Genomic DNA, 72,089 nt, shown 5'->3' with positions numbered 1-72,089 from the left:
ACCGAGTTCTGAATTTTCGTTTATTTCACAAAAAAACTTGTCCTAATCCAGCTGAGTAGCACTTAATTGTAACGAAATAGAATAACCAACATGCTGAACTTTAAGTTCGATGGAAAAGTTCATTTTATGTTGATTTTTTTGTGCAAGAAGTTTTATCATAACTTATGTGTTCAAAATTTGATGCAGTACGTTATATAGATTCAGAAGATGAGTGAAACAGTTTTTTCGCTCTTTTCGTTCCATGTCCATTCGTGTGCGCTCTCGGCATTAGCCAATCCCTGTGCCTGTGTGTGAACTGTGGCAAGTTAATTTTTTGCTTGCTCTAGCGGCTAGTGAATGGGTTATGCATAGTAGAGTAGACAGACGGTGGCAGCTGGTTGCTTGGAATTCTATTGCAGTTTCACGCGGCTTTGTGTTTGGTTAGAGGGGTGTACAACTTTCACATGACTCTCGCTTACGGTGTCTAATCAACATAAGCAGCTATCAGCTTCTTGCTTGAAGTAAGGGGTGAGTAACCGCTCTTTTATCCTTACCACAAAAGATCAACACAATGGTCGCAGTGGTCCAAATCTTACAAAAAAACCGCTCTTTTAAAAAAGCGGTAGATCATTCGCTCACTTTGAAGAACCAGTCCTTTAGATCAGTTCATGAACGGATTGCCAACCTCTAGTAATATCTAATAAATCGCAAACAAATAATACGCTTTCAAAACAAACTCTCAAGTACCATTTAGGGTAATTCCGCGAAGCACATTTTCCGCGCACTCATCTCAAAAAACTGTTTTTCAACAGTAAGTTTTACCTTAACCCGCCTAGTTTCTGTACCATCATAGCAGGCTATGCTATGCACATGGTAAAGCACACAAATAAGTTGTGTTGCGAGTAGAATCAGTCTAAAAACAATTGCTTTGATGTGGCTTCGCAACTTGAATAGGACTACATTTTCTCTGTCATCGTATAAAGCACGTTGCATGATAATCAATCTGCAAACACTCCCACAGTGCCGCGAATTTGCATTGCTATTTTTCGTCGATGACATTATTTCAAACCGTGTAGACTTAGCTATCGCAACCCAACTTTCATTCACCCTCACGGCATCTAAGAATAAAATTTTTTCGAACAACAGTGCAAAAAAAAACAATAACAGAAAAAGAAATTTAAACCTGTCTGAAATACACTATAAATAATGCTAAGCACGTAAGCAAAACATTGTTATCAGTATAAATAACAACTGTGATGAAATATTGTATGTAGGGTCTACATTTGCTAGGCGAAAAAAACAAATAAATATCTACATCTACATGTACATTTTGAAACTTTATTTAACGACAAATAATATAAAATTTGTTTTGAGGATGTGGTCCTCGTGGTTCTGTGGTTAAGCAATGTCGATCGGCTAGCACTCCCACACACGGTTGTGATGTCGGGTTCGACTTGATGATGATCCTATAAGAGCTGGAAATTTTCTCGACTCAACACTGGGGCACGGTGTATCGTTGTACTTATCCTACAACATGCAAAATGTGCCAAAAACAATATCGATAACGAATTCTCTCAACGTGTAATATTGTTTGTAGGAAATCGACTGATATTTATCAAAGTTATATTTTTTTAATAAAACCGGCATACAACAATTAAATAAGGACTGTTTATTTCATGGTACCGTGCTGGATCGAAACCCGTACAGTATCGAAATCCGTACACCTTGATGTTTTTCTTCAGTTTCAAGCATTATAATGAAAATTCATATGATAGTTACATGTTCATTGTACATGTAATCATCATATGAATTTTCATTTTTATAATGCTTAAAACTGAAGAAAAACATAACGGTGTACGGATTTCGATACTGTACGGGTTTCGATCCAGCAGGGTTCGCCACAGAAGGCAGAATCACGAAAGGCAGAAGCACGAAAGGCAGAATCATGAAAGGCAGAACTCTATGACCGTACACACAAGGCAGAATATTTCAAAAGGCAGAATTTCAAAGGGCACGAAAGGCAGAATCCCAGGTAGCAAAACCTGACTCACGATAGACAAGTGCGTGATGACAAATTGATGCGAATTCTGGTCACGGTATCAAAGCTCCTACTCTACCTTCATTATTTAATATTATTTGGTAACCAGACATAATAACTGGTCACAAGCAATGACCAGTTTTGATGTGAGGTGCAAATCAAGCCTAATTATTAGATCCGAAACGCGCAAACTGGTTTGGCTCAGGTCCTAAAGCGTCTCACGGCATCGCGGAGAGAAATTTTTCGATGGTAGGTATAACTTACACTAGTCTCAACGGCTTGTTGATTATAATTAACATAAACAACTCATGCGGCGAAGACGCATCATCGAGGGCAAGGAACCGAGGCGGCACAAAGCCGCCGTGGTTTCCGCGGTCCGAGCCGGCCGCCGACCCGCCGTCGAAAGCGGCGGCCTCTCGCATACAAACAACTGATCTACTGGTTTTCTAGGATTATTCAAACAGGTTTTCTTTCCCTTAGTTAAGTCCGAACGAGCGGTAGCGAGTAAGGACAGCATACACTTGGACAATAGAGTCGGCCAAAGGCCGCGAGTGTGTGTTGTTGAAAAGAAAATAGACCATTTTTTGATTCTGCCATTCGTGCTTTTTTTGATTCTGCCATTCGTTATTCTGCCTTATGAAATATTCTGCCTTTCGTAATTCTGCTTTTCGTGATTCTGCCTTTCGTGATTCTGCCTTTTGATTTTATGCCTTTCATAGGAGACCCATCCAGAACGGTATCAAAAATAAAAAAAAGGTTTACCTAGTGTTACTTGTTTTCATACTTGAAGTTTCTCGAATACTTCTACAATGGAAGTTATAATGAAAACCTCGTTTTGGGACTTTATCTCACATTTTTATTTTTAGCTCGCCGATTTTTCAAGAGATTCTTCATATTTTGGCCGTTTTGAATAGTAGAGGAACAGGACTTTGGATTGTTCAATAATATGGAGTTTGACTAATTTATATCGTTTTCCCACAAATAAAATTAGTATATATTTAGTGAGTTTCAAAATTACATAGTTGCTGTTTACTGGAACAGTGGAAAAAGGAGTGACTAGGACATTTTGAGCAAGCTAAGTAACATTTTATTCTCGAAATTTGTTGTTTGTTTTGGAGTCGGTTAATCGAGACGCACAAAAAACACCGACGAATAAAGTACGCTCGCAGCGCTGTCTGTTGGCGGATAGAAAATCGAGACCATAGAGGGGTGCATAAAAAATTGCGCATATAATTCACTCATATTCTGCTTATATTTTTCACTCATATTATTGCAGGCGCGTTAGGCAATCCCATTTTATCATTTTACGAACTGCTAAGGTTGGATACACGGTATTTGCTATTTTATATTTTCTGTGAAATTATTGTTCATGAATTTAAATCTGAAACGTCTAGTAAAATGGTTTCTGATTCGCTCAACCTGTGAATCGTCGCATCACGGTGCTCCGATTTTTCCACTTTTTGTCCATAACGTTCGTGGTTGTGGTATAGATGCGTGAGTGTGTGAATGATCTGTTTAGATGACTTTATGCGATGAATAGTAGAAAAGTGCGACACGTAATAACCTATTTCAATGCATGTTTTCAGCCACTGAAAGGAACACAACAACAACCATTGATATGTCATGAATTAGTCTAGAAAAAGTTCAACAATTCTTTTGGGAACACAATATAACGGACACTTTTCATGTTTTTCGAATTCGTTTTCATTATTTTTTTGCGGTTTTCCACGTTAAAAATTTGGAAGTTTCAACTATGAAAGATAACCGAGTAACCGAGATCTTCATCACATACCTCTTATTGTGTTTTATAATTCATTTTAATGAATCTCACATAAAACATTATTATATTTACAGTGTTTGGATGACTTTATCAATGGTTGCACTGCAATTTCGTTGTAATAACTTATTTGAACCATTGTTTTCAGCCTCCGAGAGCAGCACAATAACTACTATTGAAATGTCTAATATATGTTCATCTATTCTATTTTAGAACAACATGACGGATAATTACCATATGTTTTTCGAATCTATTTTTAATATATATTTTGTGTTTTCTGCGTTAACTATTCAAATATTTCAGCTATTGAAGGCAGCCATCCGTGATCTTTTTTACATGCCATAGTACTTCTTATTGCATTTAAGAATTCATCTGTATTAATCTCACATTGTATATATATATATCGAACGTATGCGTCAGTGGTTTTCTTCGGCAGTTTTTCTGCAGCAATCTTATGCAAAAGGGGGCCGAAGAAAACCACTGACGAAGACGTTCGATACCCTATATGATCTATATTAATATTTGAATCCAATTAAATTATGGTCATATCACTTATCAAAGTGATTCCTGATCAAAAACCCACCCCACTAACGAAAATTCCTTTCCGTGGTCTTTGTAGGGATGCAGAGGTATACTCGGTATCTAACAAAGCAAAGACTACATTCTATCATATCTTCATTATGTAGGTTTCGTGCGTCACTGGCACAACTCGAAATTCCTAGCTCCAAGAGAAACGGGATTGAAAAGTTGGAGTTTAAAATTACCCATGAGCAAGTTCAAATCTATTTTTACTATCTTTGGAGCATGTTTTTGAATTGATATCCAAAGACGCATCAGCTCATAACTCATTTTTTTTTTGTAAATTTTTAAACAAGTCTTTGTGGAATAAAATTTAATCATATTTGTGATCATTTGATTGCAAAATGAAAAATATTGAGTTATGCCGTGTTGTACGAAACCGACGATATCCCCACCTGACTGTAAGGACGTGGCCGGCGCCGTTGTTGGTCTATAAAATATCGGGTCATTGAATGATGCACAGTGAGAAGGAATTACCACTCTCAGTCTTTCTTTCAGTTAATTCATTGTGCATCTTGAGTGGCTCGGACCAATCAAGGAGTAGCAACCATTGATATGTACAGTCAGAACTAAGCGAAGTTAAGCTGAAACAACTCGTGATTCATGCGCTTGCGCCACACTCGATTTTCTAATCTCCCGCTAAGTATCGATCCCAAAATTTCACGCTTAGAAAATCTGGATACTCGTCGACCAGCTTTCTTCAACGTCCATGTATCATGTCCGTAAGGGGCCACCGGGGGATCAGTGTCCTAATAACTGTTAGATTTGTACGAGTTTGCAAACTACGGGACCTTAGCTGGTTACCTATTCCATAGAAATATCGTTGCCACATACCACAAGAGTACCAGGATAAACGAATTCATCAATCACTTCAAGTCGTTCTCCATCAGTTTTTCGCTCCGGATTTCCAATTTCGTTGTTCATGGTTAGTAGAGATTTCGGTATACTAACTTACCAGGGTCGCGATACCTACGGGTCAAACGCTGTTGTACGCCACCCCTAGCATGGAGTTACGACAAAGCCGCGTACGACCCCCCTTCCCAGTCAGCATACGACCAAAGTTTCCACCCGAGGTAGGCTACCTTATCTCCGCTAAAGTCATTCGTAGCTCGGTTGACACCTCGTGGAGGCTGTGATAAGAGTTGCTTGACCGTATTGGGGTTTTAAGTATCATGTGTCCAGCCATTTACCAACCAGCACTACATACTATTGGTACAAAACTAACGAAATCTTTTGCAGCGAGAGAAATTTCACTTTCGTTCTTTCTTGATATATCATATGTGAATATAATATTGTTTTCCAGTTTGATTAATAGATATACTGACCTTTTAGTTAGTTCACTAACGAGAATTTTCTACTGATAAAATATAGCTAGATGGTAAAGTCAAATTACAAAATAAATTCGTGTGACTTCAACTTTTTCGCGGTTTGGCCTGAACAGAAGTGGCCAATTTAGAAATGCTTTGGCCGAAATAGGAGCCTAGAGAAGTTTCTTGGTTAGAAAATTTTAAAACTATATAACATAATTTAATTATTTAAACTCAGTGTTAGTGCAATATAGGCGAGTTCATCCGATTTCCCCGTTACACTGATTCAATTACATGTTTTTCGAAGGAAGAAAGACAAATATCTATCATACGTAACATACTATGGCCAAAACCAGTGCTCTACCCTGTATGTAAATTTTTCGAAAACTACTATCTTATAAGATTAAAAGCTGACCTCTTGAAACTCTCAGAAAACATCAAATATTTCGGAGTACTCTCCAACAAATATCATTATATATTGGAATAAAGATCTAGAGCAGGCAATCAATAAAGCTACAAACACTCTGACGATATGTGAACAATTGAAATTTTTTGGTTATCATGAGATCCAGAATACCCATGCTTCATTGGCCTGGTAACCAAAAACATAGGAAAAAGGTGCTTAAGATAAGTTGGATAAACTCCAACGGCTAGCCGTTCTCTCAATTACGGGTACAATGAGAAGCACACCTACCAGAGCAGCGAAAGTTTTTAGCTTTTATACTTCCACTGCAGTTTATGCAATTAGAAACCGAGAAGAGTGCCATGAGAATCTGTCGAAATTGGTCGCAGTGACGAAAATACCCAACAGAGAAAAAACCCAATTTATGCTTCTCCTGTAGATTCCGAAATACATAATTGATCAGATGAGGTTCATTTATGAGTTATTTTCTAACTCTTGAAACATCATTACAATTTTCATAGAGTAACTTGGTTCATACAGTGACGACTTGTATGTATGTATGTATGTAGTTTGTAGCCACCATCAGTTCAAGGCTTTGCCTATGGATGCAAGGAGATTGACTGTAGAATAGAATTTGTTAACTGAGCAACTTTCACGTATATGTTGTTAAGAAGGGCCAAATGGGGTTGGGTGGACCCGTAAGCAGAGACGCTTACACGCTTTCCACGGTTAATCGAGATATCCCTTCCAACATACACATCCAGTTACTAAATTAACAATTTCGCCGTACAAAATGAACTTGCCTGATGGTTTGTTTGTTAGAAGGGAGCATTAAACATTTTTCAGGTCTCTAGGGAGAAAACAGTTTCCCCCAGGTGATTCAGGCTGTCACACCACGTCCGTCCTCCAGCCTTCAAACACCCTGGTGCACCCACCCAACCCATTAATTTAATATATGAAATAAACTTTGTAATATTGTACAATACATTATAACAATATAAAAATATATTTTATAAGAATATATGTTATAATAATATAAGAACATAATAATATACAGTCATACCTCGATATAAGGCAACTTTATTTTTATTTTCGTTACGTTATATCGAGTTACGTTATATCGAAGCAAATAAAATTTTTTTTTTATTTATGCAAGACTGTTAATGGTTACTCAAATATGCGCGAAAACCCATTTTCCATCACCTATCAGTATTTTCAAACCTTCCTTATGCCCATTTAGAAATATTTTCAGTAGCAAAAAATTTTTTTTTTTCAATTGATACACAGGTTACTCAAAGTTGCGTGAAATCCTATTTTTCATCTCCTATCAGTAATTTTAAACCATTCTTTTGCCCATTTAGGACAATTTTCTACAAGCAAAAAAAAAATTTTTTAATTGATACAAGACTGTTGAAAGTTACTCAAAGATGCGCGAAAACCTGTTTCCCATCACCTATCAGTATTTTTTAACCTCTATTTAGAGAAAATTTCAACAAACAAAAAAAAAGTTTTTTTTTTCTAGTTGATGCAAAACTGTGAATTGTTACTGAAGGATGCGTGAAAACCTATTTTCCATCACCTATTAGTATTTTTAAACCTTTCTTATGCCCATTTAGGACAATTTTCGCATTAGTTTCATTAATTTTAAAACTTACTACAAACATTTTTTTGAAGCAATTTATACCCCAAAAACAGTTGCTGTATCATTTTTATCATCAATTTCAATACATTTTAATATGTTACGTTATATCGAGGTAAAAGTTACGTTGTATCGACTTACGTTATATCGAGGTTGCCTTATATGGAGGTTGCCTTATATGACTGTAGTACCCTTATCGGAATATATCAATGTGATATTATACAGTAGGTTTCCGTTTTTGGCATGTTCCGTTTTTGGCATGCTCCGTTTTTGGCAAACTCCGATTTTGGCAACAAAAGGGTTCCGTTTTTGGCAACATTTTCTAGTACATAGTATACAATGATTTACACAACAAACTGAGCTGATCTTGACGCCCGTTCTGAACTGAAACTGAAGACATCTTACGTCTAATGGTTTCTAACGAGCTCAATTACCAACACTATTGATATGCCGCACAGTGAAACACTTAGAACATCAAACCTGATCATAGTGATAACAAAAACTTATGAGTGGATCTGGGTATATTTTTGCATCTAAATTCAGTCATGTTCGGCTCAAAATTAATCCATATACTTGAACTTATCATTAAATGACTTTTCGGTACACTTTTCCATCGTTTGACAAAGTTTCATTTTTGAAACCATGGCTACAACTATCCCAAAGGCGAAAAAAAATATTTCTTGATTATTTTTACAGAGCGAAACCGGAATCATCCGAATGGTTTTTTTTTTCATCAATATAACCCAAAATATTGGCACTTTTACGTAATATAAGCCGTTCAACCGGATATTCCATTTTAAGTTAACTTGTAAAAACAAATATTTTTGATTTTATAATATTGATTTGGACAAACATTAAAGTATTTGGAGAGTTTACCTTACGCGCTAAGAACCCATTTCTGTTCGATTGACATTTTTTAACAATCTCCATCGTTGTTTTATTTAGAAATCGCTTGCTTATCTTCGAAACGTTATATTTCAGTTCACGGTATCAAAACGTCACTATCTTTCACAGAAAACTGTTCAATTGGGGTCATTTCAAACCTCTCGTTACGACCGTAAACATAACTTTTGGATGCTGACAAGCTGTTAAATGATCAAGCAAACATTACACTTCAAAATGAAACACTACACAACAAAGTTGGCTTACTTTGAGTTTTTCACTTTTGATCTGGTTTGAAGCATATTTACTCCTATGCTTAGTTATGTAGGGACTGTTCTGTCAATGATTTTGAAACGGTGGGATTCCTCCGCGAGGTCTTTTGTCTTCTTTTTCCCGTTTGTTTACACGCAAAGTATATGTTTTTCATAATGTATTTCAAATAAAGCAAGCGTGATTAAATGCAGTTCCCCTAGAATGATATTTCACAAAGCGCAAAATCCAAATTTTGAAAATCAATTAAAAATTTATCAAAAGACTAATTGGTAGTTGTTACTCATCAAATGGGTAAAAAATTTACTCAATAAAAATCGTGCAATTTTGACAAAAATGGGTGAAATCCCTCTCATTAATGGGTAACTTTAATTTAACGTGTATTTGACTCCAACTGTAAACAACGCACTGTCGTATGTAACAGGTTTGGCAATCTAAAACCAGCTGTCTTTTACACTCATTTGCTTATAAATGGAACAGAGAGTTTGACGTCACATACGCTGTTGTACAAGCGCTGCGAGAGAATAAAAGTGACGACAAATTTGAAATTTGTTATTACTGTACGTTATATTAGACGAATTTTGTTAAAAACCCATTAAATCATATAAACAATAAATTTTCATAATAATTTTTAAGTCTCAAATCGAATATATTGATGACAAAAAAGGTTTCCTTTTATGGCACGGTTCCAGTTTTGGCAACTGAAATTTAAAATTTTGTTGCCAAAAACGGAAACCTACTGTATACATGATTTAAGTTGATAAAATATGAATGACGATTTTTTGAAATAAAATTTCCTGATGTCGTTTCCTCCGCGTTATGGTAACGAATTTTTTTAACAATATAATAATGATCATGTACACACAGACAAACAGACGTACCATGAAATTTATTTTCGTGGATCAAAATAACGGTCCATTCAAAAGAGTTTCAGTTATGCGAAATATTCCCGTCGCAGCAGTGGTGGCGTGAATGTGGTTTTTGTCTTTGCGGTTCATACAGTGACGACTCGTTACCACAAAACCAACGCACAAAACTATTATTTCCTGCACATTTTATAACTTCATTTTCCAGCTTGGCTCCATTTCTAGCTTCCACGGCACACATCACGGTTCCATATTTTTTACTCCGCTGAATCGCATCCAAACGATGTGCCATCAATCTTTCTTTATGTTTTTTTTCTACATTCCTATCCACATACTTTTGCGCGCATATATGTAGGACAACATCATCCGGTTGGAGTGCAATGAACATACTCCATTCAGAAAGTACAGGAAGCTTTTTTTCACTGTGTGTGCATGTAAAGCGCAAGATAGGCGACCGAACAACCGACAAATCCAACGCAACCGTATCAATCATATTTCTCCGTACCGAGTGCATGCAAAATTCGAAAACGTGACTGTGTGCTCACTTCTTCGGTGACACTGCATATTTCTTTGCTACTCCGCTCGATCGAATTGAGATATGGGAAGAAAAATGCTACTAAGTCTCTGAAATATTACACTCGAAACTGTTCCCATCGACGTTTGTTCTGTGACGACAAAGGATTTTCATCGGTCGCGGATGTAAGTTATGCTTGTCTGTTCCATTGCTAGGTACTGCCGATGGACAAGTAGTTCAAGCATGGATATCTTTACGGATGAAATCGACGTAACTTGTCGCAAACAAATTAAATTTATTCGATTGAGTTTTGTTCGATAATGCGAAGGGGGCGAGCATGTGCCTTGCGAGTCTCTTGACCAGTACCAATAAAGCTCAGTGGTAGTAAATAGAGTGACGAAGTATGGTCTCTTGCATACTTGTTCGTAGAAGTAAAAAATATTTCATAAATTATTCATACTTTCACTCGACTAAAGGTGCTAAACGTGTGTATGCGAATGTACTCGTAGTTAAAAATATTCTTCACCACAGGCACGGCATTGGGATGTAAATGCAAATTTCTCTACTTGTTTTCAGAGCGGTGGTTTTCAATGCGTGGGGCGGCTATATTTTTGCATATTTTTGTTGGTAAAAGCAAACGCTAGTCGATATAGAGGTTGTATCCCTAGAAAATTGACTAAAGTTATAGGGTAAGTGAGATATCTAGTAAGATTGGTATCTAGATTGATCTAGGAAGCATAATTACTAAATTCCATGAATATGCAAATAACAGCTGGTTACAGATCTTCTAGTTTATTTCAAGGTTACTGGTTAACGAGATATTTGTTTGAAAAGTAATCCGTCTTTGTTACATCATAATGTTTTAAATTAATTGGAAGTGAAAATTTAGAGCCATGGAGAAAATAAAACAGATCACATTGCAAAAAACTAGAAACGATAACTTTCAGCATCTCTTGAAATTATACTCTAGCCTTTACTGGTTTCTGTTATTGGAGATAATTCCATTTTAGTGCCAATGCATCAAAGATTATGCAGTCAACCGTGAAATTTGTGGTCATAGCACGTGGTCACCAGGCGGCAGTTTCTCATTTTTACCGTTCTTCATATGTACGATCCTGCATTTATACAAACGAAAAACTAGTACCAATCCCACTAGGAGTGCAATTCCTATTACCATGCGTCACACAAAAAAAACAGTTCCAAATGATCTGAAAACTGAAAAAAATGCTACAAAAAAAAAAAAAGGTGCAGCATAATCTGAGTTACTATTTGCACCATATTTGCTTAATTGGAAAAAAAAAATCATCACAAACAGTCAACATTTGTCGTGATTTCCTAGCGTTTCCCCCATGAGCAGGACAGAAGGCCGTACACCACAACACAACCGAATATAGTGTTGCTGCGTTTGTCTGCTGTATTCAAGTAGCGTTCGTTATACTCCAAAAACCCAAAAAGTATCAGCATTGGAGGCAAAAACAGCTTGAAACTGCCAGGATAAGCTCGATTCAGTATTATCTCTCGCTATTGTTATTGTTATTTTTACGGTTTGTAATTTCATAAAAGCACATAAATGTAGCAGCAACACGATTTATGGCTCTGCGTTGCTGGGGCTGCTGCTCCTGGTTGTCCCGTCCATCTGCACTGTGCGAGTTGGCTTGGCGTGGTCCTTAAATTGCTGACTGCTACTACTGCTGCTGCTAGAAGGATTCGCCAATCTTTAAATGATTTCTTCATTCTCTCGTGTTTTAGATGCACGATGGTGGAATTTTGAGCTAGGATAACGATTTAGCAATTCAACGTGTCCTAAATCTGGCGCAGCAAGAAAATAATGAACCGAACTGAAATGGGAACTACTGGCAAAATCTAGCCCTCGAGGGGCTAATGCTGGCCCAGATTCAATCGTCGCCGGACATCGTGGTAATGGCAATAGAAAAAGGGAGGGAGAGAGACACAAGACGTCATACTGTACTGTCAGAAACGAGAGCTCGCTTCTTGGCTTTTCATGACCCGTTAGTCAGCGCATTTGCCATAGTGCACTTTTACCCCCAGTGGCACTGATCACTGCGTTGCGTTCGTTGGGATTAATAGTCATGCTGTGAAATTGTGACACAAATTAAACGAACAATTTTCGGGAGGATTTGCGAAACGCAGCTGGAAGCAATCATGCCACTAAAATAAAATAAAGTAAATGGAAACGAAAGCTCCGCTGTCCACTCGATGGTGATTGTTTATTTACGACGTCAACACAGTGCAGCTGGACAGAAAGTAGGTCAACTCCATTAGTAAATTGACCTAGTCCGATAAGCGATTAAGTATGTAATCACACCGTAGGGAAATTTAGATGAAGTAGAGAAAACCGCGTGAATTCCACATTGGCACATTTATTTTCTGTTTGGTTTATTAATATTTTTTATCGTCAATTTATCTTCAAGTCCAATCTAAGCCTAAATTTTCATTTCTCATATAATTTTGTATTGATGTTTCGTTTCTCAATTAAACATAATGAGCTCTCTATTTGCGGTCTCTTGTCCTTGTTTTGCCTTTGTGACTTCAATTTAATTTCACTATTGACCTTTTTTAGAAAATGTTACTTTTTCACACTGTTACACTGGATGTTGTCTAATATATTTTCTCGTTTCGATGAATGTTTCTATTTAAACGGTTGTACTTTCATGTTTCCTTTTATTTCTCACTTAGTTTGTTATGTCTTTTTCAATTTTTTGTTATCTATTTCCCTTTCTCTTCACTTTACCATTTTTCTTTAGCATTTATCTCTTCCATTTGCTCGCTTTTTTATCTTTTCCTTTTTCTTTTCACATGTCTAGTACTCAACTTAAATTTTTTTCTTTATTCCATTTTCATTTCACAGTTTATTTTACAATATCCCTCTATCTTTAATAATCCTTGTACTAAATCATATTTTTCTTCGCTATTTCCCCTTTTATTTCTTTCCATTGGCCTTAATGTTGTATTTTACTTTCCTATCAACCAGTGATATTTTCATTTTTTTATCCTCTTTTTGTTCGAGTCCTATTTTCACAAATCATTTACCTTCTCCTTTTCAAAATTTGATTTTCCAATCATCTCTGCTTTGTTTTTTTGTGTATGTTATTAATTTCGAATTTTACTAAAATATTACACTTTTCAATAACCTTCCATTGTTTCAATTGCAAAATTACTCTGACTTTCGTGAAGAAGTGTAACATGGAAATTTGAATTCAACTTTTAAAAAAGATCTATTCGTAGTTTATACCAATTTTCAAAGAAATGCTAGTGTAAATTCAATTTCTTATCTGCATTGTTTTATTAAACCAATTTTTTCTTCTCCAATACATACTCATATCCCGTTTTCCTTTATTTTCTTATTTCTCAGATTTCCATTTTCTTTTGAATTTCAACGTCCCACTTCCCTTGCTTATTTTTTCTTCTATTTTTTTCTCACCTATTTTATTCTTCACTGTGATTCTCACATATGCCTTCCATTTATTCATATGCATTTTGCTTATAGTATTCCCGGTTTTGAATTTGTGTTTCCCATTTCTTTTTTGACTTCCAAATTACATTTATTGTATCCTTTACACATCATCCTATCCACTTTCTTATTCCTCATCTTATTTATTTTATTTATTTCTTTTCCCTTACTTATTTCTCCTTTTTTCTTTCTCATTTATGGTTTCCATTCAATTTTTCCATTCACGTTTTTTTAAAAATCCATTCCATCATCTCTTCATTTCTTAAGTTACGATTGGCTGATTTTGTTTCTTATTTTTGTTTTCTTTGTTTCACTTTCAAAATCTTTTATCTCCTTTTACATCTCCTCAGCCTTTTCATTTTTTTCTCGCATTCCTCTTTGCCATTTATTAATTTTCTCTATTCATTTCCCTGTTTTTTCCCCCCGTGTCATTTTTATTTTCCCCTTCTTCAATGTTGTTTTTTTTTACCAATTTTTGAATAAACTCTGCCCCCTGTTGTCGTATTTGGCTTGTGTATCTTGACCAAATTTCCTCTTTTTTTCTATTCTTTTTTTTTTGTTTTCCCTCTCAGCTTTCTCATAAATGTTTTCTTCGTATATTCCATGCTTAATGTTTTCTATCTTTTTTATGTTTCCGTTCTATTTCTATCTATTCTCTCTTTTCCGATTTTCAATTAGCATTCATCATATCCTTTTCACATCATCCTATCCACTTTTCTATTTGTCTTTTCTTCTCTTCTATTCACTGTCTGTTATTTCTTATTTTCCCTTTTTTCTTTCCATTTTGTCATTTCCCTTCCCCTTTCCCATCAACATTTTATATTTTTTCAGTACGTATTTGCTGATTTCGTTTCTTATTTTTGGTTTCTTATCTCACTTTCTCCTCTCCACATTTCACATTCTATTTACCTTTTACATTTTAACAGCCGTTTCAATTATTCTCTCAATTCACTTTCCCTTGTCCCTTTTTTAACTTTTCATTTTTAATTTTTTTTTCATTTCCCATTTTTAATGTTGTTTTCCATTTACTTATCTGAGTACAAGCTCTCCGCATTATTTTTTCATGTGACTTGTTAATGCTTAATAATTTCTCAATTTCAAATTTTTCTATGCCGTTTCCCTATTTTTTCATTCAGTTTGCTTTATTCTTCCCATATCTCAATTTTCTTTTCTCATAATTACTATCTTCATTATTTTCTACTTCGATTTGATTTTTACATTTACATTCCTTATCCGTTCCACTGTATGCATTTACCTTACCACTTTTTCAGTTTATCAGCTGTGTCCTTACTATTGCGTTTCTAATTTATCACTTCTTCTTTAATATTACCCTGTCCACTTTCCGTTTCTTTTCTCTCCTTCTTCCTTTTTTAAACTTTTCTTCATTTCCCTTCTTCATTGGGTTTTTCCATTTCTAGTTCCCTTTTCCAATTACTTTTTCTGGTAATCTTTCCCGGTTTTATTTATTATGTCTCTTCTCAGTTGCTATATTCCGATTTTTTTTATCCCTGTTTTCTTATTTTACCTTCGCTGAAGTCTTTTACCAATCAGCTCTATTTCTTTTGATTTCTCTCTATTTTCTTCACATCTACTATTCCCATCTGTTCTATTGCCAATTTGCTTTTAAAATTTTTGAATTGTCCTTTTTTTTTTAATTTTCCTTTCTCATTGCCATTTTCCAGTGTTCATTCCTATATATTTTTTTTTAATTTTCTCATCACGTTTTTCTTCCAGGTTTTCTATTTTGCTTTCCATTTCTCATTTACTTTTCCTAATCGTTCTTCTCTATCATTTCTCATTTCAGATACAATTTACCAATTTCTTTTCCTATCTATGTTTTCTTATTTTTACTTTCCCTGTTATCCTTAACCAATCTCCTTTCTTCTCAGTTTTTATGTTTACGGCTTGCATCTACTCTTCCCACTTATTCCATTGATTTTCATAATTTGCCTTTTAAACTTTTCTTTCATTTTGCCTTCTCATTTTTCCTTTTCTCCTTATTTACTTTTCTGAAGCTTATTTTCACATTTCTATTTCTCATTCACTTTCTCTGATAGCCTGTTTCATTTTTCTGCCTTATTTCTTTCTAGTTACTAATTGCTATTTCTGTTCTCTTATTTTACTTCCGGCATCTTTCACCTTATTTCTCTTGATTCTTGTTTATTTCCGTCTTAGAGCTCTTCTGCCTATATTTGATTTTTATTTGCATTTTTTTCCCGTTTTACAATTTTCTGTTTTTTTTTTTAAATATTTTTTCTCTTTTTTGTTCTTTTTTCTATTTTTCTAATTTTCTCTTTTTTTCTACCTCATTTTCAATATTGTTTTTCTTTGCACAAATTCTGTGCTTTTTTAAATTTTCTATATTTATCCTCAATATTTTTTCTTTTTGCCATTTTTCTCTTTATTTTTCCTTCTAGTTTTCTTTAAAATTTATCTTTTCCATTCCCCATGCTTGATTTCTCTTCCAACTTTTCTTTTCTCATGTTACTTGTCCTCACTTTTTCATCTCCGATTCAATTTTCACATATCTCATTTTATTTTCATTTCACCATATGCATTTCAGGTTGTTAATTTTGCCCTTACTATTCTTCTCAGTTCTAACTTCCCGATTTTTTTTTCAATCATAAGGATAAGATCCTCTCGTTTTTTTGTTTCTTCACACTTAATTTGCTTTTTTATTTATCTTTCCTATGTAACAATTTTCTTTTTCTCATTTTTATTCTCCTGTTTTTCTTAAATCGTTGCTTTGTTTTCGCATATCTTTATCTCGTTAGAAAATTTTGAGTTTTGTTTTCACTTTCCTTGTTTCATCTGTACATTCTAATGTATGAGAAACAGTTTTTCTCTTCCATTTTCCAATATAAAATTCTTATCCATTCCTTTTACGTTTTCTATTCTCAGGTCTATTGTTCCTAATTCTGCTGTCCTTTTTTTCTTTCTCATTTCTTCATCATTTCCTTCTTTTTTGTTTCTTTTTTGCAACTTTCTCTACATTTTCTGTTCCTCATATTGCTCGTTTACTTTTTTACGAATCTTTTACTGACTACTATTTCCAGTTTCTATTTGTATTTTTTCTTCTTTCATTTGCCTCTCACTGTTTATCGATTTTTTTTTCTTATCTCTATTAACTTATCTAATCTGTTATCAATCTTTCAATCTAATCATTCATCAATTTCTCGGATCTAGATTTTAATTTGCCTTTTTAATTTCTTTTTCATATCTCTTTCCAATTAGCAATTTCTCCTTTCTCATTTTCATGTCCCTGTTGGCCATCTTATTCCATTTTTTTATTGTTCCCTTTTATTCATCCAGTTTCTCTTTTTAATATTCAATTTTGTTTTCTCTTTACTCATTTTTTTCCCTTTTTCCCTTTCTATTTTCCTTTTTATTTTTTCTTTTCAATTTTCTTTTTATATTTTTGTTTTATTTCATATATCCCATAGTCTTATTTGTGAACCAATTTCTTTTTTCGTTTTCCTTTCCACAATAAATATTTTTTTGACCTTTTCTTTTCCACTTTCAATTCACTTCTCGTTTCTGGATTCCTATTTATTCTTTGTTTTAGTATTAACTTCTTTTTTGTTTCCATTTTGCAACTTCTTCTCCTTTTTTCGTTCCTTATATCACTTTTCAAATTTTCTTTTCGAAACCTTCTACTTACTACCATTTTCAGTTTCTGTTTGTTTTTATTTGCTTTTGCCTCTTACGTCTCACACTCACATCTGGACTGTTATGACATTTTTGACAAAATAATATTCAAGTTTCTTATTAATATTTGTATTCTTTTGTGTTATATTTCGTTCTTTATTTCTATTTTCCAATTTTCACATTTTCAATTCTTTGCCCATTCCACAATCTTCTCTTTCCCTCTTTCATTTCTCTGTTTTCATTTATATATCCCTTTTTAATTTTTGCATTTATTTATCGGAAACGATTCCCTTTTTTTATTTTTAGCTGTGTTCAACCTTTATTCATCTCTCTCTCTCTCTCTCTTCATGTTTTCTTCTTCATTTTGCTTTTCATTTTTTTCTATATCCTTGCTTTTCCTATATATCAACTATATCATTTCGAAATTTTCTTCTCTATTTCCAATTTTTTTCTCGACTTTTGCTTCGCGTTTACTCTTCTAGTTTTCATTTTTATTTCACTTTATCACTTACTCATTCCTTGTTTCCATTTTTCAACTATCTCGCCTTTTCTAATTTCTCACACCTTTTTTTTATTTTTCTTTCAGGAATCTTTTACCAGCTATCCTTTCCTGTTTCTTTTTGTTTTATCATCATATGCCTCTCGTCTCACGTCACGTCTCTCATTTGGTCACCTATCAAGTTTTATTCAAATAAATGAGCAAGTTTCTTGTTATGTTCAGTATTTCACTCTCGTATCTTCTCTATTTATTTTAGCTATTTCGTATCCTTATTCTTATTTGCATTTCTCACATTAATTTGCGTTTTCCATATCATTTTTATATTTTGTTTCCTACTATGCTGTTTTAAATTTTTTTCGTTTCCTGTTTTCTTTTACTTTCTTCTTTCTCTTTTCCTCTTCCACGTTACCTTTTGCTTTTTCGTCCCAACCTTTGTTTCACTTGCTTATGTGTTTCTGTATGAATATTTCCTTTTCATTTCGTTTTCTCATTCCACATTCCTATTTTACTTTTCCAATTCTCACTGAAACATTTCCCTAATTTACTATTCCTGTTTTTCTTTATGTTCTACCATTTTTTCTCACCCGGCGTCTACGGCTCTGTTTGATTTTTTTTATTTCCCTGGTGTTTTTTCTTTTTTTTTCTCAATAACACGACAAGAGTAATAGAAATTTGCCCTAGAGCTCAAACTGGTAAAAATGGAAGATTATAGTTTTTCAACCGGACCTGTGAATGTTGGTGCTTCTAGCAAGCTTGAAAGTGCGTCAGAGGGGTGCAGAGGAATTACTCGTCGTGTTCGTTGCTTCTACTTTATTACAGTTTCTGAAGACTTTACGTACTTTCGACTTGGCTAGGAGCACCCAAAATCACAGGAGCGGTTAAGAAGCTATGATCTTTCTATTTTTCCAGTTTAAGTTCTAGCGCATTTTTTTTTCTCGCTTGCCTTAGAGCTCAAACTGGAAAAAACAAGAAAACTTTTGAACTATTCCCGTACATTTTTATGCTTCCACCAAAGCCGAATGTGCATAAAGTCTTCAGAGATTTGAATGAAGTGTTGCTGTATGCAAACGTAGAAGCGGTGAACGCGTCGTGTAGTTACTCTGTCGCCTTTTGACGCACTTCCAAGCTTGCTAGTGGCACCAACAATCTTAGGAATGGTGAAAGAGATATAAACTTTCATTATTTTCCAGTATGAGCTCTGGGGCAAAATCTGTGTTGACCAGCGTAAGATTTTCGCAGTTCACTTTTCTTTATTTCACTCAACTCTCCGAAACAACAAATTTGTTCGAAAGTTCCATTTATTTTTTACGTAAAACTACTTTTTTTTCGCAGACTTCTAAAAGAGAGGAATTTCAAATCGAACATGTAATAACTTTTGTTCAATTTCAAACAGAATAACTCGGTTAGTCAGCCCGAAAATTAGTTACGCGTCTATTAATTTGCATCAGAATTGTAATTGTATGACGTGTATTATTGAAATAGCTCGAGCCATGTTTTGAAAACAGATTTCTACCCATCGAAGCTGAATGCGAGCAGAAAAATTGACCCCAGATGCCATTTTGAGTTTCAAAACGGCGACTTCCGGTTTCTGGAACAAATCGATAGTTAAAAAAAAATAAGAAGAAATTAAATAATGTCAGCTCTGCTCATCTCAATGATAGATCATTCGAAGAATTATTCGAAAGGAGGAGTTTGCTTCAAACTCATGACTTGCTATCATTCTCGTATGCCACAATACGTCAACCTCGCGGTCGTTGCTTTGCTTACAACTGTTCTGATTTATGATTCCATTGTCAATTTTTCGTGTATTCATATTTATCATTCTATGTTTCGGTTTTTCTTTCTCTTGAATAACGAAATTGTTGGACTATTGTGAATAAAACATTCTTGCGATGTTACCTATCGCACAAAACTTTTATCGCTTAGTTTTTCTCAAAAGCTAAAGTTCAAATTTGAAGCTGCAGATATTTTTAGGTTTGTTCAGGACATTGAGTAGGTAACATCGAATCTGACGTTGTTTTATAAGTTGAAATACCAGAAAAAAAGATTTATTCCGGAGATAGCGTGAGTAAGTGCTCAAACTGAAAATCCGTGAAAACTGCAAAGCAAACTGCATTTTGATCAAAAAAATGTCCAATCCCAATCATGAAAGAATCGTGGTAGTAAGGAAATGTGATTAATTTTTCTCTATGAGCTGTTTATCATCAATTTGTTTAGGTAATTCTTACTTTAAGGGTGTTGAAAGTTCATTTATTTATTAGTTGGGTGGTTGATTTGTTCTATGTTTGTTATCTTTCTACAGTTAAATGTTCTCACAAGGTTGTTTCTTCTAGTTTTATTGTTATCTACAGTCAAGTTGATAGCCCTTATGGCAACCTATTCCACATAGTCCTGCACAGGTGTTTTAAAAGCGTATACTTACTCAGCACAATTTCAGCAAGCAGCAAACAGACGGCCTCCAGAATTCCGAAGGCGGCAATTTCCATCGCAAATCGTGTATCAACCAAATCGAGTGGCCGAAACATTACTCCCTTGGTGCAACCTGGCTTCTCGTTTAGCATCCTGCTTACCAGCCTGGTAGCTACACCTGCTTCCAGCATTTTCATCAGGCCAATGTGGAAATGTTCACGTAGCGTGAAGTTTAGCTGTACGGAAAAATAACCGATGCTGTCGAAAAATGTCAGCTCTCTCAGGTAGCACTTTTCCACATCGTTGAATGTTCTGCTGATCTGTTGGTACAATGTTGAGGTAAAGCCATGATATGCGAATAATTCCTGCAAATAAGGAAATGAACAACGCTTAACAGACGGTTACAAGCTTCTGCTACAGGATTGGTAACTGTTTGTAATTTTCGAACGCCCTGTTCTGTGTCGTACGCATTCAGGGTATCAGCATTCCGGTTTGTGATCCGTTTGTATAGTTCGATTCCGACAGGGTCGGAGGCTTTCTGTAACGAAAAAAGTCATTGATCCGATACTGGCTTTTGCATGTCTACTTAATTTATTAACTGAAAAGTAGAAGTTGTAGGGCTGTCCATCTGTTCCAAGCTCGAGGCGTGATTCCACAAGGTTCCGTATTGAATTGATTTTCTTAGATGGTGCCTGAATTAGGGAAATTATCTTTGCAGAGAAGCTAACTTCAATAAACATCAGTCCCGCCAGACTAACAAAAATCATTATTTTTTGGGCTAAAGATTTGGGCTTCAGTAGAGAACCCTGTTGCGTTGCTACTGGGATTATGTCGTACGCTGCATTTAGCATTTCTATGTATCGATTTCTAATCGAGTTTTTTCTTCTAAGCATTAGTACTCCATGAACCACAGCAAAGACTGTCGCTGTTATAGCAACTAGCGCTAGCGTACACATCCAAACACTGAAATCGAATGGCATCTGAAAGATGTTACTCGTTTCCGAAAGGTTAGGTGCCTTGAAGATAAATTTTATTCTCAATGGAATTGGCATTTTCGCATATTCCATTTTCAACAGGCGATTCTGCGTGATGCGCAGCATTGTCCCTGCGGCTTCGGAATGGTGATAGATCAATTCACCGGACATTCCATTCCATATACCGGTAGTGTGATCCGGGTAACCCCAAGTTGTTACAAATCGTTTTTCCATTGTTGCATTCAGATAGTATGTGAATAAAGTGTCAAGTAATAAATATGATGTTCTAGGTATTGAATCGACTCCGGTGTTCCTGGTAAAAGGCAATGAAAGTTTTGCATGAAAACTCATTTAGAATAAAAATGACTCACTCAAAGTCTCCAAAATGACTTAACGTATAGTTAATTGTGTAAACGAGACTGGTTTTTATGGGTAACTTTTGAAGATTTCGCCTTCTCATTACAACTGACTGCGTCCAACGTTTGTCTTCGATTGTTCCGTTTCGCCAAACTCCAACCACGCTGCTATCCAGGTCCATCATGACAGATCTTCTGTAGACTGCAGACGAATTTTTCTATCAAAATTAATTACCCTTCACTTATTAAATTACCATCTTTTATGACTGTTTCCCCCCTTTCCACAGAAAAATAATACACTTCACTAAGTCCTGTCACCGGCAATCCTGCTACTGATCGGAATATGACATCCTCTTGCTCATCCCCTCCGTTGGTTTTTTTCTCGTAGCCATTTTCGTTCCAAAGGACCCACCTAATTTTGTTATAAATTCTATACTGCGCTTCGGCCAAAAACTTGCCACTTCCCGGGCAGCTTATATCGATAACGGCCAGATGTTGATGCGGCTCTGGTGTGTCTAAAATCGCAATATTTTCCACCGCGACACTCTTCAGTTGAACGAAGTGAACTTGGGGCGCTTGAAGCATTTTTCGGAGAAATTTGAAGCTTTTATCTGTAAGCTTACAATATTACAAAAATCCGTTTGATCTAACATATGACATATTGTAATATAACCTTCGTCCCAGCACACGAAAAGAGCTAACTTCACTTGCTTTTTAAGAAACAACATTAAATCGCTAAGCAGTTCAGTGGACGCCGAGTTGGTTGGGAAAAACACTAGCGAGTAGCAAAGTAGTAAAATCCACACTCGAGTAATAAACATTTCGAAACCAGTAAGCTTGGAAACCTCGAATTGCCTACAGTCGATTTGAGTCGAAGGTTAAGTTGATGCTGTTTATAAACTGAATCAAATGGTTCAATCTACCATTGAGAGGTATCATTTTGCACATTAATTGGATAATACTCCACAATTTTAAAAAAGGAAATTATTGGTTGCTACTGCACCGTCGTACTACATAGTCGGATACTTATTTATTGATAGTTGGTGCAATTGAAATTGGATTGGAATTTGAATTAGTACAGATTAGTATTTTGGATTGGAGTTGAAAGTATAGTTGAATTCTGGTTGGCTTAGATTAGGATTTGGAGCTTGGAATGAGATTGGGTTCGGGACTGCGCAAACAGTACTAGAATTTGCCATTGTGAATGGGATCGGAATTAGCATTGATATTGCAACAAAGATTGGAATTGAGATTCGGAATGTGATTGAATAACTATCACTTAGCTACAGATTGAACATAATACACTTCTCTTTAAATTTCCACTATCCTTTTTATGATATTATATTTTATTTTTAACATCGGTAACAAGATACGTATTTCGATATTAAGTATAGCTATGATTAGGTGAAGGTGAATTTAAACCTATAGTTAAATAAATAAAATCGTTATTCCAGAATGCTGCTACCGCAACAGCTTATAAGCTAACCTAAAATTACCTCATGCAATTACCAACTATACGATCGATTCATGCTCTTATAATTAATCGAAATCGATTAAACGTAAGTACCATGCTTCATTTTCTGAATGTACGAATCCTACACTAATTATTACTAAGTCATGCAACTGCAACTATGGTATGCACTTATAACTACAGACAATAACGATCCACAACTTAGAAGCTAATTAAAACTATTATGTTCAATTGTAAACTATTTACAGGAAAATTATAATCTGAACATATAAAAATGCAGCTCTGTCTGTCTGTATTTTTGTCTGATCCATATAGGCTTGGAAACTACTGAAACAATCGGCGTGAAATTTTGTGTATAGGGATATTAAGGGCCGAGTAAGGTGACTAAGATAGTTCGAGACCCCTCCCTCTTCTAAATGGGAGGGGTCCCATACAAATGAAACACAAATTTTTACACATTTTGAAAACAAACTAAGTAAATGGAACCGACTTTGGCATGTGGATATTCTTAGGGGTAGCAAATATGTCCATAATGGTTCGATACCCCTTCCTCTTCTGGAAGGGAGCGGTTCTATACAAATGAAAAAAAAAATTCTGCCCATTTCGATAATGGCAGGTGATTGTTTTTAGGGTTTGATGGCAGCCAACTGTTAAGTGTACATTGCGGGGCGAACGCTACGATCCTACTGACACTAACAGTCTCTCCTGAGCCGAGACTCGAACCTACGCCGACTGGCTTGTTAGGCCAGCATCGTACCTTGAGACCAACTGGGAGTTTACAAATCAAGCAAATACAATCAAATTTGGTAGGTGAATGGTTTTAGGGGTAAAAAATATGATAATAATAGTTTGACACCCCTCCCTCTTCTGGAAGGGAGGGGTTCCATACAAATGAAACACAATTTTGTGCACATATCGAGAGCTAATCAACTGAATGGAAACAAATTTGGCCGGCGAATGTTTTTAGGAGTAACAAATAGGTCCATTATGTTTCGACACCCCTTCCTCGTCTGGAAGGGTGGTTTGACGCTCCTTCGTACTCTGGAAGGGGGGGAGGTGTCCCATACGAAATAAACAGATATTTCAACCAGGTTTGGTCGGGTCGATGCACAGGGTCGGGTCGATGCACAGGAACCAACACCAACACTTTATATACGCCTCCAGATGCCATTTTGAAATTGAAAAAGGAAACTTCCGGTTTCTAATATGTGTGTTTCCAGAACCAGAATGACGCCCATACGCCAGAATTTTTCTCCGAATACCATGTTGAAATCCAAGATGGCGACTTCCGGTTTCTGAAAAACAGCGGAAAGTCACCAAATACCACCCAATATGAGTATTTTCGAAATCGTGATGATGCACTGAAGCCTCAAATCGACCTCAAACAACATTTTAAATTGTAATATGGCAAGTTCCGGTCTCTGGGAAACAGCCAAAAACGGCCGCTTTCCATCCAATATGAATATCTCCGGAACCAGATAGATGCATAGAAGCTGAAAATCGATCACAGACACCATTTTGAATTCAAAGTTGGCGACTTCCGGTGTGTGGCAAACAGCCGAAAATGACCAAATGATAAATAAATCCAGCAAGTATTATCAAGGTGTATTTTTTCTGAAATTAAAGTGTTCTATTTAAACAAATAATAGGATTGAATGAGAAAGGCTAGCTCTGATTTATTTAGGTTTTTCTTTCTCATTTATCTTTACCATTTCCTTCTTTTTTGTTTCTATTTTGCAAATTTCTCTCCTTTTTCTGTTCTTCATACCACTCTTTTATCACTTACCGATTCTTTTATTGACTACCATTTCCAGTTTGTAGTGTTTTTTTTTTTCATTTGCCTCTCACGTTTCTATTTATCGATTTCTTTTCTTATCTCTGTTTTCTTATCGAATCTTCTATCAATCCGCCCCATTTCTTTAGATCTAGATTTTAATTTGCCATTTTGATTATTTTTTCAAATCTCTTACAATTTGGCAATTCCTCCTCTCTCATTTTCCTGTCGCTGTTTTTCATCTTATTCCCATTTTTAATAGTTCCCATTTATTAATCCAGTTGCCTATTTTCAAATTTCAATTTTGTTTTCACTTCACTCATTTCTTTTTCATTTTCTCTTCTCATAGTCTTATGTGTGAACCAATTTCTTCTTCCGTTTTTCTTTTCAATATAAAATGAATATCCTTTCGACATTTTCTTTTCCACTTTCATGGAAATTGACTTCTGTTACCTGTTCGGGTAACCAAATCTTTAGCAAATCTTTATTCATAAATTGCTTTAAGCTGCAATTAATTTAATATTAAACTTAAACGGATGCTATTCTATTTAGTTACTCACAATCTTGGTGTTCGATCACAATCGATAATGCTGATCTCCGACCTATGAGCTTACCTTCAATGTTCTCCGCACGTGTAACAACCGACAAATTAATATAAACTATATTGCATAATATTCCAAAGCTTAATTTTTTTATATAAATTCACATGAGAGTATTGCGAGAGAATTATCTTAATATTTAATATATAATATCAACTACGATCAAAGTTTGTCTTCTAAAGTTTTTTCAATCGGGTGAACGCTTTCAATTTCCTAACTTGATGACTCCTCTTCAATCTAAAGACACTTCAGTGAGAGTAACAATAGGTGACGTCCTTCTATCTTCCCGCTTCGCTCTGCCATCTCACGTTACTATCAGTTGCTATCAGTAACGGTCGTTCGAGGGGACTTCGATTGCTCGTTGTAACAATCCCCCACCCGTGAAGACTGGTGATGATCTGCACCTCCTGATGAGTCCTCAGCGGCTTCACAATCCGGTAAAACGTCGAGCAATGCCAGCTTATTCACCGACCGTTTATATACGCCTGTTGCTGTGCGCACCTGTGCCTGGCGAACTCGTCCATCTCGTCCCAGGAATACCTTTTCAACTCTCGCTCTTACGTACTGATTTCGCACCGCGCCGCTTACCATCAACACCAAGTCGCCCTTTTGGATCTCGCGAACTTCTTCAAACCATTTACCTCGTCTCCTTATGACCGGCAAGTACTCTTTAATCCACCTTTTCCAAAACGTGTCCGTGATGTGTTGAGCAAGAGTCCAGCTATTTCTAAGAGTAGGGCGATAGTATACTAGTTGCGATGGTGGTTGTTTCACGCCTGACGAACTCCCAAGCAAGAAGTGGTTTGGAGTCAGCGATTCCTCATCGGCGGTTTCCAAGGGCACGTAAGTCAGGGGTCTCGAGTTTATCATCGACTCAGCATCTGAAAGAATTGTCATAAGCGTTTCATCGTTCGGTTTACGGGGTGCATCGATAATCGTGCCAATAGCTTGCTTAACCGAGCGTACCAAGCGCTCCCAGACCCCTCCCATGTGGGGTGCTTCTGGGGTGTTAAATTTCCAACGCGTATTCGTGTTTGTGAATGTCGTTGCCAATGCTTCGTTTCTGGACTGTATCTCATGCTGTAGCTGTTTGTTTGCTCCAACGAAACAGGTTCCGTTGTCGTTGAAAAATTCGACGGGAGCGCCCCGCCTGACTGCCATTATGCATAACTCGCTCGACAAACTGTGTACCACTTCGAGATGTATTGCCCTCACTGTCATACGTGTGAAGAGTGCAACCCAGCGTTTTACTTCCGCGCGACCTACTTTCACGTACAGGGGTCCAAAATAATCTACCCCGACGTAGGTAAACGGTCTCATGTACGGAGACAGTCGTTGTTCCGGCAACGGTGCCATAGGTGGTAGTAGAGGGGTGGATTTTCTAATCGACAGGTGAAACAGCCTTTGACTGTTCGTTTGAGCAACGCTCTTAGTTTTGGTATCTCATAACGTTGCCTCATTTCATTCACGACGGTTTCATGGTGGGCGTGACAGTAGCGACGGTGGAACCAGTCTGTAAGGAGAGAAGATATTAAGTCCAGTGCGTCTTGAACTGTCCTACAGATCAGACGTTTTTTCGGTTGCTTGTGGACTGGTCTTTGACTGCCTATAGCTTCAAAGTTTGTGTTTTGTCAGTGTGTCTTTTAAAGACTACCTGAAAGTTATTTCCCATCAGTCTTTCTCAAGACTACCTACTTTTGAATTTAACATTTATTTTAACTTTTTTCGTATCACCTGAAATGGCTGGACGGAAAAGAAACCTCGCATCGCTGCGGGGAGGAAAAGAGAGGCATCTCTTTCTGACACATCGAGTGTCTGTAGTGACAATCCTTTTGATATTTTGCCTGAGCAAGAAGCTGGTGAAATGGAAGTTACCAATAATGAAACTATACAAAATATAAAATCTTTAAAAAAGGAGAAAGTTCCACCTATTGTGGTAACTATTTCTTCTGAATTTAATATATTCAAAAAGGAACTTTCAACGTTTGTTTCTGACGTTAAAGTTACCTATCAAATTGGCCGTAGAGGTGAATGCCGCTTATTAGCCGACTCAGTAAAGGGTCGTGATCGTCTTGTTCAGTATTTAACTGACAAGATGTACAAATTTTTTACATATGACACCAAGAACGCCAAGCCGTTCAAGGTTGTCTTGAAAGGTCTCACCAACGATCAAACCGTTGATGAGATCAAACTTACTTTAACAGAATTACTTGGCATAGCCCCTACCCAAGTAATTCTAATGAAACAAAAATCACGAGGCGAAAACAGTCAGAGAACTGGAATTTCCCTTGTTAATTATTTAATTCATTTTAACCGCAATGAGGTTAACAACTTAAAATTTTTTGAAAAAGCACATGCTTTGTATAATGTGCGTGTAAAGTGGGAAACTTATAGGAAGTATGGCGGAGGTGAAAAGCATATCACCCAATGCCGTACTTGCCAACGTTATGGCCATGGTTCCAAATTCTGTAACATGGACCAAAAATGTCTTAATTGTGGAGACTTTTCTCACAAAAAGGATACATGTCCTGTGAAAGAGAGTAAAAATTTTCGCTGTGCGAATTGTAACGGCAACCATATGTCAAATTTTTATCAATGCCCAGTCCGTTTAGCAATTGTTAAGGCAAGGCAAGGTAAACAAAATTCAATTTCTCAATTAAAACCAACTTCAAAACAAAATTCTCCAAGCGTACCAGTGACGCATAGTTTACCTACTCCTTTGCATACCCGTTTAACTTATGCACAGGTTACAGGTAGTTCGAACATTATACCGCCTAGTGTTGGTAGTTCGAAAATGACCGTTAATATGGGTAAGCAAAACACGCTAGAAAATAATTGTACACCAGCTAAAATTGCTACCGAAAATATTTTTTCTAATGTCAACTGCCTGGGGCCTATTACGGCAGGTAAACTTTCTTTTTTGCAACAGGCAATGTTCGATCTTATGAACGCCATGTTGCAGGCAAAATCAATGTTTGAAGCCATTCAAACAGGCACAAATTTTACTATTTAAATTGTTTCTAATTTAAAATTTAGCAATGATTTTAAATAAAACAATTAAAATATTAAATTGGAATGCTCGCTCATTGAAGGCCAATGAGAATGAGCTTTTTAATTTTTTAACAGTAAATAATGTGCATATTGCAATTATTACTGAAACATTTTTGAAACCTAACATAAAATTATGAGCGGGGGCCTAGCGTAGTTGGTAACGTCTCCGCCAACCACGCTCGACGCCTGGGTTCGAATCCCACCGCCGACATAGGTGTCGATGGTTGTGAGGTGGCGTGATCCACTCACAACCAACCCAACTGGTCTAGATTCAATTCTAGCCGACACCGGGAGATTTTCTGAGGCGAAAAAACTTTGGGATCACGCCTTCCATCGCATGAGGAAGTAAAGCCGTTGGCGCCGGTCCGTTAATCAACGGGTCGTGAGTTAGGGTCCTGGGTGGAGTCGCCTCCCCGGGCGTCGGTGGTTGGCACAACAACAGTGGCGGAACTAGACCGACGGTAAATAAGCGAGAATAAAAAAAAAAAAAAAAAAACATAAAATTAAAATATGATCCCAATTACGTGGTTCATAGATATGATAGGATTCAGGGTTCCGGCGGTGGAGTTGCAATTGTTATTCATCGCCGAATCAAACATCGTGCTCTTCCCCATCTTGAGACGAAAGTTATTGAAACTTTGGGAATTGAAGTTCAAACTGAACTTGGGATTTTATTTATTGCCGCAGCATATTTACCATTTCAATGCACACGCGAGCTCAAAAATTATTTTAAAGGTGATTTACAAAAACTCACCAGAAATCGTTCGAAATTTTTCATAATCGGCGATTTTAACGCTAAACATCGTTCATGGAATAATTCTCAAAGTAATTCCAATGGCAAAATTTTATTCAATGATTGTTCTTCAGGATACTATTCTATTTTGTCTCCGAATAGTCCTACATGCTTTTCTTCTGTAAGAAACCCTTCAACAATTGATTTGGTGCTTACAGATCAAAGTCATGTATGTAGTGATTTGATCACACATGCTGACTTTGATTCTGACCATCTTCCAATAACTTTTTCTTTATCACATGAATCAGTTTTAAACCCTATGAGCTCTGTTTTTAATTATAACAAGGCTAATTGGGAAAGATACAAAAATTATATTGAGAGAAATTTCAATAATGATCTTGATTTGCAAAACGAAGTGAATATTGATTCCGCTTTGGAAGCATTGAAATGTGCAATTGTTGATGCCAGGAATTATTCTGTTCCAAAGGCTCAAGTGAAATTTGATTCACCAATAATTGACAAAAATCTTCAACTTCTAATTCGTTTGAAAAATGTCCGCAGACGTCAATATCAACGTTCTCGTGACCCTGTTTTTAAAACTATTTATAAAGATTTACAGAAAGAGATTAAACATAGATTTACTCTTCTGAGAAATCAAAATTTTGAGACTAAAGTTGAAAAATTGAAACCATATTCAAAACCATTTTGGAAGCTGTCGAAGATTCTTAAGAAACCTTCAAAGCCTATTCCAGTTTTAAAAGATGGTGAACGTTTTCTTGTATCCAATGAACAAAAGGCTCAAAGACTTGCTCAGCAGTTTGAGAGTGTTCATAACTCAAATTTGAATTTTGTGAGTCCAAATGAAAATGAAGTCACACGTCAATTTGATTTAATTTCTTCCCAGAATTTTTTACCTGCAGAAATAATTGAAACTAACTTGAATGAGATTAAATCAATTATTAAAAATTTCAAAAATATGAAAGCACCTGGTGACGATGGAATCTTTAATATACTAATCAAACATCTCCCTGAGAGCACAATGGATTTTTTTAGTGAAAATTTTCAATTGCTGCTTCAAAATTGCATATTTTCCCAAATTATGGAAAAATGCAAAAATTACTCCCATTTTAAAACCGAATAAGAACCCAGCTGAAGTTTCAAGTTATCGACCAATCAGTTTGCTTTCTTCAATAAGTAAACTGTTTGAGAGAATTATTCTTAACAGAATGATGTCACACATAAACGAAAATTCAATTTTTGCAAATGAACAGTTTTGATTTCGCCATGGGCATTCCACAACTCATCAATTGCTCAGAGTTACTAATATGATACGAGCTAACAAATCTGAAGGTTATTCCACTGGAGCTGCTGTTTAAAGAACAAACTTTTGATTTACAAACAAATTTTTAGACCAGCAATGCTTTATGCTGTACCGATCTGGTCAAGTTGCTGTTCAACAAGGAAGAAAACGCTCCAAAGGATTCAGAATAAAATTCTGAAAATGATTTTGAAGCGTCCTCCTTGGTTTGGTACACTCGAATTACATAGACTTACTGGTGTTGAACCATTAGAAGCTATGTCAAATAAAATTATTAACAATTTTCGACAAAAATCGTTGCAATCCTCAATTGCTACGATAAGCTCTCTTTATAGCCAATAAGTTAGCAATTAAGTTAGTTGTAAGTTTACTTCCCCTTTTCTGACAAGTAGGTTTAAATCCCTACGAATGATAAGTCCTAATTGCGAAAGCAAACAAATCCTAACAATTAAAATTACAAATTTCTAACAGTGTTGAGAAGTCACCATTTGTGATTGGACACACATACTCACTATTTACTAATATTTATCATAAATACTTAAGAAGAAAAAAAAAAAAAGAAGATATTAAGTGGGTAGCTGGCAAAATCACGGGGTACTTAGCTTCGTGCTGCGTACCACGCAGCACCAATTCTACCCCGCATTCGAATTAATCCATCCTCATCTAGGTACGGCCATAATTTATGTGTAGAGCTGGTCTTTGGCACCACATTGTGACGCGCGTGAGGGTCCCCTGGAGTGTCCAATAAAATTCTCCTCTCCGACGCAAAGACTTCTGCTTGAGCCTGTTTCCACAGCAATTTTTCGGCTCGTTGTAACTCTTCTTGCGATAGTTCACCAATTCTCAATGAATCGTATCACATATGCTTGTGTTCGTTGAAGTCTTTCCCACTTACTGAAGCGAGTTACATCGATGAGGGGCTGCGGAGCTTCCCAGTGCACATGTTGTACATTAGTCAATTCTGTGGAGGTCGTAAAGCGACGATTTTCCGGCCATTCATCTTCAGGACAATACAGGAAGGGAGGACCACGGAACCACAAGCTCTCTAGGTCGAACTTCGGCCCTGTTCCCCACTTAGTGGCACGATCAGCAGGGTTCTGCCCTGATCGAACGTACTTCCACTCGCTCATTCGATTTGACGATAATATTTCACCGATTTTAACACCCACAAACTGATGATACCTTCGGTGATCTGAATTGATCCAAGCGAGGACTGTCTTCAAATCAGTCCAAAAAAATCGTTGATCTATTTTAAACGAATGCGACGAGATTACTGATTCAGCTACACGTGTTCCTAAAACCGCAGCTTTAAGCTCGAGACGTGGAACTGAAAGTACCTTGATCGGAGCAACTTTGCTTTTAGCTAAAACAAGTGCGACTTCGATCCCTTCTGGTCCTGTTGCTGTGATGTATGCCACACTAGCGTATGCCTCTCTACTTGCATCAACGAATACGTGAAGATTTTTGGACTTGTTCATTTTATTTCTGAAGTAATTACGTGGGATCCGAAGGTTGATTATTGAGGGAAATTGACTGAGCCATAGACGCCATTTTTTGAGTAATCGATCATTTATTGGGGAGTCCCAGTCAAGTCCAGCTGCCCACACATCCTGTATTAAGATTCGTCCGTGGACGAGAAAGAAAGTTACAAATCCAAGTGGATCGAACAAGCTCATCACGAGCTTTAACATCTCAAGTTTAGTTGGTATGTGTGTGGGTTCCATTACCTTTATAACCTCCACTTTAGGCGACAGTGCGTATGAGAAAACGTCTGCGAGCGGATTCCATCGCATTCCCAGCACGGATTCTGTTTTTTTCTACTCTTACGATGCTGAGTTCTTTCGACTCGTCCCGCGACGTATCTTCGATTGCGGAAAGTACCTGACCAGAATTAGACAGGAAGTTACGAATCTCAAAGCCCCCTTTTTCATGAATGTGCTTCACCTGCTTCGCTACTTCGATAGCTTCTTCTACCGTTGCGGAACTATCGAGATAGTCATCAACGTAGTGATATTTTATGATTGCTGTTGCTGCTCTGGGGAACTCTTCCATATAGTCCATTGCGTTCCTATTTTTTACAAATTGAGCTGAGCTCGGGGAACAAGTAGACCCGAACGTAGCCACATCGATAATATAAATCTGGGGGGGATCGTCGGATTTTCTCCGCCATTGAAATCGTTGTGATTGACGATCTCCGGCGCATATTAGCATACGCAAGAACATTTCTTTTATATCTCCGGTGATCGCGATTCTGTGTTCGCGAAAATGACTCAGAACAGCAATGAGGGGTGTAGGCAAATCTGGTCCCTTCAATAATGCCGAGTTAAATGAAACGCCATTTACTTGGGCTGCAGCGTCCCACACTAACCTCACCTTATTTGGTTTCCTTGGGTTGACGACAATTCCAAGAGGTAGGTACCAGACGTGCTTGTTATCGGCAGTTGCTAACTCGTCCGACTTTGCGCGGTGACAGTAACCCTTCTGTCACATATTCATCTAGTTGCTCGTGTACTCGCAGTTTTAAAACGGGATCCTTTGCAAGTTTTCGCTCCAACGCTTCAAGCCTCCGAACAGCCATGGGGAAACTATCCGGAAATTCCACGTTGTCCGACTTCCACAGCAATCCGGTTTCAAATCGGTTACCCACTCGGCGAGTCGTTCCATCCAGCAATTGGCGCGCTCTTTGGTCCATTTTTGATTCAGGAATGTCGAATGGAAATTTCGCTCCGGCTTGTTCCAGCGTAAAGTAGTCGCTCAGTTGTTGATTCAACTCTCGATCGGAATCCGTACATGCCGGGACATGCAAGTTTATCGAAACTGTTGGTGTATGTCCCACCCCACTGCCATAAATAGTCTACCCTAGCCTGCATTTCGCTGCTATAGGTTCGTTTACTCCCTCTTCTCTAATTTTCAGCGGTATCCCAAGCCTCAGGTTGTCCAACCCGATGAGTAGTTTCGGTTCCACCATCTGATAGTCGTCTATGGGTAACCCTCTGAGAATATTTTTCACTCAGCACTCGATACAATAGCGACTGTTTTGGCAACATAAGATGATCGACCGTGCGTGCATTAGTGATTTGGTGCTTCTGCAATTTACCCTTTCCAGAGACAGAGACATGCACCCGCCGCGATGTATTTTCATTCCGTGTAACGTTACCAGTCCATTGCAGTGTCAGTGGCTCAACTGGACCTTCTATTTCTAGTAAATCTGCTACAGAGCGGTCTAATAGTGTCGACGAAGATCCTTCGTCAATAAACGCAAATATCAGCTGCCTTTTCCCGTTTTTATGCAGAACTACTGGGAGTATACGGAAATATGGTAACATATTTTGCCCGTCGAGGTTGACAGACGAATGGCTGCTCGATAGATGTACTGGACCGCTAGAAATCGGTGGATGCAAGAGATAGTGATGCTTTTCCCGACATCCTTCCACATTACAACCTTGCCAAGTCTTACAGGGCCATTTCTGGTGAAAATTCAAACAAGTTCTGCAAAGATTATTCTGCCGTACGAAATTTAAACGATCCTTTAGGTTTCTTTTTGCAAATTCCTTGCAACCTGAAACTCTATGTCCCGATTCTTTACAAAATTGACAAAGTTTAACATGTTTCTTTGTCAATTCGTTGCGTTTCGAGTGTGAAAGGGAATGTCGGTCAAATTTGTTTTCGTGCGAGTATGAATGAGCCACATTTTTTTCTTTGTTTCTCGGTCTTTCAAACTTGGCGTTTTGGTTGAGCGGAACATCGAAGCAGACTTCGCTAGCCGCTTGGATCAATTGCTCCATGAAACATCCGAAAGTAGCAAGAGTGGGTGTCGAGTTCAGTAATTTATATTTAGCCCAATCAAGCTTTAATTGCACTGGCAGCTTCGCCACGAGCTCTTGTAGCAAAGTTGGATTGTTAAGATGACTCTCCTGTTTGGCCGCCTGTAAATGAGCGACTAAATTCTGGACAGCCAATCCAAAATCAATCAGTGTCTCCAACCTATCTGGCTTAGGGGAGGGTAGACGATGAATACGTTCTAGCATCGAACGAATAATCAATTCTGGACGACCAAAACGCATTTCCAGTGTCTTAATCACATGTGGCACGCCTTCCGGCATCAGGAGCCGGCTGCGAACGGTTTCCAAAGCATCACCCCGTAGGCATTTCTGAAGCCGTACTTGATTTTCCACATTGGAAAATCCACACGCATTCGTAGTCTCTTCAAAGATCCGAATAAACCTCGGCCAGTCTTCCGGGTTTCCGCTGAAAGCTGGAAGATCCTTGCCCGTAACCTGGCGGGCTGCAATTTGCATATATGCAGGGTTTACTGATGGGTGGTTAGGCTGCGACCGGAAATTTCCTTGTTTTAAAGAAATTTCTCGGATTCGTTGGGCGAGTTGAGTGAGTGGATCTTCTGGAGCTGGTGTTACAGACAGTGAATGTCCTTGCAATGAATTCCCGCTGACTAAAGAAGCTGATGATGAAGATGGTTGTTGTGACGAATTAATTGTCCCTTTTCCCGAGGGGTCCTTACTACCGACATCCGTGGAATTTTCATTTTCCTTCAACCATTTTTGCACCCTGCTTCCGTTGAAAATTTGGGAAATTCCCGAGGCTGAGATCGTTGACCCTCCATCGCTCATCTGGGCCTGCTGCCTAATAAGCTCTGTACGTTTATCCATCGACTCCTTTTTTAACCTTAACCTCTCTTCTCGCAACGCCTTTTGTTTAGCCAACTGCTCTTCTCTTAGCTTTGCCTCCTCTTCCTGCCGTCGTCGACGTTCGTTAATCTGCCGCTGCCTTTCCTCGAACTCGAGGCGTTCTACCTCTTCCTTTTGTTTCAGCTCCTCTTCCAGCAAAAGTTCCTGCTCTTTCAACAATGCTATTTGTTCTTCAAGTACCGCGGAGCGAGCGTTAGATTGAGCACTTCCCGCTGCGACTGAAGGGGTTTTCCGCCAGTCTTTCCCTTTTTTATGGACGAAGATCTGCTGGTTGTTACCTTATTGGGTGTTTTTATTGTTACCACGGACAGCAAACCCTTTGCTTGGCATCGGTGACAAATCCAGTGGCGGTTTTCTACACTCGAATCTACGCCTACGCACCCGAAATGATACCAGCAGTTGCACGCATCACAGGTCACCATGGCATCTGCCGTGTCCGGTCGGTCACACGAACGGCAATTTTGATCGGAGATTCCATCCTAACCCATCTTGACAAAGTCAAGATTCTTAAAGGTTATGTTCGGGTAACCAAATCTTTAGCAAATCTTTATTCATAAATTGCTATAAGCTGCAATTAATTTAATATTAAACTTGAATGGATGCTATTCTATTTAGTTACTCACAATCTTGGTGTTCGATCACAATCGATAATGCTGATCTCCGACCTATGAGCTTACCTTCAATGTTCTCCGCACGTGTAACAACCGACAAATCAATATAAACTATACTGCATAATAATCCAAAGCTTAATTATTTTATATAAATTCACATGAGAGTATTGCGAGAGAATTACCTTAATATTTAATATATAATATCAACTACGATCAAAGTTTGTCTTCTAAAGTTTTTTCAATCGGGTGAACGCTTTTAATTTCCTAACCTGATGACTCCTCTTCAATCTAAAGACACTTCAGTAAGAGTAACAATAGGTGACGTCCTTCTATCTTCCCGCTTCGCTCTGCCATCTCACGTTACTATCAGTTGCTATCAGTAACGGTCGTTCGAGGGGACTTCGATTGCTCGTTGTAACAGTTACCCTTCTCGTTTCTGGATTTCTTTGTTTTCTTGTTTTCATTAGCATTTCTTGCTTTTTTGTTTCCATTTGCCACTTTTTCTTCTGTTTTCCTAAATCACTTTTTAACTTTTCGTTCGAAACCTCTTACTTAGTACCATTTCCATTTTCTATTTGTTTTTTTTTTCGCCTATCACGTTTTATACTCACATCTGGACGGTCATAAAGGTTTAACAAATTAATATGCAAGTTTCTTGTTAAGTTTTGTATTCTTTTGTGTTATAGTTCGTTCTTTCATTCTATTTTCATTTTCACATTTTGCTGTAAACTGTCCTATTTTCAATTTTTGTTTTTTTGTTCCCTGTTTCCCGTTCTCTCTTCCCTTTTTCTGTTCCTTTTCCTTTAGTTGTTTTCTTTTCCCAACCTCTTCCCTATTTGTCTTTTATGTTCCTGTTTGAAAATTGCCTCTTCTGTTTCGGATTCTCATAGTTCACTTTCCCATTGTTTCTTGCTGAAACTTAGCGCAGACGTTTCTATAAGCAACATTTGCTATTTAGTGCTATTGGTTGGATTTTTTGGAACACGATTCATATATGGGAAGCTTTTGGAAAATGCTGTTTTGGGAAGGTCTTGATAATTACAAATATTTCTAGGGCCAAAACAGGTTGTTTGATCGGTATGACATCTTCGGTAAAGTTGTAGATAATAATTTTGTCTTTCTAAAAAATATATACACTCTAAGGAAAAAAAATTTTTTTTGTGAAAAAAAGTCAAAATAATAATTTAAAATTTATTATCTAGAAAAGCTCATACTTTAAAAATTTTATTATTTTTTTATAAAAACTACAAAAGATCACCTAAACAATGAAACCGGTCTGATCATAGAGAAATCAAGAAAAAAAAGTTATGATATTTTGGAAAAAAATATTTTCAATTTTATTTGTCGAGGGGCATATTTTTTGGAATGACTACAATTTTGCCGAAGACACTATGTCATTCAAACAAACCGTTTTGGCTGTAGAAATAGTTTTAATTTCGCATAGAGTACTTTAAGGGAAATAAATGATATTTTTACAGTCGAAAGGATTTTTTGATTGGCATAGTGTCTCTGACAAAGTTGTTGATAATAATTTTGTCCTTCTATAAAAAATATACCCTGTGAAAAAAAAAATTTCTCGATAATCGGACCATCATTGTTTATGTAATCTTGTGTAGTTTAAAAATAAACGTTATTTTAAAAATGAGCTTGTTTTTGGAAAAATTAGCTTTTTCATATAATTAGTTTCTAATTTTTATTGCAACTTAACTTGCAATAAAAACTTGTAATTTTCTGACGCGACATCAACGCAAGAAAATACACCTATTGAATAAAAATTTGGCAAACATCAATGCTCTCAATATAGATATTTTAAAACGATTGACAAAATTTATAAACTTATGGTCAAAATTTAGTCAACGCAAACATGAGCGGACTCCAGCTCAAATATCTACACTAATCTTAAAAAAAAATAAATAAAAAATAAACAAATAAAACACAATGTCCTATGATAAAAAAACTTATTTCCACAAAAAAAAATTTTTTTTAGAATGTATATTTTTTTCGGGAAGAAAAAATCGCTATCTACAACTTTGCCGAAGACGTCATAGTGATCAAACAAACCGTTCTGGCCCTAAAAATATTTGTAATCATCAATACCTTCCCAAAATAGCATTTTACAATAGCTTCCCAAAAATGAGTCGAGTTCCAAAAAAATAATTCAAAAGTACAAAATGACATCTTTTGCCTATAGAAACGTCTATGCAAAGTTTCAGCTAAATCAAAAATGACAATTTAAAAAAATTATTAAAACTTGGACATTTTTTTTCCCACAAGGGAATCATCCTTTTCTCATTTTCATTTCGCGGTTTTTTATTTATATTTCCCGTTTTAGTTTTTCCATTTCTTTATCCCGTTTCTCTTTTTTAGTATTAGTTTTGTTTACCCTCTAATTTCTCTCTCCATGTTCTCTTTTCCATTATGCTTTTCAATGTTCTTTTTATTTTCTTTTAGTAAATGAGAAACATATTCCCTCTTCTACTTTCCTTTCCTATATATCATCTACATCTTTTCGACATTTCCTTTTCCATTTCCTTTTTTTCTCGACTTTTGCTTCCCGTTTACACTTCTAGTTGTTTTTTATTCTCTTTACCACTATCTTATTTTTGGTTTCCATTTTTCAACTATCTCTCCTTTCCTCGTTTCTCACACTCCTTTTGTATTTTTTTCAGGAATCTTTTACCAACTATCCTTTCCAGTTTTTTTGTGTGTTATTTTCATATGCCTCTCACGTCTCACCTCTCTCGTTTGGTCACTTATCAAATTTTATTCAAATAAATATGCAAGTTTCTTGTTATATTCCGTATTTCACTCTCGTATCTTTTCTATTTATTTTTACCAATTTCGTTTTTTCTCTATTTCTCACTTTAATTTGCGTTTTCCATATCATTTTTATATTTTGTTTCCTACTTTGCTGTTTCCATTTTTTTTGCTTCCTGTTTCCCGTGTTCTTTTTTTCTTCTTTCTCTTTTCCCCTTCTTTGTTACCTTCTCCGTTTTCGTTTCCCAACTCTTGTTTACTTGCTTATGCTGTTTCTATGTGAATGTTTCCTTTTCATTTCGTTTCCTCATACCACATCCTCATTTTACTTTTGCATTTCTCATTGAAATCTTTTGCCGATTTTCTATTTCTGTTTTTCTTTGTGTTTTATCATTTTATCTCACCTCGCGTCTACAGCTCTGTTTAATTTCAATTCTAATATCCCTTTTCTTTTTTATTTATTCATTTTTGTGGACAACAATGCACTACAAGAGCAGAAGAAATTTGCCCTAGAGCTAAAACTGAAAAAAATGGAAGATTATACGTTTTCAACCGTACCTGCAAATGCTGGCCCCCTAGCAAGCTTAAAATATTCTTGAGATGTTGCCTATCGCACACAGTTTTTTGAAAGCCGTTGGTTTAAAAGTTCATAGTTGAAGCTGCAGATATTTTTAGGTTTGTTCAGTTCTCAAAAGGACATTGAGTAGATTACATCGAATCTGACGTTGTTTTATGAGCTAAAATACCAAAAAATTCTTTATTCCAAAGATAGCGAGAGTAAGTGATCAAACTGAAAATCCGTGAAAACTGTGAAAAGTTTTGTACTAGCATAGTGAATAAAATTCTTACTGTTTGTTTACAAAAATTAGAAGTGGGGTGGCCTAATGCATGCGTCAAAAGACTACTCTTTCAGAGTTTCCAGGTCAAAACATTTATTTTGAGTGGCTCCAATTTGAATAAAATTTTACGCATGTGATTGTTAAGGTTTACCAAACTGCGTTTTAATTTAACAAAAGAACAGTCTAAACGCAACCATAAAGGAATCGTAGTAAAAATAAATTTGATTGTTTTTTTTTCTAGAATCTGATTAGCATCAATTTATTGAGAAAACTCTGAGGATAAGCTAAACGTTTATTTATCGTAGTTATTTATTAGCTGAGTTTTCGATTTGCTCTATGTTTGGTATTTTTCTAAAGTACAAGATTATCTCTTCTAGTTTTATTGTTATCTACAGTAAGTTGATAATTCTTATCACAACCTACTCCGTATAGTTTTGCACAGGTGTTTTCCAAAGCGTATACTTACTGAGCACAATTTCAGCAAGCAGCAAACAGACGGCCCCCAGAATTCCGAAGGCGGCAATTTCCATCGCAAATCGTGTATCAACCAAATCGAGTGGCCGAAACATTACTCCCTTGGTGCAACCTGGTTTCTCGTTTAGCATCCTCCTTACCAGCCTGGTAGCTACACCTGCTTCCAGCATTTTCATCAGGCCAATGTGGAAATGTTCACGTAGCGTGAAGTTTTGCTGTACGGAAAAATAGCCGATGCCGCTGTCGAAAAATGTCAGCTCTCTCAGGTAGCACTTTTCCACATCGTTGAATGTTCTGCTGATCTGTTGGTACAATGTTGAGGTAAAGCCATGATATGCGAATAATTCCTGCAAATAAGGAAATGAACAACGCTTAACAGACGGTTACAAGCTTCTGCTACAGGATTGGTAACTGTTTGTAACTTTCGAACGCCCTGTTCTGTGTCGTACGCATTCAGGGTATCAGCATTTTGGTTTGTGATCCGTTTGTATAGTTTTATTCCGACAGGGTCGGTGGCTTTCTGAAACGAAAAAAGTCATTGATCCGATACTGGCTTTTGCATGTCTACTGAATTTATTAACTGAAAAGTAGAACCGGTTGTAGGGCTGTCCATCTGTTCCAAGCTCGAGGCGTGATTCCACAAGATCCCGTAATGAATTGATTCGCTCGGATGGTGCCTGAATTAGGGAAATTATCTTTGCCGAGAAGCTAACTTCAATAAACATCAGTCCTGCCAGACTAACAAAAATCATTATTTTTTGGGCTGAAGATTTGGGCTCTAGTAGAGAACCCTGTTGCGTTGCTACTGGGATTATGTCGTACGCTGCATTCAGCATTTCTAAGTATCGATTTCTGATCGAGTTTTTTCTTCTAAGCATAAGTACTCCATGAACCACAGCAAAGACTGTCGCTGTTATAGCAACCAGCGCTAGCGTACACATCCAAACACTGAAATCGAATGGCATCTGAAAGATGTTACTCGTTTCCGAAAGGTTAGGTGCCTTGAAGATAAATTTTATTCTCAATGGAATTGGCATTTTCAAATAGTCAATCTTCAACAGGCGATTCTGCGTGATGAGCATCATTGACCCTGCGGCTTCGGAATGACGATAGATCAAATCACCGGACATTCCATTCCATACACCGGTAGTGTGATCCGGGTAACCCCAAGTTGTTACAAATCGTTTTTCCATTGTTGCATTCAGATAGTAAGTGAATAAAGTGTCAAGTAATAAATATGCTGTTCTAGGTATTGAATCGACTTCGTTGTTCCTGGTAAAAGCAATAAAAGTTTTGCATAAAAACTCATTGAGAATAGAAATGACTTACTCAAAGTCTCCAAAATGACTTAACGTATAGTTAGTTGTGTAAACGAGACTGGTTTTTATGGGTAACATTTGCAGATTTCGCCTTCTCATTACAACTGACTGCGTCCAACGTTTGTCCTCGATTATTCCGTTTCGCCAAACTCCAACCACGCTGCTATTCAAGTTCATCATGACCGATCTTCTGTAGACTGCAGACGAATTTTTCTATCAAAATGAATTACCAATCACTTATTAAATTACCATCTTTTATGACTGTTTCCCCCCTTTCCACAGAAAAATAATACACTTCACTAAGTCCTGTCACCGGCAATCCTGCTACTGATCGGAATATGACATCCTCTTGCTCATCCCCTCCGTTGGTTTTTTTCTCGTAGCCATTTTCGTTCCAAAGGACCCACCTAATTTTGTTATAAATTCTATACTGTGCTTCGGCCAAAAACTTGTCACTTCCCGGGCAGCTTATATCGATAACGGCCAGATGTTGATGCGGCTCTGGTGTGTCTAAAATCGCAATATTTTCCACCGCGACACTCTTCAGTTGAACGAAGTGAACTTGGGACGCTTGAAGCATTTTTCGGAGAAATTTGAAGCTTTTATCTGTAAGCTTACAATATTACCAAAATCCGTTTGATCTAACATATGACATATTGTAATATAACCTTCGTCCCAGCACACGAAAAGAGCTAACTTCACTGGCACTTTAAGAAACAACATTAAATCGCTAAGCAGTTCAGTGGATGCCGCGTTGGTTGGGAAAAACACTAGCGGGTAGCAAAGTAGTAAAATCCACACTCGAGTAATAAACATTTCGAAGCCAGTAAGCTCAGAAACCACGAATGGTCTACAGTTGATTTGAGTCGAAGGTTGAGCCGATGCTGTTTATAAACTGAATCAAATGGTTCAATTTACCATTGAGAGGTATCATTTTGCACATTAATTGGATAATACTCTACAATTGTAAAAAAAAAGAAAATTATTGGTTACTACTGCACTGTTGTACTACATAATGGGATACTCATTTATTGATGCATGGTGCAATTGAAATTGGATTGGAATTAGAATTGGTACGGTTTAGTATTTTGGATTGGAGTTGAAATAATAGTTGAGTTCTGGTTGGCTAAGATTAAGATTTGGGGCTTGGGTTAAGATTGGGTCTAGGACTGCGCAATCAGGATTCGCCTTAAGATTTGGACTGCTATTGTCATTAAGATTAGAACAGGAATATATTTAATAAATACCCAGCCTTTAACGGAGCCTGTGGAGTACCAGGGCACCCTTCACAGTAATTAGCCCTTACTGCATCACGCGGGTCACTGATGCAGCGGACTCTCCTTTACCCAGCGACTCGTGGGAATTTTATGAACGACTTCAATTCAGAAAATTCGGCCACCGGCAGCCTTTCTTTGTCGGAGCGCAGTCCTATAAAAACAAACGCACCGGGCGGAACGGAGGAGATGGAGCATGAGGACGACTTAAACCTCGACAGCGAATCGCTGGACAATCGCTGGAAGGACCCTCTAATTCATCCCTAATCCTACGTTCTTCACAAGGGAATGACGAAAGTCAAATGGACTTACTTCCCGGTCCAAGACAAGGCCCGATGACGAAGGGAAACCCGAATCATCGGCACCCATTATCCAGCGACTTTTTGACGCACAAAGGCAGCGACTGAGCAAAAATCTTCGCTCCGGTCTCTCGTACGAAGAAGCCAGGATAACTGGAGTTGAATCCTCAAATTTCTGGAAATAATCAAAGATAAATTGCTATACAGACGATCCCTTCCATTCTGATCATTTGCCGTTTTACAACCTTACCACAACGCCACGAAGTTTCTATTGCGCCCTAGTTGCTGTTACGATGCATCTTCGTAGCTGAAATTTTACCATGCAGCATCAATGAGTACGAGTAATCCGTAACCTGTGCACAGCAATCGGGGCCCGCCACAAAAGATAATCAGCAAGAATGTCGCAGTGGCAGTTCAGTACCCAGTACCCTTCAGTAAGGCTGTGCGAGATTTCGAATGATTTCGTATAATTTCGCAAAACTCGAAATTTCCCGAAATTTCGCGAAATTTCGGTTTCGCGAAATTGCCGAAAAATTTCGTTGAATTTCGCTAAATTCCGCCTAAAATTTCGCGAAATTAAAGTTCCAATTTCGACGATTACGAAATTTCGCGAAATTTCGGACCAAATTTCCGATGCACATTATTACATTATTTTGGTTTGTGCTCATTGCGACTATAAATTAAATTGAATATATCTCAACAGATATCTGGTATACTAAGTCAGTTATAGAAGAATAAACTCTCAGCCGGTAATTTTTGTTTTTAAAGACAAAACCGTAACATCATGCGGGAGGTATTTTTTATTCACGCAGAGCATAAAATTCATGTCATCACTGAAGTCAAATTCGAGGAATATGAAGCCGTCCAAATGCGCTACAAGGTATCTAGTAATTTGTTTGTAGGAATAAATTTTACGCATCTTTTACGTACATCAAAATGTGGTTATATTTGCAGCCCACAAGGTTAAAGAGGTCACTTTTTGTCTTTCGTTTAGGAGGGCATAGCAATTTCTGTCAAAACTAAAGCTCTGAAGCTCTATCTTACAGGCCAAATGTTCTATGCTACTCGACTTGTAAAAATTTTCAAGCGTTTTTTCGGATTTCTCTGTGTTAGAGGACTCCTCTTCGCACACCGTAGTGTATTTAAATGTGTTTTATCAGATAGTTCATTGCTATCACTAGGCTGACCAGATATCATGCCTTATAGTGTGCAGACAGAGTGATCGATGTGTTAAGCAGAAAAAGTTGTAATTGCCTGAATTTTTAGTATTGTTTCAAAACACTCTGACTTCAAAGTCAGCATAAGTTTCAAAATTGCCAGGTACCTTATCAAAAATATTTTAAACGTGTTATCAAAAGAGTATACTTGATCAATGAATGAATAAAAAGTAAATGGTTCGCTATTGTTGAACACATAATTGAGAAATGTTACTCTTGTTTAGGGGACACACAATTTTACAATGTCAAAAACAAGTTCAGATTATGGCATAGAAGTGATTCTGACTTTGCACTTGACGTATATACAAGGTAGAAGAAAAGAAAGGTTAGAAAGAACGAGAAATAAGAGAACGAGGATGATTTCGAATAACTTGATTGAGTAAAGAGAAAACTATTTGTTTTTGCATTACAACATTCCATTCTAACTGTTGATTGGTTGAAAGAAAAATAATTTTTGGTTTGTTTCAAAGGGGCCGTTCCCAAACACGTAGTCATATATAGGGAGACGGGGGGTGGCTTATCAAAAGACCACGAAAAATCCCCCCGCGTGCGGGTTAACGAATAGACCACGTAGTCTTTTTTCTGACTTATAATTTATTATTGCCACTAAGTCAAGTCGAAGCTTTCGCAATTTTTTAATTAATATATTTATTTGACACGACTAATTAATAAGTGTCACGGAAAGTTTGAGAGTTGTCAGCAATTAACTGTAATCAAATTTTTGAAACATATTTCAAATTTATCCGAACGAAGAAAATTTTTTTTTGTTTTAAACAGGCTTTGCCTTATATGTCATTTACTTCTTTAGAATAATAGTTCTATTTTGCAATGCGTCGGGATTTATGTTATTTTTCCTGAAAGTATATTTCAATACTCAACGACCGGTAAAAAAATCAACGTTTTGGTCTTAAAAACAATATATAAGACCTGGATGTTCGTGAACTGAAGGAAGAAAGAAAGATGTTTATGTTTTGTTCGACATTCAAAAACTTTGTAATTTATTTCAAGGGAAATACGGCTTTTTCAGTCTTAGGGGTGTATCAAAACGCTACTAGGTTTTATGTCCGACGTTTCGGCCTTTGAACTTGGCCTTCCTAAGGGGATCTACAAGTTTATTAAAAACATTTTATAAAAATAGTACATTTTTTTTTTCTTCAAAAACTCTGACATTGTTTTTTTCAAAAAACTTACATATAGTTGTACCGTTTTTCGTACAAAGCTTTACGATAGGTTGTCATAGCTGTCTATAGGATCTCTTTCAAAGTTCCTATATTGAAACGTTAGAGTTAGTTTGAGCTTTACTGCCGCTCATGGCAAGTCCGTCCCAATTGCATTTTTATCAATTTTGAGTTTATTTATGGAATCAATTCCTTTTTATATCTACTTTCGATAAAACAAATATTTTTGAATACTTTGTTCTGAGGAACTATGAAAAAAATAGCAAGTTGGTTTGTCCCATAGCAAAAGTGATCGCTAGTCGGTCCCATTGAAAAAATCTTCGCAATTTAACCCCACAGCCAATAATGATTATGAAAAATGTGATATTTACCAAAACTAATGGTCTTCAGGTTTAGAATTGGATGTACCAAGTGATATTCGATAGGAGGTTTGATTAAATTTTACGCGTTCTACATCGTGTGGCTCTAGCTGATAGTACAATGTTTTCTTCAAGACAAAGTTTCCACCAGTAGCTTCTTTCAGCTGTTGTTTGTTGACAGTGAACGCTTTAGGTGTGTCACTGTATTGTTAGTTGAAGCATTCTTGAGTAAATACTACTCTTCGTATTTTATCCGTATTTTATGTAACGACGTGCTTAAGAATTGTTCAATTATTGTCGTGAATTTCGTTTTGAAGAATTTGTCAGTCATATTAAAAACTTCGGTACGCTACTTAGCTGTTTTTTAACGGAGCAAACATTTTCCTAAGCTATAGGTATTCTTTCATATTTGTTTCCACTGCTACGTGAAAGCTGTCCGCCGTCACGAACGTGTGTCCGCTCTCAGGAAAATTTAGAACAAGTTCCTACACCTAAACTGACTTTGAATTTATCAGTATGTAAAAACAAAATCTAATTTTATTTTGAGCGGCGCAGTTGGTAGGTATATTGTGTTATGCTTCTCACAAAAAACTTGTTTAATAAAGCACGAAAGAAGGTCATTTATGAATTGACCAGCGATAGATTCATTCCAAACGCACGGTATAGCACCGCCATCGATTTGCAGTAGTTTGTTTTTCATCACCGGTCGTAGCTGGCTATGGGACTGACTTGCTATCATTCTGGCTACGTACCGTAAAAGTAATCGCATGTGAGTCCCAGCTTATGATTTTCAACAAATTTTAATCAAATTTCGGTGTTCATGCAAGTTTTATGATGCAAAAGTGTTAGATTGTCATTGCAGTACTAAATTCTGTTGATGGTATTGATTGAAAAAGCATTTGAGTGCAAAATTTCACCTAAAGCGTTACGATTTTCAATTGCTGTTTTCTCGTCAGCACCAAAACGCAAATGGGACGGACTTGCTATGAGCGGCAGTTTAGAGATTACCTACAAACTTTTACCACATCACAAAGCACGATGCGTTGGTGGATTCAATTTCTTTTTCTCGGGCTTTTTATCGCATCACTTCCCTACGTCCCAGGTTTAAGTAATGCTATCGTCAGGTGCCTAAAAGATGATTACCCGTTGATCACTATGGGGCCGTGTCGACTGGTGTGCCCCAAGGTAGTAACTTGGGGCCAATTCTTTTTCTGCTGTTTATTAATGACCTGGCCAAGTTAGAGCTGCATGGAAAGTTACGTCTCTTTGCTGACGACACGTCAGTCTTCTATCAAGAAACAGAATGCACTGCTATCCAGCTTCAAACTAATTTGATGTCAATGAATCTATCGAAAACCAAGTATATGCTCATTCACTCGTTCCGCAGAAAACTCCCGGCTCGCGAGCCAATTGAAATCGCCAATCGTGTCATCGAAGAAGTATTTGAATACCCATTTCTCGGCCTAACGCTAGACAATAGAATGAACTGGAAGGCCAATCTTGAGTCTCTCAAGCGAAAGCTAACATCACTCTGTGGTATATTAAGGAAGGTTTCATCATTTTTGCCTTTGGCGACTATGAAAACACTATACTTCTCACTAATCCATTCTCGGCTCCAGTACCTAGTTGCAACGTGGGGACTGGCTTGCAAATCTTCTTTGAGAGAGCTACAGGTGATACAAAACAGAAGCTTGAAAGCCGTGTTCCGGAAACCTCATCTGTATCCCACTCATCTACTATACGAAGATCCCAGGGACTCAACCCTACCAATCCGTGTACCCCAGGAGTATCAAATGTTGATCCACTTGCGAAATAACATCAATTCAACCGTCCTTGTCACAAGAAGAATGCACGAAAACCGCTCAAGCAGACAAACTGGTCACCTGTATTTGCCACGATTCAACACGGAATACGGTCGCAAAAAATGTCGTACATTGGTAGCAAACTGTTTAACGACCTCCCCCCATCATGTAAAAATGCCCAAACAACATATATCTTCAAGCGTCGTTTGCGAGCTATCATGAAAACGAAAATACCACAGTATCTAGCCCAATTCTGGATTACACCCGAATACCACAAAACACTACTCACCAATGCCTCTGCCGTACGCCGTAACCAGAGCAACGCCATCAACGCGCGAACCACCAGCACCACCCCACAATTGTCGACAAGTATCATCACCAGCTTCAACTTATAGTTAACAACATCGTATCACACTTCCTTAAAAGAGCAGATGCTCACTGGAAGTGCAAACTTGTTCTAGCGATTCAAGTGTAAAAAATATATCGAAAATAAATTAAATTAAAATTAAATTAAAAGGTTTCACTTATTATCAACTAAATATTTTTCTAGATGATTTCTAGATGAGTATACAATTTACCATAACTATAAGCGAGAAATTTATCGTAGATGATCAATTTGCTTAAACAAATTTTATTTATTTTGATACTCAACAACAAATTAAAAATCATTTTGAATATACTCAACAGAAAAGCGTATTTTAAATTACTTTCAGGTAAGGAAATTATTATATTTGTTAAAGACAATGAAATATTATCAATAATTAAACAACCATTATCTGTTTGTTATTTTGGTTTTGAGAAAATGATATTACTGAAAATTCTATTTACAATTTGCGCAATATCTAATAATCAGTTTTCTTGAACCTTCATTTTTTTCATAAATTTTTCATACTTTATTGTACATATATTTGCAGAATAAGATCACAAAACAAAAGACCACGAAAGACCACGGAGGAGAAGGGGGGTATGAAAGGGATCAAAATATGACCACGTAGTTTAGGAATGGTCCCGAATGCATTTTATTATTTTGGGTGTCGCAGAAACTCACAGGGCATATTTTTTTAGGACAAAATTATTTTCTACAACCTTACCAGAGACACTAGTTATGCCAGTCAAACAAACCGATTTAGCTGAAAAAATAATTTTAATCTCCAATTGGACACTCTGTGGGTAATTAAAATATTTTTATAATCGAAACAGTTGGTTTGATTGGCACAGTGCCTTTGGCAAAGTTATAGATAATAATATTGTCCTTCCAAAAATAAACATGTTGTAAATTTTTCTTAAATTTAATTTTTCTTTGATTTCTTTATCGCTTCGGTATTTTTTTTTGTAATTTTTACACAAAAAAAGATTTTTGAAAAATAAGCTTTTTTATGTTAATTTTAATGTTTCTTTTACATTAAAAAAATCAATTTTTCAGAGTTTTTTTTATCGGAAAGATAAAATTACTGTCTAAAACTTTTCCAGAGACGTCACACTGATCAAAAAACTTTTGGCTCTGAAAATATTTATAATCACAATAACCCTCCCAAAATAGCATTTTAACTAGCTTCTCAGCCTATAGAAACGTTTATGCAAAGTTTAGGCCAAATCTAAAATGACAAAAAATATTGAAACTGAGACATTTTTTGTGGAACTGCTCAGTCAAAAAGTAATTTTAAGTTATATTAAAATATGTGCAAAAATATTGAAAACTTCAAAGTTTACAGAATAGTTAACTTAAATTTTATTTTCCTCGATTTGATAAAAATGTCACTTAGTCTAGTCTGACTAAACGGTGTTAAAAAAAATTCAATAACACTGGTCGACAAAAGCGAAAAAAAAGTTGCCCTCCAAAGGTTTTACAGCTTTTCAACCATTCCTGTGAATTTTGCTGCTTTTAGAGAATGCAGAAATGCATCAGAAGGCCGCCGAGGAATTGCTTATCGGATTCGTCGCTTTTACGTTTGCATAGGGAACAACTCTTTGGAAAAGTTATCTTTGCTAGGGACACCAAAACTCACAGGAATGGTTGAAAACCTACCTACCATCTCTCATTTTTTCCAGTTCGAGCTCTAGGACAAAACTTGGATTTTGAATGATGAAAGTGCTATGAAAGAAGGATTACTATTTTAAACATAGTTGCATTCAAACCAAAAGAATCAGTTCAGAAGTTCATTAAATTATTATTTACAAAGACATTTCGAGTTTGACCTTTATATCATTTGTATCTATCGCGCTACTATTACCTGCAATATAATCTGTATAAATGAATGCATCAAGATTTTAGTTTTTAACATTTTTGATTTTCTCGTCATTGTCGGTTTATCGATAACTGAATACCTACGTTACTCTTCGTCGACCAGGTAAGCACCTTGCGATCAGCTGTTGAAGGGTACTTCGTTAGCGTACGCTCCAACGTTACAAATCATTGTAATGCTATGTTTCAGAAACATTTATTTTATTTTTCGAAATTTCGCGAAATTTAGAGACCAATTTCGTTTCGTCTCGAGAACTCGAAATCCACCTTGATTTCGTTTCGACTAATTTGGCGAAATCGAAATTAAGGGTTAATTTCGTTTCGTTTCGTTTCGACACCAGAAAAGCCAGTTTCGCACACCCCTACCCTTCAGGCATACAGAGAAACAAGGAATGAAACAAGATTGCGATAGCCAGTGGCTTTGGGGCTGGTATTGGAATCGGGATAGGGAATAGTATTAACTCATTTCCCATTCACTTGACAACTCGACAATAATTATAGTTTAAGTTTTGAACGATGAATCTGTTAAATACAGTCAGAGAACACATCTAAATTTCATATAAAATACAGGTTGTGCCAGTTGGGCATGTCGTTGATGAGTAATAAGTTTTTGAAGATAATTTTTCGAGAAAAACATTGATTTCTATCCGAGGGGATAGGCTTACCATCATGACTGGGATCGACATTAGGATGAGGATTGGGATTAGTATAGGGATTCAAATTATGATTGGGATTGGAAATTGGAGTGGGATTGATAATTGGGATTGGAAAGGAAATTAAGATTAGGATTGGAGCCAGTGGAGCTTCGTAGCCGCGGTGTTACAGAGTCCACTTTGACAAGCGGGTGGTCAAGAGTTCGAACCTTATTATTATTATTATTTGTCGCTTGGTTGTTGAAGGACTTTAGCATTCTTCTTCAGAGAACTGTTATCATGGCGTGGAGTCCTTTCTAGAAAGAAAATGAGTCTCTCTTACAATAAACATGGCTAGAGAGTTGGGATCTCTCCAGGGAATTGTAATTGGTGATATTGGTAGGAGCGAATGAGAAATGCTGGGTATAATAAAGCAATGAGCTTGAAATGAGAGGGTAGAAACTAACACACAAGTATAGAAATGATGAGCATTTCACTCATTTGCATTAGTTATACTGCCGATAATATGAAGCACGGACTACAGCAAACAACTGGGTAAAATCACGATAGATTAAAGGTTTCTAGTGATGAGTCCTTACAAGAAAAAAAAAACTTGGGATAAAGAATTAGATTGGGATTGGAACAGAGATTGGTTTAGGGATTGGGAAGTAAATTAGAATTGGGATTAAGAAATGGATTGAGATAGCGATAGGAATCGAGATGAGATTGCATTTGGATAGAAGCTAAGATTGATATTGATATTGATTTTAGAGTCGAAATGAAGATTTAGAATGGAATTGTGCTTGATTTGGATTGAGATTAAGATTCAGATTGTGATTGTGATCAAACCTGAAATTGTGATTGAGATTGGGATTGAGAATGATATTGGTTTTGGAATTTAGATTAGAATTACATTTCGGTTTAAAATGGGGTTTGTGATTGGGATTAGAAGTAAGTTTGACTGTGTTTAAGAATTAGATTAAGATTGGGATTGAGACTGGGCTTGAGATTGGAATAGTAATTGAGACTGAGATTGGTATTTTGGCTGAGACAAGGATTTAGATTGGGATTGAAATTGGGTCTGGGATTTCAAATGTGATTGGAATTTTGAGTAGAGTTGGGTTTCGGGTTAGGATTGAGATTAGTATTTAAATTAAGATTGAATTGCGGTTACAATAAAGATTACAGTTGGGTTTGCGATTGCGAATGATTGAGTTTAAGATTTAGTTTGTTATTGGTACTGAAAATAAATAAAGATTGGAATTGAAGCAGAGCTCTAAATCGTGAAAACTACTTTAGAAGCAAACATTTGTTCAACAATCGTTATTCTAGCTAAACTTTACTCATCCTTATAATTCCTCAATCAAATATAAAATCCGTCCTTGTTTTCTTACTCCTAAGTTTCTGAGTTGCTTGGAGCATTTACGACCAAATATTCTTCAAAAAGTCATATTTCAAAACTCGCAGATTTTTTACTTGTCATAAATATTAATGCGGGAGCACATGCTATCCAGATTATTAGACGCGTCAAAATTCCATGTGCCACCTAACAGTCAAAATATGTATCTACTGTATAGCGTAAGCTCTACTCGAGACACGTGAGCTTCCGCCAACAGACAGCATCATTGTGCATTCGTTGGCAACATGAAACCACGGATTTTTCTTCACTTTCTTCAGTCAACTTGCCAACCATTGAATAGCAAAAAGCAGTGACTTCCAACAAACGCGAATACAAAACAACAACCACAGTGCGACCCTATATTCGTCATCTGTTCTGAGATGTCAATATGTTCTATTCGGGGGAAAAAGTTTCTCGCAGCTGCTTCTGCTGCCAGTGACTCGCCCTCTGGCCCGTTCACTGCATCCAGCCCCGCAGCTGTACGCGACCGTGAATAAAATATTCCGTTTCTTTCGACACTGGAATGAATTTTTGATTTTGTTTCGCGTCAGCGCGAAGGTGGCATAAGAAATCAGCGGGTCTTTTTTCGCAGATTTGGAAAAGTTTTGATTTTTTTTACATTGTATATTGGAATGGAATCGCAAACTGCCCAAATCTGACAATGCTTTTGCTTCGTTTTCATTCTTTTATAATCGTCATAGTCAACGAGTTAGTTGTGAAGTTTTGTTTCTGATTATATTATTTTTCTTAATGGTAGACTACAAAGCAATTTATTCTTTATTCTGGTGATGGTATTTGGTATTTTGATTTTGTAACTTGACTTTTATTTTCTTTTTCCGCTAGTTGTATACTTACATTTTTCATCTGATTTCAATTTACATTTCTGCACTGAATGCGGGCTACTGGTTTTCAACATTGAGTGAAATTAAATTTTAAATCGTTCGGACTGTCCTGGTTTCCTGATTTCCAAAAAGGAAGTACACCTACTGAAGGGTGAAAATATAAGAACGATTACTTGAAAAAATCGTTCGCAGGTTGGTTCCTCGGTGCTACCGTTACTGTTCGAGACGGCAAAGAAACGTTGCTGATGGTGTGAAAAATTTGCCCTTGCCGAGGTAATTGCCTTGTAGATGAACAAGAAGAATAGACTTTTTTCCATGTGCCCCACTCGAAACGATGCAGAAAAGCTTTCCCCAATTACAAATGCAAGTACTTTTCTGCGCACTTATCACGTTGTGTATCTTTTCCGTTTGCCGAGCAGTCTTGCAAGAGGATGGACGATTCTGCTCCTACTGGTTTTGCACTTCGTTCCACAATTTTGCAGCGGCAAAGAGTTCCAGGCTGTTGTAATTATTCTGTTTATTCAGATGTTAACTTTTGCACTCGAGCAGTAGCAGTAACAGTAACAGCAGCGGAAGCTTCGGGTTATCTGTATTCCCTGACGGGCTGCTTGCTGTTTTCTGATGAGAGGGCAAAGTGTGTAATTGTTTCATTCAATGTGTTTGGAAGTCTACACTGGTCTGGCCGGGGTAGGTACTGGCTAGGAAAAGTAGGGGAGAACCGTACAAGACGCACCAGTTGGGTAAGATGGCCCATGCTATTAATTCCCCAAAATTCTTACACATGTGGCTTTTTATAACGAAATTCTTCGCTTTTCTCATAAAAACCAAGCTTCTCTACAGTTCTCATATAAAAAAGTATGCCATAATGACTAAAATACTTAAAAAACTGTGCAATTGGCTGTGGCTCTTTCTAACATGTAATTATTCATGAAATTTATTTAAGCTTTTATGATTAACTGACTTGTAAATAATACAAAAAACTGTGGTTCCCCTAACCTTTACACTTTTGGAGTTTATAATACTATGAGTATTTTCAATTATTTCACTAAGTTTCGTCAACTTTTACCTTAAAACAATCAAAATTGAAATTGGGGCAGAATGCACTATGGAGAGCTTGCAGAAGATTGCTTGACAACTTAAAGCATGTTCCATTATTTTTGATTTTACTTTCGAGACTTCAAGCGCTTCTCACTTCGCGTGCTGATTTCTGCTAGTGGCACATTAGCCACCTCCTTTGGAGCATACTGACCTTTGTTGTGGTGCGTTTTGGTCACGGGCTTGTTTGGCGGCAATGGTAATTTTTACCAAAAAAGACATTGAAATCGAGTATTTTATAATAAACTTCGTCATAAACATACAATAAATAGAGTCTACAATCATCCTACACGTTCAATGTCGCTTTGAAATGATTTGAAGCGCTGTAAATCGCGAAAATGCTTAACTGGTGCGTTTTGTACAATCCTCCCCTACTTGAATATTACAATAGAGTCGAGTGGCGCTTTTTGCATTTGCTTCGTTTCGTAGCATCTCCGTGCTTCTGTTGCAATGCATAACCTCTCAAACAAAACAGAACCACAGAAGTGGAAAGCTTTACTGTTGTCGGCGTTGCTCTCCGGCGGGAAATAATGCTAATAGTTTTGCTTTTTCGACTGTCATGTTTTCAGAAGACACCTCGAGTTCACTTCCCAACAAAGTTATACTTCTTCAGTGGCAAACTGACCATAGAACAAACTCAGAGGCGGAATGTAGGTCAGAAAGCACCGAGACTGTTCTAGGAAACAGTGCTTCAGGTGAAAATCACAAAGAGCAGTAAGTTTCGTAAAATGATACCTCTGCTCCATCGGGCACTGCAGTGAGCATTGCGAGAAACCGATATTTTTCACTGCTGAAAAATCAAATGCAAAAACATTCATACCATCTTTACAGACCGACTCTCGAAACAAATCGGACATTCAGCTCAGTAAACAAAACTTATAGCGCAGAAAATTGAATGTATCTGTTTCTTGTGCTCTCATTCTAACAGAAAAACTCGAATCAACTGATCGCCGATCAGAATAAATCGACACTGAGGGGGAATGAGTTCCCTTCCCATGGTCTTGACAAATCAAATACGCTTATCGATTGTTCCAATCCAATTTTTGCTTTCCTCCCTGCTACTACGGTCCAACTTTCAATTGATCGGACTTGAGTTTAGCTCACATCGTTGTGTGGAAGTTGCTGTTCCTGTTCGGAATCATTTTCCGTACCGGAAACGCAGTACCGGTAGACCGAGAGTGGCTTGATGAATAAATTAAAACTTTTGACACACGAATGGTTGGAAAAGTTGATGCAGTTTTGGTAGTTGCCAGTTTTGAACCACAATTTACTTCGATGATGGGGATTTTGGTACTGCGGAACGGTACGCAGGACGTGTTGTGCACTTGTTTTGGCCAATAAATTTTGTTCCAATAAAAGCAAGCTATTGATTGAGGATTGATAAAGTTTTGATCTATAGAAAATCATTTTTCTAGTCGTGCGATTTGTTGCAATTTTAAATAAAAAGAGAAAGGGTTTTTTTTAACAAAAGAGGGTTTTTGAAGTAGAATACTTCTCTCAGGAAGTTCGGCTACATAGGGATGTGAAATGAAAATCTTAAACCAAAAAAAGTGAAAAATATGTCCAATTTCAAATGCTAATAAACCGGTTAGTATTCGATGGATTTCCTTCGTTCTTGCAGCAATAGATTGGAAAATCTTCTTAGATTCTTCCTAAAATAAGATAATTGTAATTTTATTATTCACACTATTGTACTATTGAAAATAGACAAGCCTTGTCAGAACGAAAAATTCGACTTCTGATTTGTCGTTATATGCTTGCTTCCCAGGCACGGTCGACAGGATCATATACCTTGCAATTGAAAACATGCTATTTGGCCTATATAAGAGCCTGTTTCAGCCGGAGCCGCTCATAATAGTTCTAGACAGCGACAACAGCAGTCGTCCTTCCTTAGCAGCAGCACTAGCCCTGTGGTTGGTTACCACGTCTCAGGAGCAGCGCGGCTTTTCTCAGCGTGTGTCGCCAGACAGCCATTATTCCCCCGTGTTGGGGCAGCATGATGATTGCCATCAGGGAATCCAGTTTCGGAAATCAAAATGCCTTTTTTAAGGCAAATAAACAAGTCATTGAAAGTTAATAATTTTTGTCAACGCAAGCAAGCATTCTGTGTTGCATCCTAGCAATTCAAATTTGTCGCACCCGTCTAATTTACTGAATGTGAAATAGCTTCCACAGTGCATGTTGTCCGTGTATCTTAATTCCACCAATGTTAGGGCAGCTCAAAGGTTGTAATTAGCAACCGATTTTGAACCGCAGCATGCTTTTTTCAAGGCAAATAAAAAAATAATTGAAGGTTAATAATTTTCTGGCATCAACACAAGCAGCCATTCTGTGCGGGATGCAATCAAATTCTGTTGTAGTTGTCTAATTTTTACTTTCACTTTATTTAGTAAACCCCCCACTGTAGGGGCAGCGCAAAGGCTGCGATCAGCATAACCGACATTGAATAATTAACTGCCCTGTTAGTACGCATTCACAAAAGCAGTTAGTTCGACTATGCAGAGCTAATATGAAGTCGATTCAATCAATCAGCATAAACAGAATTTCGTCGTCTCCCAGCTGCCAAGTTGCAACATGATGCAACACGCAACAGCGAGCAAACGAAATCACTTGATGTTACAAACCGCAATAAGATACGGGTTAAAGGGCTATTCCCACTGCTTCCGTTCCGGGACCGGGACGGGACCGGGCCGTGTCCGGGACATTCCATGCATTCACACTGCGCCGTGCTTAAACCGTGCCTGCGCTGCGCTCTGGCTACGAAAAGTTGATGTGTGTATGTGAAAGAACGTCTTCCTCTTTTTTTTATACCGCAGTTCACTCCGCGCGAAATATGTCACTACAACATACACGCATCCACCCGAGTGCCTTCCGTGCACTCTCCGGCCAACACAAAGTATCGTCGGCAACGATAGTTTTTCTCTCGCACGGCGGCAGCACGACGGCAACTCAGCGCTGCCCCGGTCTGGGCACGGCGCGTCGGTGTGAATGCGTTCATAAGAACGCATGCAATCAATCTCAAACAAGCCCGGACGACACACGGATCAGCCACGGCCCGGTCCCGGCCCGGTCCCGGAACGGAAGCAGTGGGAATAGCCCTTAAAACCGTTGCGTTTGTGAGAGCACCATCGGTGTTTATTCGCTGGATACACTATCTACTGTCTACTGAACGCAATAATCTGCTTACATGCGACACGGGGACGGGAACATTTTCTTCAACCAAGCTGCACAACACGACACAAAACATGTTATTTTGTTGCTTCAATGAAAGTGCTATCGGTCCGGCTCGACAGAATATCCACAAGAAATCATTTTTGTACAAACGTGCTACGAAACTGAGGAAAAACTTTAGAAACTGAAAAAAGAGGTGGAGCTTATCAAATGATCGCTCTGAGCCGGAATGAAGTCACACATATTTTTCAAGTTATATCATTCCACCACGTACGTAAAATAATTCATTCCTATTTTCATCCCTATATAAGAGCCAGTTTTAGTCGAAGCCGCTCATAATAGTTCTGAACAGCGACGACAGCAGTCCTCCCTCAGCAGCAGCGAGAGCGAGCAGTGGGTACCATCGATAGCGGATAGCGGCCACAACTGTGGCATGGCTGCGGATAAGCGTAGCAGTTTCAGCGGATCTCACCATCAATAGCAGCAGGGCTACAACCAATGGCGGCCACAACTGTGGCATGGCTACGGATAGCGTTGCAGTTGCTCAGCAGTTGGGCCAGCGTATAGCGGCCACAACTGTGGCATGGCTATGCATAGCGTACACAGTTCCAAAAAATGAAATTTAAAACTGACATTAATTGGAAACATACAAAGGAATCAAGCATATAAAGTGAATTACATACACAATTTTACATCGTAATTGATGCACATTACAGGATCATTTCGAAACATGTAACTTTACACGGTAAGTGATGTAAACTTACAAAGCATCTGTAAAGTTCATCGTCTAGATGAACCATGGCACACGCATGTACGAATATGTTGTGTTCATTCATGTGAATTCACATCGACAGTGCAAATTTAAATCAAGGAAGAGACGAAATAGCTTGCTGAAAATCGTGTGCTAGTGAGCTCATTCTGTGTAGGTCGTTCAAAGGTGGAAGTAATAGTTCAATCGGTAACGGAAAAAAATTGAAATACTAGTGTTAACATGTTATATTGTGAACATTTTGGATAATTGTCACTATGAAACAATTATTAGAAACATTGATGATTTTATAGATAGCACGCCTATTACGGTTTTCCGCGAAAACGAACAATATCTTTTTATAAAACACGCATTACCTATAGTTTAAGGAAACAGTTATTGCTTATGGTTAGAATCATCATGGAATACACAATTTTTAAAATATGCGGTTCATCACGCAATGTACGATTGGCTATTCCAGCATTACCAGATGTTTTAAGTTTACTTGAGCAAGCTAAGTTATAGAAACTTTAGCGGTACTAATGCAGCGCTCGTACACAAATACTGTATCGTAAAATTAATTAACTCCATTGACGTGCAATGGAAGATACTCAGTTTACAACTGGATATTTGTATAAAAGCGCTATGTGAATACCGTCCCATTAATGGAAATTAATTTTCTAAATATTGTTATTTTTCCCAGGAACAATTGCTTTCGGAAAAAAGTCGATTTAATTTACAACTGAATTAGCGTTACTTGTATTCCAAAACACTATGTTAATGCTACTCTCAAGGGATGAAATCTGGACTCCAAGCTTTCTGTCCGAAAAACAGCCAAATCCGAGCTGTATATCTCCAAAAGGTATGTTCATATATCGGTCACAGGTTTCCTTATTGTTTCGAGTGTTGTGTTGTCTTCTAGTTTTGCGTTAAAATGAAGGTTTAGGATTAGTTCAATCAATTCACGTATTTTACAATGCTGTATGTGAATATCATGATATTTTACTTTTAGGAGGAATCCGCCAACCAAACTAATATTGATAACGAACATTACCTGACTTTGACACAAAAGTTATTGATAATATTATTGCTTTTTGGTTTCTACTCAGGTCTCAGAATGACAGTTTTCTATTATAGACACTATATGTATAGACCTGCGGACTGAATTGTAGTGAGCAGAGATGCCATTTATTTTAAACAATGTTTGCAACTATAGTAAAGTTTTTTTTACACTTTTTTCTACGCGGGTCGCTTTTCTTAATTACTCCGAAACAAAAACAGTACGAGTTCGAATTCATTTCAATCACGTTTTCCGTTTAAGACCAAAGGTAATCATAAATCTGTTTCCAAAAAAAAAACAATTTTTGTTGTAAACTGAAAATTTACAAGGTTGAATTTTGGTCTTTAGATTGACCAAAATCATATTGAAACGAGGTTCAAACATCTGAAGACGGTTTTCTTCGTTAAATTTGCAATTTAAAATAGTCTTTTTACACGATTCCATGCAAATTTCAAACGCATCCCTCGTATATGTTGTTGTGTATACTGTATGTTGTTGTAGTTGTATATGTCTTATGAACAGTATAGTGTTTGAAATATGTCCGTGCTTGTAAGGAAAAATATTTGAACAATACGTGATTTTGAGTCACGTCGTAGATCTTCAGAAACCAGCAGATGGAAACAAATTTTTAAGTGACGCATAATTTAACGGGACAGGGAAAACTAGCAATACTTAGCGGAAGAGATATGCGAAGAGAATATCGTGAGCCAAACGAACATGTCAAAATCCGAGCCAAACGAACAAGAAAGGTTACACATTGAAAGGTATTGCAATCAGGAACAATAAACGATATATTCATTTTTACACGTTTTCGCTAAGCAATGAATTGGGAATGCTCCAAAATCGCTTTATCACAGTGATTTTTAACTGGTGGCTCACAAACCTTTTGTTTGGTTAACAAAACAAAAATCAAATATGTTGAAAGTATATAAAATTAAACATAAACATAAAATTTAACACTTTCACGGTATTTGTGATGCACTTTATTATTCCCCAGGGTTGGCATTGCGCAGCTCGATTCGAGCGATTTTCACTATTTTCGAGTACGTCACATACTGCCAGTTTTGCTTTAAGCTCAAAAGGAGCTGTCATTGTCATTTATCCTTCGGCTCGTCTAACCCTCAAAGTCGAAAAAAAAAACAAGAAAAACGAAACTTAACGCCCCCAGCGATCATTTAGTTTTGTTCGAGTTACTCGAAACGAAATGCGCAGCATCACCTCAGGACTTCCACCGTCACAATCAGTTATACGAGTCGAAAAGTTAGTCAACATTGCGCTTTGAGAAGAAATCCGGCACCTCTGACATGTTAAACCTAGTTGCCAAATTAGCGGTTTTTTCCATCGCTTATCTCTTTCTCTCTCTCTGAGCAGAGTCTATGTTTATAATAAGAGTCCCACAAAGATGAAACCAAAGGAACCAAATCAGTGTCAAACGAGGGCACCAATCGAGCAATGTAAATAAACAAGGTGATAATGTTAGGAGTGGATGAAAAGTGTTGTAATTGAGCGTAATGAAGAATATGTGTTTTTTCCGAAGTTTTGCTTACACATTTTAATCCAACATTGAACCTGTACACTGGTTCACTTAAATTTAACAAAACATCACCGGTGTAATCTTTCAAAACTGTGTACCTTGTGAATAATTAAAAAAAATGATATTCGCTTATGCATGGTGAAAAACAGAACTGTATAGTTCTTGGCAACAGACGGCACAAAAACTGTGTTGCCGAAACGATAGCTTTTCTCTTTGCGGGACTCTATACACACATAGACTCTGGTTTTAACGAGCCATCTTGGGTTGGAAGAGAAGTGAAGTTATTGGAAAAAATAACCTGGCATCCCTGTTCACGACGACGTTTCCAATACCATAGTCAATAGTGAGCTTGTTTATAAGCACAAGTTGATTACATTGAACTAAAGCTAACAATGAAAAATCATAAGAACTAATATCAAGCTGTTTTGCTCTGCGCCTTCGAATCTGAACAAAACCAGCTTGCTAGTCGTAGCGTTTATTGTTTAACCACAAAATCAGTTGACAAACAATTTAGAAAAAAAATCATACATATTTTATCTTCATATTGCTGAGAAAACTAGAACCAAAGCCGTGTTAAAGTGAAATTAGGACTACTGCCGTTTTACAATTACAGACTATGCGGTTTTAACAATCAATCGCATTTCTTGAAAAAAAAGTTTGTTTATTTTTTACCTAGCAAAATGCATGTGTTTGTGAAACATAAAACTGTTCAAAAGCATCTATGCAAATGTGATTCGGGTGAAATTATTTTGTTTCATGCTAGCCCATTGGTGCCAGTTAAAGAATACCATTTTACTGCACCAGCATATGGTCTTTTATCGCTCAATGTTTCCATTATTATTTATTTTCAGTTTATGCAAAACTTCAAATATTTACAAATTATGAGGCGCCATAATTCCGTGCGGTTTCTTATCCCGTGCATTTCGTATCACAATGTGAAAAAAACCCTATGTATAAATTTCGAAAAAATATTTTACTCAATACAGAAAGTCATCATCAAACATACATTTTGAAATTTTCCGGTATTTGAATATTTTACATTTTGATACGTAGTACACGGAATAAGGAACCGCACGGAATAAGGGCGTCTCAAGGTATCCAACAAAATTAATAAATCTTCCGATGTAAACGTATTAAATTTATAATGACAGTGATTTGTTTTCTTTGAATTGGGTCATTTTACAAATTTGTTATAGAATTTTGATGTACTACTTTTGTCGTTGTTTTTAATACTAAGAGTATTAATCGCCGTTTTTATACCTGTTATATGAATTTATGGTTCTTAAACAGCTTCTTTTCATTTTCAGCTATGACGCAAAATGAGACTGTTCAACTTGAAAAATTTTGCGACGAGAATCAAACAAGTTTATATCTGGAGACAACGAGAAATGCGAAGCGAGTCGAAATCCCGACAGCTTTAACTCATTCTGATTGCGAAATTTCTACTGATACGGCACTAGATGTTATATCTGAAAATGAAAATGTAAATGATGTTAGTGTAACAGAAATATATGATGAAACGATTTTTGCAGTAGGTCTAAATGAGGAGAACATTTCGCCGAATATAAATCCAGATGAACCAACGAATGAAATTGTTTTAAAAAAGTCACAAGAAGCATGCTTCAATAGAAATGAAGTTTAGATGTTTTGTAATCAATTGGGATAAAGTGAGTGATAAAGTTATTCAACGCCTGAGCAATCTGCAAGCGTTCAAGGATAATAATCCCAACGTGGCCGTGCCATGTAGTATTCGATTCTCGAAAACGGACTTGAACGATCTCGTGAATGTTGTTGTTGATCATTTGAGAATGATTGACACTCAGATTGCAGCCAAAACAATGGAATCCGTAGCAAAAATGATTTTCACTAGATTCCCGTGTCTCGATTTTGAGGACGATGATGGTTTTGGTGGAGGAAACGGTCATATCGCTTTAAAATATAAAATGATTAACCGTAACACCTATCTTAACAGGTTCAAAGACCCTAATATTCCGCACGTTTCATCTTGTCAAACAAGAAGAAGAAGTAACATTAGAGCAGGCACTATAAAGGAGTATTGGGAAAAATCGACGAAAGATTGTGCTTCGGATGTTTTATCAAAACTACTGCGAAATGAACCGGACTTACTCACCCCAAGTTTCATAATTGAAACACAAGCCTACATTCGCAATCGCATAGATGAAAATAAAAAAATGTCGACTCTTATAATGGATTTTCCTGTTTGACGTCGTTGTAAACTGGTTTACTACCATTTTGAACAATGCACTGGAATAGAAGCAAAACCACTAGAAAACTACTTTCTAATGAAGAGACAAAAAATTATCAATTTTTCTAAAAAGCGACCAAAAAAGTTACACCTCAGAGAGGCGTGTACGGACATCCAAATCTTTCAATTTTTATGCAGTCTTGTTGGGGATGAATGGAGTGAGCTCCTGTGTGTCAAAGAGGTAATATAATGAATAATAAAAATTTATTGATATTAATTTTAGTTTGTATGCAGTTAGGAACAGGCTTGGAAGGCATCGTGACTTATTCACCAAGCCCTATGTTGGTTTAAATAGGTAACTATTGTTCTGTTACATTGATCTGCAAGTAGCATACTTATACATATTCACATAGTGCAATATTTAAATACACTTTTCACGCTTGTGGTAGTTGTATATATACATATATTAGGGTATGTTTAACTGTGTATGTGTGTTTATTATTGCCTATTTGTGTGTAAAGTATTTCCCTCATAATATTGGATAACTTGAATGTTTTTGAGTAATCAGTGGTTAATGTAAACTTAACTTTTTCAGATATGGGCAATGCAAGTATGTATTACGTATATGCAGAAGTAACGCGTTTTTCAGAAGGAACAGCGCAACCAAATGTGCCTTAATGGATCTACTGGCCGTTTACTACGTGCATAATTTTATGTATAAAAAAACAATTTCGAAGTTTTTGGAATTTATTCAACAATATTTTTGTAAAATAATATCATTCGAAGGATCAAAGTCTCAAGCTGTCAGAATCAGAATTGGGCGACAACAACGCATTGTTAACAAAATAATCAAAGCAATTTCAAATCATGTAGTTGAATAACCTAATTTAAGGTTGTTACATGTTAACCAAATCTAATCTGTATCTAAGCAAAAGAAAAAGGCATTTATTTGCAATTTGAATAAGTGAATGAATTTTCGATTACAAAAACATATCTGCATCTGCATTATTTGTTTGAATATAAATATCTGAACTCCGGCCGTTACCTATAGATTAAAATGAGGCAACGTTTCGTAGAAATTGGAAAATGTAAGCAATTTTACGATGTTTCGTGTAAAATTATATGTACATGAAATTTATATTTATGATGTATTTGAAATCGCGCTGTAAAAATAAATGTTCATATAAATTTACAATATATTATTTTACATTACATGTGATTATAATGCAACACATAATATTACATGGTTTTCGATGCTCCCTTTATGTGCATGTAAACAAACGTAAATTTACACGAATTCTTTTTACTGTGTAGCTGTTGCAGCGGGTATATCAGCATCGCTAGTAGCAGGGTCAGCTGATGCAACGACACTCCCTTCACTAAAATGCTGTTTCAGTGTGGTAGCGGGAAGCATCAGCAGCAGGCTTGCATGAAGTGAATACATCAGCCAGCAACTTTCTCTAAGGCCTCTGCCATAGTAGACGCGAAAAGCGGCGCGAACCGATTCGCTCGGCCGTAGGTTAATGTACAGCTCTACTGATGGCTGTACATTAACCTACAGCCGAGCGAATCGGTTCGCGTCGCTTTTCGCGTCTATTATGGCAGAGGCCTAATGGGAAAGTTGTATCATTTTGTTCAGAAGAATATTATTGTCGGTAATATTACAGAGATGCGATTGCGTAAATCCGATTTTGAATTGAACAATTGTTCTTTTGAGAACAAATAAAACACTTATTTGAAGAGTTAATAACTTTTGGTACCAATAGCAATATAGTGACAGCCTCAGCAGTAGATGCAGATGCAGCCGGTACTTCCCTGAGGCCGATGTAAAAGTAAATGGGAGCAGCACGGCGAAACAGTTCGGGTTATGCTTAGACGCGCGTCATTTTTCGTTGTTGATATTCCCCACATGAAACGACGCGCTTTCGTATGATAGCGGTGGTATTAGCGGTAGATGCATTTGCCAACACTTCCTCCAGTAAAGCCGTGTCTAGTTTTCAATGTGAAAACACCTTTCTCATTGTGTTGACCGTGCGCCTGAGTCCTTACTATCAAGGTAACACAGAGATGTAAGATAAACACTACATCCTATAATAAATTGAACAATTGTCCTTATAAGGACAACAAATGAATTAATGAAGATTTAATTTTGAATTAGAATACTTCTCTCAGGAAGTTCGGCTACATAGGGATATGAAATGAAAATCTAAAACTGAAAAAGTGAGAAAAATTGCAAATGCTAATAAATCGGTTAGTTTTCGATGGATTTCCTTCGTTTTCGCAGCAATAGATTAGAAAATCTTCTAAGATTCCTACCAAATGCATGAAATTGCAATTTTATCATTCGAACTATTGTACTTTTGAAAACTCTTAAGCCTTGTCAAAACACAAAATTCGACCTCTGATTGATCGTTATACCGCGCTTTCCCAAGCACGGTCGGCAGAGTTATGGACCTAGTAAATTGGAAATGCATCATTTGGCCTATATAAGAGCTTCATCAGATAATAAGCAAACATTTCATCGGATATTGAATTGAACAACTGAAATTTGAAGAACACAAATGATTATTTGAAGAGTTAATATTTTCTCGTTTTGCGCTATAATCCAAAGTTAATTATCTTCATCTACATGCATACTCTGATTATTATTACGTGTTTGCGTCGCTTAGTGTTTGGCTACGGTCATGCAGAACGCAAATAACGGCGCGATGCGATTCGGCAAGACGAAATCTGTTGAAATGTATAGCTCAACTTCGCCTTAAAAAGAGCTGTACATTTCACCACGGTAAGGCGAATCGCATCGCGCCGGCATTCGCGTTCTGCATAACCGTAGCCTTTGTTCCGTTCCCGTTTAATGATGTCGTATTAAATATGCATATTACAATTCGGCAGCACTTCAACGTCCCATTTGCACAAAATTTAAAAATATTCAATGAACTTCATTCAAAATATCAGACAAAAAGAAATTACAATACTGCCAATGAACGGTCAACGTTTATTTACTAGAAAAAATGACTGACACGCAAGCAGCCGGATTATCTTTCTTGTAAAAGTATTCTACTTCAACCTTGCGGTCGTGGCTCTGCATACAACCTTCTTGTGATTTTTTTTTAATTAGAACCAATTTATTCTCAACGTATAAAAATGCAGCTCTGTCTGTCTGTCTGATCCATATAGGCTTGGAAACTACTGAACCAATCGGCGTGAAATTTTGTATATAGGAGTTTTAGAGGCCGAGAAAGGTGATTAAGATAGTTAGAGACCCCTCCCTCTTTTGGAGGGGAGGAGTCCGATACAAATGAAACACAAATTTCTCCATATCTCGGGAACTAACCAAGTGAATGGAAGCAAATTGCAAGCACATGCTAATGTGGATGTTTTTGGGGCTAACAACCATATCCATAATGGTTTGACATCCTTCCCTATTCTATAAGGGAGGGGTCCCATACAGATGAAATACAAATTTTTGCACATCTCGAGAACTAACCAAATAACTGGAACCCAATTTGGTAGGTAAATGTTTTTAGGGATATATATATATATATATATATATATATATATATATATATATATATATATATATATATATATATATATATATATATATATATATATATATATATATATATATATATATATATATATATATATATATATATATATATATATATATATATATATATATATATATATATATATATATATATATATATATATATATATATATATATATATATATTATATATATTTTTCCAGCAACACTGCTGCAGCATGCTGCTGTTGCAAACTCAACAACGTGATGAGAAACAGTTTCGCGTAGAATTAAGCTTGAAAGCGTGATTTTTCGCTCATAGTATCTTCGGAGAAAATGCTTAGAATATCAATCCCTATATTTTGATAGTATTCGTTGTGTGATTCATACCCCTAAAAGTGAGAAATCAGCTTTCTAAACACCCCTACGTAGTGGAAAACATTTTCGTGTGGGATTAAGCTTGAAGGTATGATAATTTGCTCACGTTATCTTCATTATCGGAGAGCTTGCTTAAAATATTAATTATTAAGTTTTAATGTGGATTGATTACTCCCCCTAAAAGAGGGAAGTAAACTTACTAAACACCCACGTCGTGTGACAACTTGGGTTCTAGTGCCAATTCAATAGATCATACCCTGGTGTCTTTCAGAAAGGAGTTTGGTAGATACATAGCGAAACTGTTTCTCATCACGTTGTTGAGTTTGCAACAGCAGCATGCTGCAGCAGTGTTGCTGGAAAAATTCAATGTTGAGCCGTTCGTCAGACATTCGATCAGTTTAAGGTGAATAACTTTTTCTACAAATTTTGTAGCGCCTTACAGTCTTCAGAAGAATTATTTCCAGGAAAATTTCCTACAAATATCATGTATTGGTATATTTTTAGGAGCCAACTGGAAATTTCTAGAGGATAAGTTTTGAAAAAGTAGATTTTCTCATATAAAATCGTATGGAAACTTTAAAAATCGGGCGCAAATCAGGGGTTCCACCGATCGATCTGAACACACGCGAAGCACATCTTTCGCGCCTTGGTAGCCTTGACCAATCCACAGTGGGGAATCGCTGGCCATCAGCCAAAAAAATTTTTTTTCGTCAGCTGTTTTATAATATTTTTCCTTTACTGCTATAACATTCAAGTGTCTAAATCCAAAATTTGGGCGCAATATCATGGAATCTGAATTTTTTATGACTTTTCAAAGCTTGGCAAACTGAAGTTTTTTGTCATTTTTTTGAAAAAAAGTACATTACTTTGAAACGCTCTTTAGCTTCAATGATAGCTTGGATTTTTTTGACGTCAAAGAAAAAGTTGTTGTAAATATTGTGCAAAACAAACCCTCTTCATTAGATATTGTAAAATTTGGTCATAATAGGCCTGACACTAGAAAAAAATTTAAAAAACGTGATTTTTTGTAGAAAAGTAGCTTAAAAGTTTAGTTGCCGCAGTTTGCCACGGTTGTGACTACATTTAAAATTTAGGTAAAAACGTAAGCTTTCAAATGCATACTGTCCGCTGCTGCGCAAAACTGCGCAAATTGTCACTCCAGTAAAAAAAGCGATAGCAGTTTTTTTTAATTTTTTTTTTGAGGTTGAAATTTCATCCAGGATTAATTTTAGTCCTAACCATGGTACCCCATTAATGGAAATTTATGATATCGAACTCAATTCGTGAGAATGAAAAATTACATAGTTTATCAATCAAAAGTTATAAAATAAGTGTTATATATGAAAATAGTAAACAAATCTTTATGAAACTTTTAATTATGTCAAACTTTATCACTTTCTGCAAATTTAAAACAATAATAAAACATTCAGCCCTTTTCAATTTATGATCATGAAATCCGCTAAACTGATTGAAGTGTTAAATACTAGCAGCAAATTCGTACCATCAAACTCCGGCTAACAATAGCCCGTTTGAAGATTGCTTTTGCTTCGCACTCGTTGGCATACAAAAGTAAAGCACACATTTTGCTTTATGAGAAAAAAACAAAAAACAGTCGTCGCCCTCCGCATCTTTTCGTATTCATTTAGAACGTTGTGTCATTCCAGTGTCTTGGTTTTCAAATTCATAAATTCGTTGAATTTTAGTATGGAGCCTTCAACTTCAGCGGTACCACCTAATTCAATGTCTAGTAAGTTGTCAATTCATGGTGTTATACATGTATTTAAATGTCCTCTTGCAACCATAGAAACCGGATTAGAAAGATAACATATATATGAAACAATGAAACATCGAAAATTACTAGAAGAAATTCAAATTGCAGCGAAAGACATTTTTCCTGCTGATAAGTAAAATGATCTTCAAATTTTATGGAAACAATTCAACACGAGATTTAAGCGATTACAAGATGATAATGCTGATGATGGTTTTTTCAATTTGTAATTAGTTTGTATTACTTATGTTGTTTTAGTTTATTTATATATATATATATATATATATATATATATATATATATATATATATATATATATATATATATATATATATATATATATATATATATATATATATATATATATATATATATATATATATATATATATATATATATATATATTTATATATATATATATATATATATATATATATATATGTATATATATATATATATATATATATATATATATATATATATATATATATATATATATATATATATATATATATATATATATATATATATATATATATATATATATATATATATATATATATATATATATTTAGGCAAAACTTGTTTAGTTCCAGGGGTCGTCCATGAATTACGTATTTTTTCAATGGAGAGGACGCCCGGTGGCACTACGTGTGGTCAAAGATCATATAATTCTATAAAAAAGAAAAAAAGTGCAAACTAACACGAGGGTTGTGTGCAAAGCCACGACCACAAGGTTGAAGTAGAATACTTCTACAAGAAAGATAACCCGGCTGCTTGCGTGTCAGTCATTTTCTCTAGTGAATAAACGTTGACTATTCAGATCAATCGAATTTTGCGCTTCAACAAGGATTGAGCATTTTCAATAATATAGCAATATGCTATATTCAATAATATAATAATATGCTTGTCATGGTTGGAGCTTGACAATTTTTAAATTTTGAGATGAAATTTTTTTGGATGTCGTGCTCATGACTGAAGGAAAAGATGATTCAGTACGTTTTGAGACACGGAGATGAAGTAAAATTTATAACTTTTACAAATTTAAAAATGTGAATTAACTTTTTAGAAAATATAAACTCTTCAATCAAGTTTTTATTTCATCCTAAAAAGGGCAATTTGTTGTTCATTTTAGTATCGGATGAGATGCCGATCACTTCTTTGCGTTATCACTGACAGGGCGAATAAAGTATTTCTTGTGACAAAGTAAACAATGAAATGCTGATATAATACAAAAAACTAGACGGCTCACGTGTTGTCAAAATGAGTCAACTTTTCATTAAATGCATTTACTAGTGCCCACTATCGCACAGAGACTGCATTTCACTAAAGTGCCTTACTGCATCAGCCGTTATCGATGCTGGAATCCGCTGCAACTAGTGCGCTATCCATTGCTACGCCACAGCTGTGGCCGCTTTCCGCCATCGCTGGTATCCACTGCACTGCTAGTTCTGCTGCTAAGGGAGGACGACTGCTGTTGTCGCTGTCTAGAACTATTATGAGCGGCTTCGGCTGAAACAGGCTCTGATATAGGCCAAATAGCATGTTTTAAATTGCAAGGTATATGATTCTGTCGGCTGAAACAGGCTCTGATATAGGCCAAATAGCATGTTTTAAATTGCAAGGTATATGATTCTGTCGACCGTGCTTGGGAAGCAATCATATAACGACCAATCAGAGGTCGAATTTTTCGTTTTGACAAGGCTTGACTATTTTCAATAGTACAATAGTGTGAATAATAAAATTACAATTATCTTCTCTTGGGAAGAATCTTAGAAGGTTTTCCAATCTATTGCTGCAAGAACGAAGGAAATCCATCGAATACTAACCGATTTATTAGCATTTGAAATTGGACATATTTTTCACTTTTTTCGGTTTAAGATTTTCATTTCACATCCCTATGTAGCCGAACTTCCTGCGAGAAGTATTCTACTTCAAAAATATTGAAAATTGGATTTCGTGCTTTATGGACGACCCCAAACAAAAAATGGATGCCAAATTCGTGTTCAGCAGCCCAATATTTTGTAAATACCAAGTTTTTGTCGCATTTATCGACACTTTTTTTGCTTGGCCAGCCTTTGTATGGAGTCGCCCCACTGTGCAATCGTGTCGGAAAGTTTATCCTGGAATCTGTTGTCGTACATGATCTGCCATAGCTGCTTTCGATGGACTGTATCAATGAAGATGTGATATGTGGGCACGTTATTTTCGTGACATTTCCGTAAGTTCTGTCGGGTTGAAGAAATCAGTTCCGTGGTGGCGCGGGTTCCCATTGAGTTCGTCTTTACCGGCGACTTTGTAGTTCTCCAGCTTTCTTATCTCACAACGAACTTTATGAACATCGGGGCTTGGTTTTCGGTCATCTGCTGCAGGTACTCCTAAGTCAGCACTTGTTTCACTTCTGCTTGCTGTATCCCCTTTTATGTGTCCATCGAAGTATTCCTTCCACCACCTCACTACGCTGGCATCCGTTTGTACTTAGCCTTGTTCTTCCCGTTTACTTGCCTAGGTATAATGCCCAGGTCCGGTTCTTCTAATTCACCACTACCTTGTATTTCCCGTCACATCAGTCGTTTCTGCTAATCGGTGTCCAACTTTTAGTATCATCGTTGCAGTCTCCCTGATAGCTGGGCAAATTCTGCACTAGCAGTAAGTACTCGAGAGACGAAACACCGAGCTCCTCCGCCGTGGGTAGTTTCACTCCGAGCTGTTGCCCGAATACTTGGCAGTCAACTCCGAGTCAACATTCGCACCGCGATTGGTGCGTACGTTGGTAGTGTCTGAGAAGATGATCACTTGAGATGGTCAGGTGATCTTCAAGTAGTTGTGTAGATGTCTTTAAATGGAAAGAAGTTGCTTCGGACTACCAGTCCACGTGAAACTTGGAAATTAACGCGGGTCGTTTGTCTCGGTGCACAGACAAACCCCTTTCAATCTGAGCGTCAATGTCTTTGATGACGATCTTGAGGAGGTCTGGCGGAAGTGGTTCTTAAAATGGTGGATTATGGGAGGCGTGGAAACTTTTGTGAAATAATTCCTAAAAGACCAGATATTTTCCGTCCCAAGCAATTCGAAAGACAAAATACTTTCGTCTCATTAGCTGGGGAAAGATGCAGCGTTACAGACTTTGATTTTTCAGGTGGAGGTTAAAAAGGCGATTAGTGAGTTCAAAATTAGCAAAGCTGTTGGGAAGGATGGTATCCCGGCAGCACTTCTAAAAGCGACAAGCGTGCTACTGTACTATGCGATCCACCAGATCACTCTGAGTATCTGGGTGGATGAACAAATGCCGAACAACTGGACCCAATCTACAAAATGAAATAACGACTGGATTGTTGCAATTATCAAGAAGGCATTACGATGATCAACTCCGCATACTTATGTATGCTCTCCCGTATCCTGTTCTTCAGACTGAGAACGTTAACTAAATTCTTCGTCGGCAAATACGAGGTTCTTTTCGACAGAGGCATTCCATAACGGATCAAATGTTCACTCTGCCACAGATCCTAGATAAGTTCCGGGAATATAACTTGCAGGTTCATCATCTGTTTGTAGATTTTTGGACGGTGACGGCCTACGACTCAGTGAAAAGAAACGAGCTGTGGCAAATTGTGCTGGAACTCGGTTTCCCGAGGAAACTAACTAAGCTGAGTCGTATGCAGGGTTGATATTTGTTGACACCCTTGAGTGAAAGTGAAAGAAAGCATCCATAAACGTTATCTTTTTACAATCCTTTCAGAGTTCTCCTTTCCCGCTTTTTGCATGGAAGTGAACTGTCAAAACACCTCATTATATTTCATGCGATGAAAGCAAGACAACAAAATCAGTTTATCAGTTAACGAAGATTGTCAAGGCATCGGTCAGTGTCAGTGAAAAAGTGTTTCGGTGAGGTTTATTTTGGTTGAGTGGACTGTTTGTTTTTCTTTTTCGCTTTGAAGTGAAGATCATTTGGTTGGATTTGTCGTCAAATTTTATTCCGTAACCGTGAACAATGCGCGCGATCTATTTCATCTGAGTATAACAGCACGTTACTAGGACGAAAATCTAGTGTATCTGAAAGAGTGCTGCGATCATTGGAAGTGAAAATTG

General features: G+C 36.8%; 3 protein-coding genes across 5 annotated transcripts; all 3 read right to left on the bottom strand.

The window, feature by feature from the left end:
* Nucleotides 1-20,200: 20,200 nt before the first annotated feature.
* LOC129728300 (uncharacterized) lies at nucleotides 20,201-22,433 on the bottom strand. Its single transcript, XM_055686733.1, has 6 exons — nucleotides 22,286-22,433; nucleotides 21,867-22,223; nucleotides 21,628-21,814; nucleotides 20,882-21,569; nucleotides 20,713-20,820; nucleotides 20,201-20,647 (listed from the first exon to the last, which is right to left on the bottom strand). Exons 1-6 carry the CDS (start codon nucleotides 22,431-22,433, stop codon nucleotides 20,240-20,242), a joined length of 1,896 nt encoding a protein of 631 aa, XP_055542708.1. The 3' UTR covers nucleotides 20,201-20,239.
* Nucleotides 22,434-25,771: 3,338 nt separating this feature from the next.
* Nucleotides 25,772-26,617, bottom strand: LOC129728299 (uncharacterized). Its single transcript, XM_055686732.1, has one exon. The coding sequence runs from the start codon at nucleotides 26,615-26,617 to the stop codon at nucleotides 25,772-25,774; it is 846 nt and encodes a 281-aa protein (XP_055542707.1).
* A 12,689-nt stretch (nucleotides 26,618-39,306) lies between these two features.
* On the bottom strand, nucleotides 39,307-52,940 carry LOC129729927 (glutamate receptor ionotropic, delta-2-like). 3 transcript variants are annotated; one of them, XM_055688845.1, is made up of 8 exons: nucleotides 52,522-52,940; nucleotides 41,933-42,222; nucleotides 41,514-41,870; nucleotides 41,275-41,461; nucleotides 40,527-41,217; nucleotides 40,346-40,465; nucleotides 39,938-40,292; nucleotides 39,307-39,369 (listed from the first exon to the last, which is right to left on the bottom strand). In XM_055688845.1, exons 2-8 carry the CDS (start codon nucleotides 42,078-42,080, stop codon nucleotides 39,341-39,343), a joined length of 1,887 nt encoding a protein of 628 aa, XP_055544820.1. In that variant the 5' UTR covers nucleotides 42,081-42,222; nucleotides 52,522-52,940; the 3' UTR covers nucleotides 39,307-39,340. The 3 variants fall into 3 exon arrangements, with proteins under 3 accessions (XP_055544820.1, XP_055544818.1, XP_055544819.1); XM_055688843.1 differs by lacking the exon at nucleotides 39,307-39,369 and having other exon boundaries at nucleotides 39,785-40,292; nucleotides 52,522-52,652; nucleotides 52,720-52,940; XM_055688844.1 differs by lacking the exon at nucleotides 39,307-39,369 and having other exon boundaries at nucleotides 39,785-40,292; nucleotides 40,358-40,465.
* Between the last annotated feature and the right edge of the window lie 19,149 nt (nucleotides 52,941-72,089).

The sequence above is a fragment of the Wyeomyia smithii genome, chromosome 3 (assembly GCF_029784165.1).
Source record: "Wyeomyia smithii strain HCP4-BCI-WySm-NY-G18 chromosome 3, ASM2978416v1, whole genome shotgun sequence".
In the NCBI taxonomy this organism is placed as follows: domain Eukaryota; kingdom Metazoa; phylum Arthropoda; class Insecta; order Diptera; family Culicidae; genus Wyeomyia; species Wyeomyia smithii.
Note: the sequence above shows the minus strand (reverse complement) of the source record. Positions and strands in the feature narration are given on the sequence as shown.

Excerpts from the sequence above, each read along its gene's own strand:
- LOC129729927 (XM_055688843.1), bottom strand. The coding sequence starts at position 42,080 with ATGTTTATTACTCGAGTGTGGATTTTACTACTTTGCTACCCGCTAGTG. Across the intron at positions 41,218-41,274 it reads AGTCATTTTGGAGACTTTGA|GAACAACGAAGTCGATTCAA; the intron begins GTAAGTCATTTC and ends TGCTTTTACCAG. Across the intron at positions 40,293-40,345 it reads TACAAACAGTTACCAATCCT|GAATTATTCGCATATCATGG; the intron begins GTAGCAGAAGCT and ends CCTTATTTGCAG.
- LOC129728299 (XM_055686732.1), bottom strand. The coding sequence starts at position 26,617 with ATGGCAGTCAGGCGGGGCGCTCCCGTCGAATTTTTCAACGACAACGGA.
- LOC129728300 (XM_055686733.1), bottom strand. The coding sequence starts at position 22,433 with ATGTTTATTACTCGAGTGTGGATTTTACTACTTTGCTACTCGCTAGTG. Across the intron at positions 22,224-22,285 it reads TTTCGTGTGCTGGGACGAAG|ATAAAAGCTTCAAATTTCTC; the intron begins GTTATATTACAA and ends GTAAGCTTACAG. Across the intron at positions 21,570-21,627 it reads AGTCATTTTGGAGACTTTGA|GAACACCGGAGTCGATTCAA; the intron begins GTGAGTCATTTT and ends GCCTTTTACCAG.